General features: G+C 41.2%; 1 long non-coding RNA gene across 1 annotated transcript; it reads left to right on the top strand.

The window, feature by feature from the left end:
• Window positions 1-34,043: 34,043 nt before the first annotated feature.
• LOC143435407 (uncharacterized) lies at window positions 34,044-42,964 on the top strand. Its single transcript, XR_013105662.1, has 3 exons — window positions 34,044-34,138; window positions 37,177-37,240; window positions 42,611-42,964. It is a non-coding gene; the product is annotated as an uncharacterized LOC143435407 (long non-coding RNA).
• The last annotated feature ends 19,256 nt before the right edge of the window (window positions 42,965-62,220 follow it).

Genomic DNA, 62,220 nt, shown 5'->3' on the forward strand with positions numbered 1-62,220 from the left:
TGACAAATGACAAAATATCATTGTTAATAAGAGAAAGGGGGCAGTAGCAATGAAAGTCTGCAATATTCAATTAAAATCTTCCCCTCCCTCTCCTTTCTTTGTTTTTCAATAGGTCTATACACACTTCACATTAAAAAAAAAAAAAGAAGTAAAATCAGAAAAGAAGAATTCAAATTAATAAATTTCTTTGAAATGCTGATTATTTATTGAATATATAATATGTGACTGGAAAAATTGATGTTCCTTATTTTGTGTCAAAATTATTATAAACTACCCCAGTTTGAGGATACAATCATGTGCTATCTGTCTTAAGGGGGGAATGTTATAAATAGTCTGACTTTAATTATTAGGAGATAACTCAGAAGTAAATGAGAAGTTACTGTTATGCTGTGTACCAAGACTCATGAGGTACTTCACTTTGTCACTGTTCTATTGCTGTGAAGAGACACCATGACCAAGTTAACTTATACAAGAAAGCGTTTAATTGGATATCTGATTACAGCTTTAGAGGGTTAGCCCCATTTTCATCATGGCAGGAAGTGTGGCAGCAGGCAGGCAGGCAAGCATGAAACTGAAAACTTAGCTTAGAGCTTTACTGATCCACGGACAGGTGGCGGGGGGTGGGGGGGAAGAGAGAGAGAGAGAGAGAGAGAGAGAGAGAGAGAGAGAGAGAGAGAGAGAGAGAGAATGATACAAGTGACTGGCTTCAGCTTTTTGAACCGTCAAAGGTCACCCCTAGTAACACTCCTCCAAAGACACACCTCTAATCCTTCCTAACTGGTCCTTAACTGGAGAGAAAGCATGCAAATCCATGAGCCTATAGCCAAGAACCATTGCCATTCAAACCATCACAGCAACTTAAGAATGTCAAATTTCCTTTTTATTGTGAAATTACCAACACAAATAGTTCTCAAACTTGGCCATGTGTCTTAATCCATGAACTATGTTGATAAGATCAATGCTGTGCAGGACCAATCCCCTCATACATGACACTACTTGGATATAACTGTAATCCACACACCTACAATGCAAGACCTCAAGTGCTAGCCCAGGCATGAGGGGCTGCAATGTCACTGATAGCTGCCACTCACCTGCACTCTTAATGAACAGAACAGTATAGAACTCCTCTGTGCCACGTACAATGCCAGGCGCCACATTAGACACATGACTGATACCTGTCCCTGGGAAGGTAGCTTTTAGTAGATGAAGAAAGGCAAAAAGACACATTACAGTGTGACTTATCTGTCAGATAGGTGTAGAGGACAATGCCGTGGGATTTTAAGAGGGAAAGGACCCCGCCCAGAATCTGGAAATCACCACATAGTTGTTGGTGTTCAACAGAATAACATTTTGCTAAATAGGAAAGCTGGAAGGGTCTGGAATTGATAGAGTTCAAGCCACTGGAAAAAATAAATTCTATAGAAATGCCAACAGGTTCTTCTGATCCCAGTACACAGACTACACTTTCCTGCATGAACTTTCCTGCATGAAGGGGCATTTAGAGACACAGCTGGGCAATGTCTCTCCTTGGGAAAAGATAGCATCTCCTTCCATAACTTCTGTTCTTAATCCACTGACAGACTCATTCTCTCAGGGAAATATTTTTCTCCATATTTCTTCAAAGTGGGGTTTTTAGGCCAGTAGTTCTTACATTTTTCAACTTTTTAGTAGAGTGTCCTATTTTTATTTACAACACAGAAAATAGACATTTTAAATTCTCGGTTGCGTTTTCTTTCTAGGTTATATTTTATTTTTTGATTTCTATAAAAGTGTGTCTTTTATTAAGAAACAACCAAATAAGCTATGTGGATCAAGCCTCTAGACACAGGGGCAGAAGGATTGTAAGTTTAAGACTAGCCTGGGCTACGTAACAAGGCCGTGTCATGAAAGAAGCAAGTGTTTGTGTCTATTTCAGTCGAATATTCCTTAAGAATGGAAGTAGTGAGTCACCATGGGTAATGCTGCTATAGACGTGTCTTCAAGAGTTTGACAATGAGACCATGAGAAGCAGTGGTCAGCCCATCAGGCCTGGGCAGTCAGCATGTTTCCCACAGTGCACCTTGATTAGCTACAACAGACTGAAGAGACAGCACAGCCACTCCCACTCGTGGGTGTCATGATGGTGTTTCCTCCTGGGTTCACAGAGAGCACTCATGACCTGGGTTCCACAGGGCTAGTTGAGGGCATTTGGTTAGAGCTAGTAGGCTCTCATTGGAGCTATGTAGGCCACAGGGTTCCCCAATAGCTCTACGGCGTCCCTTCTCTGGCCACAGCCACATCAGGCCTAAGACTGAGTGTATAATTCAGTGTATAATTATGGAAGTTCGGCTACATGTGACTGAATAAGATCGACGCTTGTGTTGGCTGCTTTTGAGTTGTTAGTGTGTTTGTTGCCTCAAACAAAGCCCAGCCTTTCTTATCCTTTCGGAAACAACTTGGTTTTTATATGTTCTAGTTTGAAGATGACAGATGAGTTCCCTCAAAAGGTGTCAGTCTTCTCTGACAACAGTTGGTTCTAGGTTTTGTTTTTTTTTTTTTTTTTTAAGAAAATAATTAAAGATCTTTATAAGTAATTTGAAAAAGAAAACATTTTCCTTATCTTTGGTGTGTCAAGAGTCTGAGATACAGAGAACCTGGAGTGCGTTTGATGTTGGAATGCATGTGTTGGGTGGTGGATATGACATTGGTGCAGAGCTTCTGTCTAGCCAGAGGAGGCTGGAGGAGCTGGGAGCCACTGGAGACGCCTTGCACCCCATCCATGTTGAGACACCTCCATGTTGTCTTCCCTTCTGCTCGCCTGCATTCTCTAATAAAGTCTGTTTTAAGGTACAGCATGGTTTTAGCCGTACTAGGAGCCATTCAAGAAAGACCTGCCCTCTCTTTCAACATGCCAGTAAAGGGAAGAGCAGTGTTCCTGTCACTGAAGCTCACTAGTGAAGAACAAGGAGAGAGAGCAGGAGGTTGCAGGCAGCCCCGTGATTGATTTGATGGCTCTGTTCCTGCCTGACACGTAAGACAACCTGAGATGCTTAGCACCTGAACAATTCTCCACTGCCAGCCCACCTTTCCAACCTCAGTGACGTGAAGCTACAATTTCATTGTGCGTTTGGAAATTCTCCACAGGGTTATTCAATAAGGAACGTGCCATTCCGTCCACCTTACTGTCATCAGTGCCTGAACTGTCACTGTAAAAAAAAAAGTGACATAATGCTTCACCAACAAGCAGCTCTTGGGGGCTTTGGACAAGAACGAGTTGTTTCTTATTTGTGCTGCCTGCCTAACCAAGATCAGCTGTGCTCTCTGCCCAAAGTCATCTTTCTTGCATTCAGGCTGCAACTGCACATCTCTGAAATGCAGCCAGTTACTGCAGCTGAGGGAAAGAAGACACAGCAAAATATGAACTTCCCTCATGCTGAGTCTCTAATACAGTTCCTCACGTTGTAATGACCTTCAATCACAAAATTATCTCATTGCTACTTCATGACTGTAATATTGCTACTGTTATGAATCATAATGTAAATATCTGTGTTTTGTGATGGTCTCAGGAAACGCCTGTGAAAGGGTCGTGGCCCACAGGTCGAGAATCATCGTTCTCGCTCCTGAGAGAAGCACACTGAGAAGAGAAAGAACCCAGGGTTAAAGTAAGTCCCAGGAGTCTGGGCTGGAGAAGAGTAAGGGAGTCCTGTGAAGAAGAGAAAAATAAAGCTCACCCATGGATAGTCGGAAATTCAAAAGAAAAGTCAAGAAAATGCCCAGCTACAGAAAGCTGAGAAGAGCTTTTGGGATGCTAATTTCCCCCTCACTATCTTACTACAGGATCATCCTTTGAAATGTGTATGTGTGGCCTGGGGTAGATCTTTGCCAGTCTGGGACATGCATAGCTCAGGATAAATGCATGGGTCCTTTGCAACATGGAGTGACCACTGGCCTGCACTACCACAAGGTCAGCTGGCAAAGCTCTGGCCCTAGACTCTTTCCAGTGGTTCCTAGACATGCTCACCTTGACCACTTTCAGCAAGCCCCTGGAGAGCATCAGGGGACTGCATAGTTACTAGATCAGGAATCAGGAGAGCTCAGTGTGACCTCTAGCCAGGTGTCTGTCTATGGACAAAATACATTAACTGCATAAGCTGCATTCCAGTGCAAACCTCTGACCCATGAGAAATCACATAAATTTGTTAACTAGAGCTGTCTTCAGCCACTTTTCCAGAGGGTACTAACAACTATCACCATTAAATGTCAGAGTGTCATCCCACATTAAAGCCACGAGATTGCCTAATCACCAGACAGTCTGCTTACCCAGGAGTGTAGCTGGGAGGGTGGCAAGCTGTTCATGAAGGCCCTGACTAGGTCATGAGAACAGCAGTGGGCTTGCTCACCCTGTTTGCCAGCTTTCCACGGCTTGATAGTGGAACTGTTTTAAAAGCTGTGTGTGACGTGGAAAGTATTTCTGGAATGGAGTGCATTCGTGTTGCTAGATTCTTCTGAACCCTGTTTATTACCAGCATGGTGACTTCCATCATGAGGATATAGGCACGTTAGCTTGGCAGGCACCAGTAAGTGTCACAGTGGATGTGACAGTCACATTTATCCTTCACTTCATCACTGACCATCTTTTTAAAATTTTTTATTGGATATTTTATTTATTTACAATACAGATATCATCCCTTTTCCCCATTTTCCATCCCTAGAACCCCCTATCCTATACCTCCTCTTCCTTTATGCTTATATACCATTTTGATTACATGCATATATTAAGGTCAGTTCCAGGTTGAGGGTCTAGCAATACAATAGATGCAAATACTCGAGGAACAAGCAATACAATAAACACAAATAGTCAAAGAAGAAGCAAGGCATTAAACCCAGTTACATGAACATTCCTGTGATCACTGTTTCTAAAGGCTTATCAGGATGACCAAAGTATCTGAGCCTACTTCCCTATCCTAGCCCAAGGTCATTTTCATGTCTGAAGCCCACTTCCTTGTTCTAACCTAAGATTTAGAATCCTGTCTGAAATTACTTCTTTGTTCTGGCCTAATATTTAGACTCCTACCTGAAATTACTTCTTTGTTCTACTCTAGTGTCAGATTCCTGTTTAAAGCCTACTTCCTTGTCCTTGGCCAATGTCATATTCCTGCCAAGCAGCCCTTTTCCTTGTTTTTGGCCCATGTCAACTTCTTGCCAAGCAGCCCAAAGGCTCTCCACCTCTCCCCGTCTTTTATTTCATTAACAAGACTGAGCCTGTCTTAGGTTGTTCTGACAAGAATGCTTTCCGTACCCATCATGGAATATGCGTTATCAAAGGCAATGCACTTCTGTCTTAGGTTGGTAAGGCTCTGTGCAGAATCTTACCCATCCTTGGCTTGCCAGCCTGTTAATTTAATAACTCTGCCTGGGGGTCCATTTTCAGGTTTAAGCCATGTACTTTGGCTGCCAACATGTTGATGTTGTTAAAGATAAGCTTAAACACGATGGGCAGGAATAAAAGTATTCCTAAAACAAAAAGGGCTAGCCTGATCAAGCTATATATGCCATTCCTGAGGTTTGTCCAAAATGGAAATACTGAGCTCAGACCATGGATAATTTTTATCGGCATTATCTGCAACATCAAAGGTTAAGCAGAGCAGCATTCCTTAAATTCATAATCTCACTATGCAAAATTAACACACCCAGAGAGGTGTTAGGATTATGCCAAATCCTACAGGTGTCTTTAAACTTTTTTCTAATTATAATGACAATCATTGTGAATTTCAAAAGTGACACTACTCCAGTGATATTTGTCATGGCACTTGGGATGGCTTTTAACTCTTGAATCCTGAACCTCTTTCAGATAATTTGAATGGGTTATAGAGCATCATAGGTTGTTCCAGATACCTATATAAATCCTTTTGTATACTCAATACATTAGTAACATTTTTTTGCTATATGGTTAACAAAAATAGTTGTCTTAACTCCTTGTGTCAATGCTATTGCAGAAGCAGTGGTGCTAGCAGTTAATGGAATTAAAGCTGTTATACCAGCAATAATCAAGCCTGCTAAAACTTGAGGCAAGGCAGCTTGTCCCATCTGGGATATAGTCAAGCAAAAGTGGGTCAGGAACATATGTCCAATACAGCTCCCCAGTCACCCTTGTCAGGGCATTCAGCAAGCTCACAGGTAGACATCATTCTTTGTCTCATCAACAGTATGTCTCACCGATCTTTTTAAAGTTCCATGGGCCTCTTCCACAATACCTTGTCCTTGAGGATTATATAAAATCCCCATAATAAACTGTTGACAAAAAGTCTCAGCTGCTCAACTACAGTTGCCAGACCCATTATCTGTTTATATTTTAATTGGATATTTTATTTATTTATCTTTCAGTGGTATTTCCTCTCCCATTTTCCCCAAAGCCCCTTATCCCACCCCACCTCCTCCTATTTCTATGAGGGTGTGCTTCTACCATCCTCCCATTCCTGCCTCCCTGATCTTGAATTCCCCAACACTAGGGAATCCAAACTTTCAGGCACCAAAGCCCTCCACTTCCACTGATACCTGACAAGGCCACCATCAACTACCTATACAGGTGGAGCCATGAGTCCCTCCCTTTGTGTTCTCAGGCTGGAGGTTTTAGAATGGCTACTCCAGCTTGTTTCTTAGGACCATTTGCTTGAAAAATTGTTTTCCAGCCTTTTACTTTAAGGTAGTGTCTGTCTTTGTCACTGAGATGGTTTCCTGTATGCAGTAAAATGCTGGGTCCTTTTTATGTATTCAGTCTGTTAGCCTATGTCCTTTTATTGGGGAATTGAGTCCATTGATGTTAAGAGATATTAAGGAGAGGAGATTGCTGCTTCCTGTTATTTTTGTTATTAGTGGTGGCATTGTTTATGTGGCTATCTTCTTTTGGATTTGTTGGAAGAGGATTACTTTCTTGGTCTTTCTAGGGTATAATTTTCCTCTTGTATTGGAGCTTTCCTGCTATTATCCTTTGTAGTGTTGGGTTTGTGGAAAGATATTGTATAAATTTGGTTTTGCCGTGGAATATCCTGGTTTCTCCATCTATGATAATTGAGAGTTTTGCGGGGTATAGTAGCCTGAGCTGGCTACTAGAACTATTTTTGTTCTCTTAGGGTCTGTATGACATTTGTCCAGGATCTTCTTACTTTTATAGTATCTGGTGAGAAGTCTGGTGTAATTCTGATAGGTCTGCCTTTTTATGCTACTTGGCCTTTTTCCCTTACTGCATTTAATATTCTTTCTTTGTTTTGTGCATTTGGTTTTTTTGATTATTATGTGTTTGGAGGTATTTCTTTTCTGGTCTAGTCTATTTTGCATTCTGTAGGCTTCTTGTATGTTTATGGGCATCTTGTTCTTTAGGTTATGGAAGTTTTCTTCTATAATTTTGTTGAAGATATTTATTAGCTCTCTTTAAGGGCTTCTACCTGTTTACCTGTGTTCTCTTCAAATTCTTTCAGAGTGTTATTTATGTCCTTCTTAAAGTCCTCTATCATCATCATTAGAAGTGATTTTAAATCTGAATCTTGCTTTCCTGGTGATATGGGGAATTCAGGACTTTCTAGTGTGGGAGAACTAGGTTCTAATGATGGCAAGTACCCTGGGTTGCTGATGCTTATGTTCTTGTGCTTACCTTTCACTATCTGGATCTTCTTAGTGCTACTTGCTCTGTCTCTGACTAGAGCCTGTCTTTCCTATTATTTTGGTTGTATCAGAACTGTGTGGGATGGGTGTTACTACTTGGGTTAGAGCTGAGGCCCAAGATCTGCTCAGTGCTTGGGCCTAGACCGGAAAGAACTAGGATAGGAGTGAATTCCTGGGTCCTAGTGGGTCCCAGTTTACTCCCTGTTTGGGCCGGGTGTTGCTGTCTCCTTACCTAATATACTGCCTGGGTTAGAGCTCCTGGGAGCCCCATTTCCTCTGGGCTCTGTGAGATTGGGTCCAGAGCTGCTGCCCGGAATCTGCTCAGTGCTAGGGCCCAGACCCCATCACTGACCACCTGTGACATTCAAGGAGTGACATTTTCTTTTGGAAAACTTTTTTCCCTTCAATCTGTAAATGGGAATAATCTTATTTTGCACAGATGTGTGAACAACTTTCCTAGCATTCTAGAACCCTACTAAGATTAAAAAAAAAAAGAAAGAAAGAAAGATTACAAAAATTATTCCAGGTGTGCCAAGGTAGGGGTGTAGAGATGGCTCACCAGTCAAGAGCACTAACTGCCAGATTTGATTCCCAGCTCCTACTTGGTGACTCATAGCCATCTGTAACTCCAGTTCCAGAGAATCTGATGCCCTCTGCTGACTTCCATGGGTTCCTGCATGCATGTATGTGGTACACTCAGCAAACACACATCCTATAAAATAGGCAAAAAACAAATTGAATAACACCAATATATTAATATTTTATTTTTATTGTTTAAATTTAAATTATTACTATAATTTTGTCTTAAAATTTTAATTGTTTACTTCATACATATAAACTATACATATGTATGGAATATCATGTTTTAATACATGTACGCTCTGTGCAATGACCAAATAACAATGACAATTTATCACTTGTTTCTTATGGGTGTATTCAAAATCCCTATTTTATTTCATCTTTTGTAGAATGGCTAGCATGGGAAAGACAAAAAAATTAAATAGCAAAAGTTGACAAATTAAATATATAGCAAATAAATAGCAAAAGTTGACAAAGATACAAAGATGGATGTTTTCATACCATTGATTGGAATACAAGTTAGAAGAATCATGGAAAACAGTATGGAGCTTCCTCAAAACACAGAAGTAAATTTTACCATTTTTCCCCGATATACCACACTGGGAGTATATTCTGAGAAAGTTGAATCAGTGTATTAGAGAGAACCCTCCACTCCCATGTTAGAGCACTGTTCAGAACAGGACAACAAAGGTGGATTCAAGCTAGGTGTCTATCAACCACTGAACAGAGAAAGTGCATGTTGGACATAAGTCCTCCATATTGCTCAGCTATTGAAAATGAAGACCTTTTCATCTACAGAGATGTGGATGAAACCTAAGGGCATTATACTGAATGAAGTAAGCCAGATACAGAATGGCTAATACAGTAGGTTCACTATCTGTGAAAGCTGTTAAGAAAACTGACCTTAATAAAGAATAGCAGTTACTAGAACCTGAGAATGGGGAGACGAATGGGATTGGGGAGACTGGATAATAAGCACTGTGGTGGCTGGGATAGGAATGACCCCCACCCCCACCCCCCGACGCATGTGTTTGAATGCTTGGTCCATAGGGAGTGGCACGTTTAGGAGGTGTGGCCTTGCTGGAGCAGGTGTCACTTTGTTGGAAAATATTTGTCACTAGGGAGTGGGCATTGAGGTCTCAGAATCTCAAGCCCAGGGTCAGAGGTTTACAGTCACAGGAAGATCTGTTGCCTGTGGATTGAGATGTAACACTCTCAGCCCTTCTCCAGTATCATGTCTACCTGAATGCCGCCATGCTTCCACCATGATCATAATAGACTAGGGATTCAAACTCAGATGCTTACGCTGGCTAGCAAGTACTCTACTAACACAGTCATTGTCCCAATCCGTCAACTTTTATAAATTTTTTTTAAGTTTCAGTAACTTAAAAAGAACTTTATCAGGTCAAACCTGATCACTTCACCAAAAGGAAATATTATAAACATGAGGCATTATATTTACCAAAGCAGTACTGAAACATATACATGAACAAACCTTTAGGTTTGTCTCTCCATCCAGACTAGCAGTTGTAATGTGACATGAAGCATCAAGTCGATCTGAGGACAGAAGCACCAAATCTTCAGGAAAAATTTCATCTTCGGCTATACGAACAATGGACTCAGAACCAGTAAGCCAGCCCCATTTAAATATTGTTCTTTATAAGAGTTGCCTTGGTCATGATGTCTGTTCATAGCAGTAAGACTCTAACTAAGACAGGCACCAGAATACAGGTAGATGGCAGGGGTGAGCTGTAATGTTCCACAGAGAGTGGAGTAACTAAACCTCACATAGATCTCGTGATGCAAGCAGGTTAAATAGTAGCAGAGAACTCAAGCTTCCAGAATAAAGCTGTAAGGAAATGGAAATGCAAACTGCTTTGATGTAGCAAGTACATAGTGTGTACATATTAAAATACCACAATTATCACAACGTACAAATGTACATAATAAATATGTATAATCATTGCATGTCAATCACAACTTTAAATTGATACTTCCAAGTGAGATTTTTTTTCCAGTCAGCCTTTTTATGTTGAACATAGCAGGTATTTACTATGTGCCCTGAAAATAGGGGTTTCTTCATTCATAAGAATCAGTAAAATTATTTTTATTTTGATAAAAAAGTGTGTCCTTTAAACATTTATACTTTCCCTGTACTGATTTATGTAGGGATTTCCCCTGATAAAGACTGCATGAGAATTTTGATAGAATACCAAGGCCAGTCTAGGAAAATAGCAATTTTAAAATTATAAATCAAATCTCAACATGATGTTTAAAACATTAGCATGCATACAATAAAAGAAGCCTCCTGCCAAATTGTGTGTTTTCTCACCATGCTAGCATTTGATAAGTGAAAGTTTTGAATTAATAAATAAATCTGAATACAATCATCTTTGGACCATTTCTTTTTGAGGGGTAGCCAGACCTGCTGCCTGACAAAAGAAAAAAAAAAGCCTAATATATTTTCTAGTAAGTTTGTTGATTAAAGGAGAGACACAACAGGTTAAACTCATGTAGAGACATGCATGAGAACAGGATGCTGGAACACTGTACTACTGCATCCTTCTTTTGGGTAGAGCATCACCCCTCCCTGACAACCTTTCTTCCCTTGTCCAGCCAGGTTCTCAAGGCAGGACACTGTAGAAGGGATTAGGGATAGCATCTTCATTGTTTTCGAGCTTGGCTCACAGTAGCTCCTGGGAGATGAGGTTCTCGGTTGAGGCAGATGCTATTGACCATGTCTGGCGCCACATTTCCTTGAGTCCCTAATGATAAAGTGGTCTACTTTGTTTGGATCTCGGTGTGGTTCACCTTGATACTGGATACTACTCTCTGCTAACTCCCTACTAGAGACTAGGCAGAATGTCATGTCAGTGCAATTCCATGGCATCTCTGAGAAAATGTCTGCCTTTGTAAAGGTTCACTAATCTACTCCCTTTTGCCCTTTGAACACTGTAATAGGAGAATGTGATGTTTGAGTATACACAGTTTTTTGTGTACCCATGGCAGGAAGAAGAGCTAATCCAGGAAGTACTAAGCATCCAGACACTGTGGAAATGCTCACCCATGCCCTAAACTGCTAGGCAACCATGCCACTGATAGGCGACTTATTAGCGGACTTAGCGGATAAACTACTAGCGGGAATCTTTGTTTTTTATAACAAGAATTACCCTAACAGAGGGATCTTCCAAAGAGAATTTTCTCCCCTCGTTTTCATTTCCTCCCCTATAATACACGATGCCATACATGTAGGACACAGGATGCCACAGCCAAGAGCTCCTCTACGTCATCATTACATGGATGATAGAATAAGGAATTTGCAGTGGTTACCTTGTTGCAAACATTGGCCATATGCAACGTAAATATTGATAAGAGAAAAGAATGCTGAAATGTGTTGTGAATGACTCTCTCAAAGTCACCTCCTACTAGTAGTTTTGTTTTCAACAGAGATCATGAAGAATTTAGACACCTGGGGTGAACAGGGAGGAAAGACATAGAAAAAGAAATCTGGAGTTGGGGGTGGGTTCCTTTCCTATTCTCTGAGGCTAAATTTAAAGTGCACAAATACAACATGGATAAAGGATACATTTTGCAACCTTCTTGAAAGTGCACAATGATTATCCCAGAAGCCTGGATAGGCTGCCCTCGCCACACTCGGAGCTGTCTATCCCTCTTTGATCTTCAGGCACTAAGACATGGTAAAAGGGAAGCCATAGAGATCTCACCATGGAAAGGATTTTAAGGGAAACAGAGCTAAAATAAATAATATTCAGGGTATCAGAAACCAGTTTCAAACACACAGATACTTTTTAACAACACAATTCCCATACCTATTGTGGTGGTTTGCATAGGAATGGCCCCCATAGTCTCATAGATTTAAATGCTTGGTCATGAGGGAGTGGGACCACTTGACAGGAGTTAGGAGGTGTGTCCTTGTTGGAGTAGGTGTGTCCTTGGAGGAAGTGTGTCTCTAGGGGTTGGATTTGGGATTTCAAATGCTCAACCCAGGCCCAGTGTCTTCCTCTGTCTTCCTAATGCCTACAAATCCAAATGTAGAATTCTCACCTACCTCTCTAGCTCCTGCCTACATGCTGCCGTGCTCCCTGCTATAGTAATAATGCACTAAACCTTTTAATGTAAGCAAGCCCCAAATATATGTTTTCCTTTATAAGAATTGCTATGGTCATGGTGTCTCTTCACAGGAATAAAACATCGATACAAATTTGTACAAGGGAGAGTCATATCATGTTAGGCATAGTTATGACCTGGTTAAATGTATAATGAGTTTGTGGTTGTGTGTAGGATAGCTGTATTATGTTTAGGCATTATTATGACCTGGCTATTGTTTTCATTTGGAAATTAATCATGACATAAAGAGATATGATTGTGTGTCAAGTTGACAAGGGGTAGACTTGTGATGGTTATTCTTGGTTGTCAATCTGACTACATGTGGAACTAAAACCCAGAAATGAAAGGCACGCCTGTGAAGGGATTTTGGCTTGGTTTGAAGTGGGTGGATCCATGTCAAGCCTGGACCTCAGAAGTGGGAAGACTCACACCTTTGATCCAGATCTTGAGGCAGGAAGATAAACCTTTAATCTGGGCCACACCTTCTTAAAGGCCTATAGAAAAACATGGAAGATGTAAGCTTTTGCTCTTTGCCTGCTTGCTCTCGCCTTGATAGCATGTCCAATCCTTCACTGGCATTAGAGCCTACTTCTTTGGAATTCTAGAATATACTGAAGACCAGCTAAGACATTCAGTAGACTGAGAAACTACTGGATTCTTGGACTTTCCATTCACAGCTAGCCATTTTTTGGATTAGCTGGACTGCAGTCTATAATTCATAAATCATATAGATATAGATATAGATATAGATATAGATATAGATATAGATATAGATAGTTATTTTTATTTACCTCTATCTTCAGAGAGTTCTGGAGACAGCTTCCCCTACCCCTACCTAGGATACCAAGCATAACTGTGTAAGAGTTGGCTTCCTGTTAGCTCCTGTCAACTCTTTACTATATATCTCTGTTTATTTTCTTAGTAGCCCCTAATTTCATTCACTTCTCTGTTCAGGGACAGACATATGGCAGATGCTCTTCTCCTGCTCTCAACTATTTAATGATAATATTAACTAGGGGGAATCTCAAAATGCATTCTAAAAAGCAAGTTGTCTGTTACTCTTATTGCAACTTTGGGGGTGTTGGTGGGTGTATTTGTGTATTTGTGTGTGTAAGTGTATATTTGTGTATGTCTATATGTGTTTGTTTGTTTGTTTGTTTGTTTGTTTTTGAGACAGAGTCTCATGTGTAGCACTGACTGGCCTGAAACTTACTATACAGATCAGGCTGACTTTGAACTCACAGTGATCTGTCTGCATCTGTAGCCCTAGCACTGAGACTAATAAAGGTATGGATTTATCACACCCTGCTTCAAATTGTTTTAGTTATATGCAGAGGAGACATTCTAAGACCCAAGATAAAACCCAAGGACACAGAACACTATGCTACAATTGCTATTTAGAACATGTGAGGAGGCTGCCAGCCTGCAGCCTAGCCACTGAATGGTCTACGTCTAATCACTGTATCTGTGTCTTAAATGCCACTACTCCACCCCACTGCTCTGATAGATGCCCTCATTAAGGTGGAGGGGAAGAATTTAAATACCATGGCCAAGCTTCTGTGCAATCATGCTATTTCTATTGATCACATAATGAAAATCTATGACATTTTGAGCAGAAGCGATCCCCTCATGCCGATTTCCTCAGCTCTGCTCCTGCATGACTAGGAAAACCCACAAATCACAAGCTCCATCTGCATTTATAATTCTTCTCATTGCAGAGAGAGACTGAGTAGTCCTGTTCTGACATTTCTTTACAAAATGATAAATACAGAATCAAGACAATAGTTAACAATGTGAGAAACAAGAGATTTAAGATGCGGAGAGCAAAGCTGAGGGGACGGGAAAGAGTCATGTGGTCTTTTGGGCAGGTTATGTCTGTGTTCCTTTCTAGGGCCCTACAGATGTGATGGTTAATAGCAATTCGAGCAATTCTTTAAAAACAAGCAAACAAAAACAAACAAACAAACAAACAAACAAAAAACCCAAGCCAGGATTAATATGAGTGAGGCTAGAAACATTCACAGTGTGATAAACTCTGAACACCTTCGTAAAAGGCAGAACTTTATCTCATATTTGGAATGGGCATGAGTTATATCACCAACAAAATTCAATTTACTGTCACCACAGTAAAGTAAAATCCTTGAGAAACCACACAACTAATTTATTCTTGGCAGGGAGATGGTGGCTACTGCTCCAGGCAACTGCACCTTTGTCACAGTTAAAGGAATTTAACATCACTTGCCAAGCAAGAGACGTCCTGTTTCTTCTTCAGTTAATACCAAAGATGTGAAAGGGAGAGTTCTTGCTCTCTGTGCCAGAGTCCTTTGCACTCTCAAGTACATGAAGAGTCGTGTAGATGTGACACCTTTCCAGAAAAGCTATCTGTGACTTATCTAAAATGAAAGCAGGCAGATGGCTCAGCAGGTAAATGGCCTCGTGACCAAGCCTGACCTCGTGAGTTCTAACCCCAAGCACCATAAGATGGGAAAAGGTAACTGAGTCCTGTAAGTTGTCCTCTAGCTTCCACATGCAGATCCCCCATCCTCACACACTAAATAGTTAGATAAATGCATAGATAAATATTTTTTAAAAATGGAACATGCCCCTGTGTCTTAGGGTTTTACTGCTATGAACAGGCACCATGACCAAGGCAACTCTTAATACAACATTTAATTTGAGCTGGCTTACAAGTTCAGAGGTTCAGTCTATTATCATCAAGGCAGGAGCATGGCAGTGTCTAAGCAGGCCTGTGCAGAAGGAACTGAGATTTCTACATCTTCATCTGATGACTACTAGGAGAAGCTGGGACCAGAGTCTTAAAGCCCATGCCCTCAGTAACACGCTTTCTGTACACACAAAGCTACCCTACTTCAACAAGGCCACACCTCCAAATAGTACCACTCCCTGGGTAGAGCACATTCAAAATACCACATTCTGTGACTCTCCATTCTCCCCTCTGCTATGTTATACCCTGGAACCCACTCTGCCAGGGAGTGGCATAGGCAGCTGGCCTACAATCTATCGCAGTGACTTGCCGGTGTGTCACCTGAGACAAGGTCACTCAGAATGTGTGCTGAATTTTTCTGTGTCTCCATTTATTTTTCTAAAAGTTAGGAGCATGAACAATGAGTGATTGTGTCAAGCATTGGGAGAAGATTCCAGTGCAAGTCAGGCTGAATACAAGCTTGTATTCAAGAAACAAAACAGGGAAATAAAATGTCCTAGGAGTTAAGGACCTTGTTCTGACTCTGGTGTGTCCTGAGTGCTAAGTACGGTGGCTGGGCACTATGTGACCTCAAATCCAGGAGGTCTGGCCCAGGCTACCACAAGCTTCCTTGGTGCCACTTTTCCTAGTTTCTCTCCATGGTTTCTTTCCTTATTCAAATTGCTTCCCTAGGCAATTTGGCTTCTCAGTCTAATTAGTGAGTCACTGAAAACTTTTATGGCAGCAAATTCTCTAGGAATATCATCTCCTGAATATAGGTATTTGTTTATCTAGACCTTGCAGTTTTAGGATGACAGCTCTTCCTGATTGTGTGCTCCAGAAATAGCACTCCGTATGCGTCTAACTGTAAGACACTGAGATGCTTTCTGAGTTAGCATACCCAGCTGGGCCATGGGGTGCCAGGCTACTAGCTAGTGTTCTTAGGAGAGTGCTAAAGCTAGGACTCTCAGGGAGCTAGCAATCCTGTGAACTGAGATTTCCACTAAATACTCTGCTCTCGGGCTCATGTCCCATCGTTCCTACTCCTCCCTTCTGGTAGTTCGTCACCTCTTCCTTCTTTAGGAGTTTTGAGTGTTACTTCTTCCTAGAAAACTCTAAAGTTCAATGGTTATAAATCAGACGTTATGAACATTGTTTATACATCCTCTTTTAAAGGAGGCTAGAAGTTATACTAAGCTTGGCCACAAAAGAGCTTGATCATGCAGTTGCTATGTCTGCAGGCACCCAAGATCCTTTGTGGCATAGGTCCGAGTATGGGGTGACAGGGTTGGAGCCTTCACATAGCCCATGAGGTGTAGGGCAGTTAGCTCGCTTGTGCGGGCATGCATGGGTCCTGTTGGGCAGAGTTGTGGTTCCCGCATGTCTTCCGCCCAGGGTGGCTCAGGGAGGCGTGGCTCTGGGGAGCAGAAGCACGGGAATTTGGCACTGCCACTGCGGGGCCCCACCCAGGCCTGGGGAGATCTCAGTCTGAGGTCCCTCGGGAACAGGGCTTTCCACAGGGCTGAACCAGCCGGAAGCCTAGAGGGACAACCCTGATAGCGCCCCATGGGAAAAGACTCTTTGTTACCAGGACTTGCTTGGCTGGGTCAGCTAGCTTGGTTGAATTGGTGGCCTCTATGGCAGGAATGTAGAAAAGTCCTCAGCGGGAGATTAGGCAGTGGCTCAGTGGTTAAAGGCTCCCTCTATGGTTCTCCATAGCAGGCCCCAAAGACACAAGGAAGTCCATGGTTCCAAAAGGTTTATTGTCATGGCAGGAAGTAAATGAATCTGGCTGCACCCTGCCAAAACTCAGGGCAGACCTGAGTTAAATAGGGAGGGATGAGGGAGGAGGGCCTGGGAAGGAATACTTAATTGGCTACACCCTCTGGCCTTCAGGTAACTCATTAATATGGAGATCTCTTGAGGCTGAGGCCTGTAGTCACCGCCCTCTACCTGTGGAGGGGCTGGTAGGGGCATTGCCCTATGCGACTGAAAGGCACTGATCAAATGGAGGCATTAGACCACGTGTCAGGAGCCTGGAGTCTGGGAGCATAGTGAAATATATGCCGTCCCTCGAAGGCATGGACACCTGTTGGGTCTCGGCTATCTCTAGCCAGCACTCTACCAGAAACCAAGCCATCCTTTCATGGTCCCACAATGGGGTGGACCATTTAGGTAAATTCACTTCACCAGGAAAATGAAGGGACTAAATTGTGGAATATAGATCAGTTATCTAGTCCATTCTGTTCAACTTCCTCTTGTGTATAATTGAATTCTGAGCTTCAAAAGAAGCCAGGCTATTTCCAGTGAGAGATACTAGATTTTGTTCTAGCCATTTTGATTTCTCCCTGTGGAAAGCATAAGACCCAGCTGTCATACACTGTATGACATTCAATCACATTAAGATTGACATAAGTATTTAAATCAGAAGTGACTGTGACGCCACCCACTTGGTGTGGTTCAGGGTGGCAGCTGATTTACTTTTACATCTTTTTGAGCCTTTTTCTTTCCAAGCTTCAAAGGCTGAGAAATGATTCAAGGTTTGTTACTACTAGAATTTCATATTGCAAAATCTGCATAATGTATTTAAGAAATAGCACAAAACAAGCCAGCTGGTGGCTGGGGATTACACATCTGGCTTCCAAAGGGCAGCTGCAAAGGTATGTTGATATGCTACACTGGGGACTTTGAGGCTAGCTGCTGTTACTGAGAGCACACAGGATGCATGTGTTTACACACCCCCCTCCTCTCAAAACTGTACGACCTTGGCATTTGTCCTTGCCAGTGTCTAGAAATGCCCTTCAATGCTGCCTTTGTATTCAGGGAAATGCCCTGATAATCAGTCTCTTGAGATACTGAGAAATATTTCATCAAAACATGAAAAAATACACAGAATATATTATTCCTCTGAAAAAGTTTTGTCCTTTGACAAACTCAAGGCCCTTCCCCCATTCCACCTTGGAACCTTGTCAGTTGAAAACACTTTTCCTCTATCCTGTTGGACTGTTCCATCTCACCTGTCTTCCTTGCATGTCTCTGCACAGGGCAGGAAGGTAAAGAGTAGGCAGTGTCTTGGGGGCAGCTCTGTGGATTGGGGGAAGGAGACCATTGCCTGACCACCATCCTGCCTTGTAGCAGGTTGTCACCAGCACCTTCCCATCTATTTCCCTCCGTTGTAATGGAGTCTGGGGACTTTCCATCAAGGCCCTTCCTTCCAGACAGTTGCTGGCTATAAAACCACTCCTCAGGAGTCTAGGGATGTTATTTTGCAAAAGACCCACCCACCACTTATGTTCCTGTCTTCTAGCCCTGATATCCTGTGAGTTCAGGAAGACAGGTTGCTGACTCCATGCTGGACTGGTTTGTGTAATGGTCTTTGTAAGTCATAGGGGGCCCAAAACCTTAGGTTTTCCCTTACCAATGGAATCTCTGGAAACGTGGCAAGTCAGCTAACTTCTGCTGCTTTTGTTCTGCGACCTGATCACCAGGAGCTTGAGAAAGGCCTACATTAAGAAGTATGGACATGGGCAACTGCTAAGTGAAGTAACAAAATAAGGTCAGGACCAATGGCTCTACAAAAATGCTACAGACTTCTCAGACAAGATGGCTACCGCAGTTCCAGGTACCACTTCACCCTTCAAAGCACCATGAAACAATGGAGGCTGGATATCATCTCCTTGTTTGTTTATTACTGTTATTGAAAACAAAACCTCTCTTAGAAATGTCCCCAGTTGACTTCCTCTTATGTATAATTGAATTCTGCCTTTCAAAAGAAGCCAGACAAGTTCTGTAAGAGATTCTAGATTCTGTAATTCCCCTGGACTAGACCAGACTCGTCACAACACACCCCGTGGCTGGCCTCTTTGCCACTGTAAAAGGAACAGGAGTTCATATGGTGGAATGAAAGAGGAGGATGAGTTGTGTTGGCAGCTGACTAGGTCTTACCACTCAAGCCTGCTCTGCCAGCTGTATGAGGAGGACCAGAGATGCTTACACAGTCTCTGTCCTTGCTTGCACATCAGTCCTACCTCATACTTGAACTGTGTGATGAATGATTGAGACATTATCTCAAAGATAATTTCCATTTCTGTTGAAACCAAAAGGCCACAGTAGAATTACTAGAATTGTCGCAACCAGAGGCTATGAATGCACCAGCCCTTGAACTCCCCTGCTTTCTTTATTTTGGAGATGAAATATCAGAGTTATCACATAGAAAAGGACATACACTGTGCCGAGTTCTGTGGATTCCTGGTCACACTACGCTTCCTGTGGGTAAGAGAATTCTATTCCCTGACAAGAGGTGGTTGAGATCACTATCTGTTCTTGGTAGAGTGACAGGTGGGATGTGATGCTATTTGAGGTTACAGAGAAGCTGCTAAGATGCTAAGATTGGTCATAGTCCTTCAGGAATGTCCTTCTGTGTATTCCTCCTTTCTTCACTACTCAAGGCCCCTCAAGAATCTGCTTCAAAATAATTCTCTTTAGGAAACTGTTTGCAAGTTTCTATGAGTAGACAGACCATGTAGGATTTTGCAGTCTGATTTTCCTGTCTGTTATATTCTTATTACTGGTTCCCTGAAACTATATAGAATCACCTCACCCATTATGTTAAGAAATGTTCAACAGGAATAGCTTTGACCCAAGAACTTGGCACATAGTGGTATGATGAGTTGGAAGCATTTGACACACTTTGTGAATGAGACCTATTCAAACCATGAATAATTAACAACACAACCCTTGGTCTTACACTTCAATTCAAGCACACAGAAAGTGATTATATATATATATATATATATATATATATATATATATATATATATATATATTCATAGTTAAAATACATAAAGTAGAAAACAGTTTCAAGCTAAGAAAAGCACTGCATCTTCCATTATATGAGTTTGGCTTATTGCTTCCCAGTGTAAACTCTGAGAAAGTGAGATGAAAAGGACCAAGAAGCTGAAAAGTAAATTAGCCAAGGCATGAACAGACAGCTTACATAAAAGGGTATTTAAATAGAAGCTGGAAGTTGTGTGCAGTGGTGGAGGACTTGGCTAATGCTTGCACATACATTAATAATTAACTATAAAAGAAATCAAGAAAGCAATTCCATTCATAATAACTACAATGAGATGAAACACCTCAGAATAATTGGTACAAGGAGGTAAATGTGTTATAGTCTGAAAACCATAAAGCATTTGTGAAAGATATCAAACTAGATGCAGAATTAAGATATCAGCAGATACCTGGCAGACCTTGATTCTCTCCTTCCTTGTTGGGACCAGCATCAAACCCAAGTTGTCAGGGCCTCGAGTGCCTTGATGACCAGATGTCTCACGTCCTTTACCTGCTGAGCCATCTATCTCTCTGGCCCTAGTGATAGAACATCATATCACCTGTGTGTCATCTTGTAAATGTGAAGATGTCTACAAGGTAAAGTCCTCTTCAGAGGTTGGCTAATGGATAGATGTCACTGCATGGTCCTCTCTAGGAAGGGCAAATAATCACTAAAATTCAAAGAATTCATGTATGGCCATCTCCCCATAGCAGTCAACCGATTTGATACAGTCTTCATAACTATGCCAATAACATTCCTTAAGAAATAGGAAAAAAAAGATTAATTTTAAAATTTATATGAAACCATAATAGCCCCTAAATTACAACAAAAACTTCAGAGCAAAACAAAACAAAACAAAAGAAAAGAAAAAAAAAAACCAAAAAACAAAAAAACCAAAACCTTAGACATCACAACACCTGATGTCAAGAAACAACAAAGCCTTAGTAGCTAAAACAACATGGCGGTTGTTTTAACAAACAATAGATAATAAATCTCCTACTTAGAGACAGCTGCGGCAAGGACAATCTCTTTAATAAACACTGCTGGGAAAACTAGATACTCATAGGTTGAGGAGAGAAATTAGACCATTACCTCTCATCAAACAACAAAAACAGAATCAACCCCAAAGCAAAGACTCAAATGTAATAAGGATCCAAACTACAAATCTCCTAAAAGAGAGCACAGAAGAAATGCTTCCTGAACTTTTTCTCTGAGAAAGATCAGCAAGCCCAAAGATAAATCATCAAAGGTGAATTCAGAATAAAATTGTTAAAATATGGTATCCAGAGCAAGTCAACAAAAGCAAAGACTGAAAAACTAGAGTGTGAGGACCAGTCCCAGGCACTGAACATCTCTGTCATCAAGGCACTCAAGGCCAGCCCTGACAACTTGGGTTTGATCCTGGTCCCAACAAGGAAGGAGAGAATCAAGGTCTGCCAGGTATCTGCTGATGTTCATACATGTGCCCACAACCACAACCACATCACACACACACACACACACACACACACACACACACACACACACTCACACACTCACACACACACACACACACACACACACACACACACAAATACATAATAAAAATGTCTGAAAAAAATTTAATGTGTTTCTGTATATCAAAGGCAAACAGAGTTGAGGCAATTTGTAGACTAGAAGAGGGTACTTGCAAACTATTCTTCTGACTAGGAGTGATTATCCACAACATGTAGGAACTCAAGAGACTCAACAGATAAACACACAAAGCCCAGATAATCTGAGTAAAAAGGGCAAATAATCTGAAGATTATTCTCAAAAGAAGATTTACAGATGGCAACACAAGTTGGGGATACAGCAGCAAATATAGCATGGCCTGATTCATATGGAATCTAAGGACATAGACCTGATTATACAGAGAGGGTAAAATAAGACATAGACTGCATTATATATGGAGTAGAATATGACATAGACTTCATTATACAAAGAGGGTAGACGAAGAGTCACCAGGGCCTGGAAAGTCTAGGGGAAACAGGGAGGGAATAGTTAATAAGCACTGGCTTGTGCCTGGGTAGGAGGGGTAAGTTACTCTGCTGCACAGATCATGGCTGACAAAAATTAAGTGGATACTTCAAAACTAGCTAGTAGATAAAATTGTTGATCTTCCCACCACACAAAATAAGAAATGTTTGAGACGAGGGAGATACTGATTGCCTGAAACTGATCCTCACACTGTGTATTGTGATTGGCACGTTTGTCTATTAATGACACATCATACCGTATTCCAGAATGATGTGAAATTGTATGTCGGCTGAGAACGAAAACATGTGAAAATAATTAAAATCTATGAATTGATGCTTATCTAATATTAAATTAAAAATTTAGTCTTTGTTATTTGCTGCTGGAGTTAAACTGTGAGCTTGGAGTATCTTTGTTTCTCCTTTACTGCATCTGTGGATTTAAGCACATTTACTCCTTATTTATTTACTTAATTATTTGGAAATAGGACCTTTTAGTGATGGCCAGACCAGGCTATGACTGGCAATGGCCTTTGTGTACCCTCCTAGTGCTGGGATTACAGGCTAGAGTCAGCACATAAGATTTAAGCATGTATCTTAATCTTTTTATACAAATAATTTGGAAAATGAATATGTACAAAAGGAGCCAGGTTGAACACGATCTGTTCTACATTACTATAAACCATTGCTAATACTGTCTTTAATGATAATTTAAAGAACTATTGGCAACACTCTGGTTACAAAACTTCCTAAATATTTCTGATATTTGTAAACTGTTTTGGTTTTGAAGATAGTAAAAGGAATGCCAAGAGAAATGAAGTTCACAGTCCCAGATAGCCAGGCTGAACCAGCTCATTCGGTGCAGAAGAACTAGATACAAAGTCACAGAGAATGTAATCAGTTAGGCTGTGAGACAGTGGGTGTGTACAAACTCTTCGGAGATGCAGGAGACAGCTGTAAACACAGTCCCGAAAGCATCTGTACGTGAAATCTTTCCACATGTTTTCTAGATGCCCAGAAAACGGGAGCCACCATCAGGCTGGGAGTTCTAGGGAGAAATTCTAGATGAACAATAGCGATGTGTCCACCACTGTGTCTTCATTCACACCACCTCATGACTGTTTTTTAAAAAGAAAAATCATCACTGCAGAAATTATGTAACTAGCTGGTCACTCCCAGTAAATTTCCCAACCCTCTTTTAGGATGACTTGCGTTGTCATTTTCTGATGGATTATCAGAAAGAAAAAAGAAAGAAAGAAACTTCAAAATAACACAAAGAAACAAGCTTAGGTGTTTTTCTTCTAATTAAAAAGAACTGTGGAGAAATTGTGCCCCCTGCTGATTTAATTTAATATTAAGGTTGTCAACAAGCCAGCGCTGAGGAGGAGGGCTCAAGTGTCCTCAAGGTCACAATTGAAATTCGCCCTCAGTAGCTAGGCAGCCTGTGCCAGCAACTGGAAATCTTCTGCATAATTAAGGAGAAAAAAAAATTGAAACAAAAAGGAGGCATGACTCCCGTGAGCGACGTGGGGACATTCGTTCCACGGGCTTCTCTGTGTTACATGTACCTTTGGTAACAGCTGAGCACAGGTCCCTGAGATTACTGCCATCTTACAAGAACCAAAGGACATTAGAACCCTGACCTGAATACCAGAGAAATAAAACGCCCCTAAGGCTGTGGAAGCGCAGTCAGAGACAGGCAGCCCGGAAGCCATTTAACTGTGAGCCAATGACCAATATACATCTTCCCAGAGGCTCCAGGGAAATTGAAAACCAGAACCGCACTGATGGATTCCCTTCCTTTTTCTCCTTTGGACCCTCTTTTGTCTTGATGCCTCTTTGCCTCTTCCTGTAGTCTCAGCCTTGGCTTTTTTATTTGTTAACTTAAAAAAAAAAAAAAAAGATTTTTTTTTCTTATGTGTATCTGTGTGTGCTTGGCATACACGTATATTTAGCATCTGCTAACCCGTGACAGAGAAGGTCAAAGCAGGCTGCTGGACCCCCTGGAACTGTAGTTACAAGTGGTTGTGCGCGGCTGGATGTGGGTCCATGGGAAGAAAGATTCTCTTTAAGTACCGAAACTAAGGGCCGTCTCTTCCAGGCCTCAACCTCCGCTTTTAACTTTCTTTTCTAGTTTGTAACTCATGGCCAACACAGTGCCATACAATCCTATTAACAAAGTTACCTGGCAAGAAAATGTGTTTCTGGTCTTCCCTTTGAAGTAATTCTTGCGCATAGGAAGGTGCAATGTGGCCTTGAAGAAGATAATGCAGACAGTGCTTCAAGATGGGAGGCTTTCTCTCATGCCCAGGCCACACTATGGTGGCCCAACATCTTCTCCTCTGGGAAGAGAAAGAGTTCCACCTCGGATCTGCAGCAGATGCAAAAATTTTGTTCTAATTTCACTGAGGGAAACAGGTCGGTAGTAAATGTCGCCTTTCCGCTTCTACTCTAACAGTGCTTTTATTCTTTCAGGTAGCTTGCTCTGTAAGCATGATCTTCAGATTTGCCCAAAATGTGCGGTACTCTGACTCGAATCTTATTTAAATATAGGTTTCAGGAAAAAAAAAAAAAAGACAAATAACTACCTTAGTCTTGATATTTGTTGTTTTTTTTTTTTTCGAAATTTGCCTTCAATTGGTCCTCTGTATTTTATCTGACCGGCTTCTTGATTTAATGTGTTTCATGCTGTTTGTTTTCGAGAGCATTCCAAATGTATTATTCTCCATGGTTGCTGAGGCAGGGCTGGGATGCTCCACGCGAAGGAGCAGTCACTTGTCTTGCGCTCTTGTCTCCCTCTAGTGGCCGCCAAGGATATCTCACCGAGCCCTCTCGTGACCACCAACAGGGCTTCTTCCAGACCCACATTTTATTTACCACTTTCCCCTAGACATTTTCTCAGGTGGGGATTGGGAGAAGTATTGAAAATAGGACTTGCTGAAGTCAAAGCCGCCTAAATGTATGTCTCTTCTTTGCAGAAGAAAGTGATGATGTCTACAAAGCAGAGATGTAGTTTCTATTGCATCAGTTAAAATGCACTGGACAGGGGCTGAAGAGATGGCTCAGCAGTTAAGAGCATGCACCTAGAAGCCCCGAGCACCCCTCTCTGGGGTCTCACGACTACTGTTAATCCAGTTCCAGGTGATCTAACTGCCCCCAGCTGGAGGACGTACACACATGCATAAATAAAAATCAATGCTTCTCCGTAGACTGATAAACTGGTAAACACTGGTATTTCATGCTGAGGGAAAACCCGAGCCCTTCCTCCAGCTGACTGGAGATGATTTATCAAGAAGAATTTTATTCATGGGCAGGCCTAAGGTAGGAGGCCAAAGTTGAAGACTAGTCTGCTCCCCTTTATTTTGAGAACCTATCTCGAAATAAAAAGAAGACGGACAGTAAATAATGCCAGGTGTTAGAGCAATCGCCTGATTTGCATTAGGCACTGGGTTTGATCTCCTCCAGTACTGGGAAAACAAAAGAGGAATGAATGCAGCTATCGAGTTCGAGAAGGGTGGAGTTACGTATCAGTCATTGGTAGGTGTCTTTCCATCAATAGGTAATGTCGAAATGAATTGACATTGTAATATACTAGCAGTTGAAATTCAGCAGTCATCAAGTCAAAGCTCATATCTACCCACCAAGAAGGAACACCTTGCCGGGCTAGGCGACCGTAGCTGAGGGGCGTGGCCTCGATGAGGGGTGTGGCCTCGGCCCGCCCTGTGTAATTGGGCCTTGTAATTTCACTTCCATTCACAGTCATTTGATGACTAGAGCCAAGGAAGCAGAGCCAGCTCTAGGGAAGTGATGTGTGGGATTACTTTTACATTATGCTGTTCACCTATTTAAACAAGGGTACTATCCACATTAGTGGAGTAAACCAGACTGTGGTGCCTAGAGACCAGAGGTGGCTTCAGATTGTATCGGACTTCCTTGAAAGTTTGTTTCTGCAGTATGTATTCCAAGCCTGCTTATTGGATGGATGGACAGATGGCTGGAATGATAGACCTGTATCTATTGCAGCCATCTTGTGAAAGGGCATACATCAAATGGAGCACACTCATTAGCTTCAGAAAGATCAAAGCAAGCCGAGAATGAGATAGGACTCTCATGATAGAACTCTAGAGAAAGCGCCTCCGCAGCTGGTGATGTGGGGAACACTGGTAGACAGACCCTCCCATCTCCTCTAGGTCACCTCCAGAATACAAAATCTATCTGAAAACAATCTTCTTACTTTGTAGCTTCAAGTCAGATTCCCTAGAAGTTACATCTTTTAAGAGAGAGAGAGAGAGAGAGAGAGAGAGAAATATATATATATATATATATATCAGAATTGCACAGGAAATTGAAACATTGTATACTTAGACTTTAATCATACTTTTAAAATAAGACATAAGGAAGGATAATTACTGGGATCTAATGTGCACTAGGCACTATCTTTCATTATGCCTTGTGAAGTTCTTACTACTGTCCACATTTTTACAGATGTGGCAAACAACGGATTATAGATGTGGAGTAACCTGGCCAAGGTCATATAGATATCCAAGATGCAAATTCACATCTGCCGTATTCATGTCTGTCCAGTGCCCAGCACTGGTACTCGAGGTACCTGAGCATGTCATTTGTATATAAAGGAGAACCATTTAATTAGTAGCTGTGCTAAAAATAAAAGGTAAAATAAAAAGGGCAGTCTGTGAACATGCTCTCTCATCTCTCTACTGCAACTCTGAGCAGTGTGGCTTGGTTTCGTCACCTTGTCCCTGCCGTACCAGTTTAGATAGCAAAGGAGAAGGCTGTGATTGGAAACTCCTTCCCAGCTTTCAAACTGCATGGGCCTCACACTCTCACGTAGCTGTAGTTTGGGGAGGAGGGACCCGTATTCTACAGCTTCAGCTGGCAAGGCAGAACTGAAACCCAAAAAGGCTTAACGTTATCTGACGTTCTAATTCTAAAGCTCAAATACATTAAAAGATGCTTTTAGCAAGGATATTTGTCATTTCTTCTGGCTGGCTTAGGAAATAAAGAGCACCTGATGAATGAGCAGCCATTTTTATACCCAGGACTCAAAATTCCGTTTCCTAAGCTGGCAGTTGCAGGCCACAAGGCTGCCTGGCACTGACATAAGCTCCCCAAATCCGGAAATTCTTTGAGTTTGATTATGATAACGTTGTGTGGAGTAAGACCCTGAAATTCTAGGGAACAGTTCATCTCATCATTTTGAAATTAAGATACATGGATTGTCCATGATAGATTTTCTTCTAGTCGTTTAGAACTTTGAACCACACACGTTTGGCTTTTTTTGTTTTTGTTACTTGTTTTAAGGCTGTTTTGCTTCACACCAGACTGGGAACTGTGGATAAGAACTTCTTGGCTTCATTAGTCTTAGTGGGCATTTCTCACCTTCAAGTCTTGTGAAAAGGAAATCAAGGGAAACTAAAAAGAACTCCAATATGCCCACTGTCCAAAGGCTCCCTGTGCATGCATGGCTGTTTCAAGGACTTGTGGGTAAGAAAACCATCCGCTCTTTGAGTCTCTCTTGTTATGGGAAGTCCAGAGCTGTGTAAGCAGACAGGAAGGCTGTGTGACACCACCAGCTGGAAGCGATTGTTGTACTCCATGGTGTCTTTTACTGAAACTCATTTTTTCCCTATTTATTTAACCCTTGGGACACTTCATTCTTGCTTTTCCTTGCTATTTACAACATCCATTCTCTACGAGATAATTAGTATTTCCTTCATCAGACCCACCCACAGCACGTACCTCACCATCCTTATCTCCAGTCTCTGTGAGACATTCATCAAATACGCCCCCAGACTTCCCTTTGAAGATGCCATCACAGGGTTTACAACTTGTCCCCCTGGGAATTGAACAAGTTGCTTATAAGACGGTATGTAATCCTTTCGTCTCCTCCCTTACAGACCTTCCATCTATATTTGCTGACACATCACCTGCTCCAATATCTGCAGGGGAATCTTTGCTGCTTTGGCAGGAAAGAAGCTGATATCTGACTCACAAGCAATTTTCCTTCAGGAAACTGGGCATTGTGTAACAAGCCTGATGCATACCTGTCACGACTGACATGTGTAATAACAGAGCAGCAACAAGAAGGGAGATGACAAAAATCTAGACGTAACAACTGCTTCTCTGGCCACACACACTAGCAGAGAAATTATGACCCTGGCTAACAAGAGGCTCTCACAGCCATTCCAAGCATTCCAAGGAGAGAGAGGCGTGTTCCTAACATGCCCGCGGTGGAGATACCATTGTGTAACTGATGCCTTTGATCTAGGTGTTCGCCCTTTGCTCCTCTCCTATCCTTCCCTTTTAAGGTGCTCTGTGGTTGTTCAGTTTAATTGATGTCCAACAAAGATTTGTGAACATCTCCTTCATACGAGGTACTGTGTGCTTACATCCAGAAAGGAAGCTAGGAAAATCATCGGATAGATACAGAGATGCCTGTCTTTTGGCATAGTCTTCTATTTATTTGATTGTATTAAAATATTTAAGTATTTTAAGGAGTCAAAATATAGGAGTCTAGCTGGTATGGGGGTGAGGTACCTTAGTGCTGGTGCTTGTCACCAATCTTGATGACTTCAGTTCAATCCCTCAGATTCTCATGATGGAAAGAGAGAACCAACCCCTGCAACTTGTCCTGTGACCTCGCACATGTGCTCTGGCAGACGTCCACACGGTACATACAAACACTAAATAAACATCATGAAAACTTTGAAGAAACAATAAAATATGGGCACGTAAGGCTAAAGCATGGGCTGTAAAAGTCAGCCTCAAGCCTGTCACTATTATGTGTGTCACCTTGAACTTGGAAGTACGAGCGAGCCTTTGTTTTGTATTTCTAAAATAGAGTTCACATCTGTACCTAAATCCAGGATAGCTTTGAGGGTTAAATAACAACCATGTGGCTTCTTGTCCCAGAAGCTTGAATTAGCAAGAGCTTAAGAAGACACTCTTATTAATTAAAACACTACTCTCTCCCCAAATGGGCACAGAGGCTCAGTTGGTTCTCTGCCAAGAGGGAGAGAGTCCTCCTTGGACCATGAGCTGGGCTGAGCTTTCAAGCAGCTTTGGAGAATGTTGAAAAAGCCGTGTGGCTCAATTTACAGCAAGCTGTTGGGTGAGTAGTGACTCAGGGATGTCAAAGTTGAGGTTTCTCTTGGCAAACAGGATCAAGAGAATGATCTGGTGCCGTGACCTCAATTTCCTGTCTTTAGAATGAAAGGGGGCTGTACCATGATGGTCAAATAACATTAAAAAGTGCTAAGATACACTGTGCATTGCAGACTTGCAGCAGATACTGACTTGTTCAAGTCTGAAAATGCTAGCAGAAAAGAAGCCAATCTGAAACTTCTCTCATTTTTGCAAACTCATTTCTCTCCCGAATTCTGTTTTAATAGTATCAGGTGACCGATTGCCAAATGCTGTCTCCTTTAGTGTCTCACAACTGTCTGGCAGTAAAAGGCTCCACACTAGGGCATGAGGCAAGGCTTCTTTTAGCCTTGACCCTTGGTTCTTGTTCCTTGACCATAATGTGGTTTTTGGATGCATTAATTACTTTTTCTTGTTGTTGTAACCTGACAAGAAGCAAGTTAAGAGAAGAAGGCTTTGTTTGGCTTGTTGGTAAGGGATAGGGCCCATCATGGCTTGGAAAGAGGACCAGTTTGTGGCAGCAGGAGGCTGCTTGTTCACACCCACCAGATAAAGAAGTGAACAAAGAAGGAAATAATTTTCCTTTATTTTACCTGGGCCTCCAGGCCACAGTGTGGTGTTGCCCACATCCATCACTAGTCTCCCCCTCTTAACCTACCTTCTTTGGGATAGTCCTTATAGATACACCCAAAGGCATTTTAGCATTATCTCAAGTGTTTCTTGTTAATTAAAAAAATAAAGTTGATGAAGATTAACTACCACAACGGGCAAATCATCTGATTCCTGCCCATAGAAAACAAAACAGTTGTACATCCTACGTACATAGGTACACAGAAAAGACTCATCACAACATGCAAGAAAGAACAGAAATTGGCAATTAAAAGTAAATATTGCTTCGAGATATATCTTGTGCCACCATACATTGAAGGAAGTGGCCCTTAAGAGTCAAGGATTTTGATTATCAAATGTCCGAAGAGGTTGAGTCTGTTTAAGTCACAGCCATTGACTGACATGTAAACTCAGTGCTCGGGTACTGGGGCTACCAACAGAAAAGACAACACACCGGGAAGAAGGGTGGCTATTCGTGAAATTGGTCTTCTTTTAAACATATCAGTCTGAAGCACTAACCAAACACCCAGTTGGCAATCTTGTTCTCTTGATCTTAGGAAAAAGATCATAGCTTAAGAAATAAAGTGAGGAAATGTTATTGGATTATTGTGAAATTTTTGAGAAGACTTATGTTTTAATGTAGGTAGTAGAGAAAACCCTGAGTGAGTGAATTCCTGAGTACATGTGTATTATTGATATGAGCACAGACATGGTAAGGACCAAGGCCTCTCACCCATTGAAAACTGGCTAAGACCTTTCCCCTGTATGGACCAGACCTGAAAGTGGCGAAGCCTCTTTTCTCTGGTCCAAGTAACAAGGGTTTGCTATGCATCTATTTGTATGAAAACCAGCATCTGCATCTTCCTCTTCCAGAATGTTTACAACTGGAACCTGCTCATCTACAGAAACTTTCTATGGAGTCCAGCTAGATGCTCCCACCGTGCTGTACAAAACAAGCATGCTGGGGTTACGGTGGAGGGGTACAGAGTGCTCCATCAGCTTGACCTCACTCACCCAACCCCATCTTTTCCATATATGTGTCTGTTTATCTGTCCTTTCTTCTACTCACGGTTCCAGTTGAGTTTCCAGAGTCCAGCTGCTTAGGTCAGAGGACCTTAGTTTCTATCATCTATGTTCAACCAGGCTTAACACAAGTTTTACAGGGTTTGGAACGTTAATTAATAAATGGACAAATTAATAGCCTGCAAGCTGAACTAGTCAAAGTAGAGTCCAACTCGTATAGTCAAAGCAGAGGAAAAATATGATGACTGAATCACGTTAATTAATAAATGGACAAATTAATAGCCTGCAAGCTGAACTAGTCAAAGTAGAGTCCAACTTGTACAGTCAAAGCAGAGGAAAAATATGATGACTGAATCATAATTGAAGCCATAGAGCTACAAAAAAACATCCATGGAGGACGCACAGACAACAAGGAAGGACTGAGGATAAACCCGACAGCCACCATTGACACAGAGCTACCCAGGCCAGAAAAAGCAGTAAGTTGGAAAGATTAATGGAGGCTCTTTTTTCACGAGGCAGGGAAAAAAGGGAAAGCAGGGGTCTGTGATAGCAAATAATTCTGGGAGGTCAAGAGGAGTGAGATGCATCCTTCCAAATAGTTCTCCTGTCAGCTTGCCCTGGGAGGTATAGCCCGACAGTGTCCTGAATCCTGATGTCCCCACTAGGAAGGGCCACTGCACACATGATCACACTTTGAAAGCTTAAACTTCAGATAAGCTCACTCACAGAATGGCAGAGACCTGATGGATTCTTTGTTTGGAATATAGACTACTTCTTTTTGAATTTTTAACTGTGGAAAATCCAAATATATGGATTAAAGGTAAAGAGAGGCGAATGAGGGATTCAATGCATCTATTGCCAAACTTGAATCACTGCCAACTGTCTTACTTGTGTTTTCCTTGTGCTTCCTCCCACTCCTCCCACTCACATACAGTGGATTACTGAGCTGCTCCTACATAGACACCATCTCATTTCAGACGAAATAGCTCCATCCCTCTCTCTGGAAGATGAGGGATCCATCTAAAAATTCATCACAATATCATTGCAAAATGAGGGCAGCCATCTTTTATCAATCTCACAAAAACAAACAATGTTTACTCTCTGTCATCTCATCAAATTCATCTTGTCATTTCTATAGTCTGTATATTTCAATGGGAATCCACAAAAGCCTACATGATGTCATTGGTTGATCTGTTGTTATGATAAACTCATGCAGAAGTCTATGGTTAAGGATGTATTTGGAGTAAATCAGCAATATTTTATTTAAATATATATACTTAAATGACATAGACATATAACTTTTAAATACAATTGGCATCTGAAATGAAAATATTTTTCCTTATAAAAGCAATAATATTGCTTAAATCCCTTCTGAATTAGACTTTTCTCCAGAAATATTCCTGTGTGCTAATAGTCACGCAAATAAGTAATTCATCAACATTTTAATAGCTTGATAGATAATTTCTTTTAAGGACAGTACACATCCCAATAAAGATGTTATTATGGTGCAAAGGCAACCTCTCTAGGAGGGACAGAGAAGAATCTCCTGGGTGGAAAGGATTCGATTCTGTTTACAGTCAGGACAAGTTACAGTCAGACCTAGAGAAGACATAGAAGAGAACAGAAAAGCAACAAAGCTTTTTGTAAAAAAAAAAAAAAACAAAAAAAAAAAACAAAACAAACAAACAAAAAAAACAAACAAACAAACAAAAAAATCACAGTGAGAGGAGCTGGAGGAGTGGCTTGGCAGTTGAGAGCACTTGCTGCTTTTGCAGAAGGACCCAGGTTCAATTCCCAGCACCCATACCAGGAAGCTCATACCTGGCTGTTCCAGTTCCAGGGAATCCAATATCTTAGTCAATATCTTATTCTGACCTGTGTGGGCACCTGTACACACATAGAACATATACTAATTACTAATACACACACTAAATCAATGCAGAAATAAATAAATAAATAAATAAATAAATAAATAAATAAATAAATAAATCTCCTCACAACAGGACAATGTGGGATGGTGGACCGTGAAAGGATAGCATGGTTTCTGACTGAGCACTGGCTAGAGACGGCCTGAGACTCAGCAGGTATCCCTGCAAGGGATGGCTTTCATTGCACACGCTCCCAGACTCCAGGCTCCTGACACGAGGTCAAAGACCTCCAGGGGTGTAGGACAATGCCCCTACAGCCCCTCCCATAGAGAGGTCTGTGTCACCTAGCACAGGTAGAAGGGGTGACTACAGGCTGCAGAGCCTCAAGAGATCTCCATATTAATGAGATACCTGAAGGCCAGATACCTAAACGCCAATTAAGCATTCCCTCCCAGGTCCTCCTCCTACTTGCAAAAGATACTTAACCTCAGGCCCACCCTGGGGACATGGGGTACAGCTTCATCCACTTTCCGCCATGACAATAAACCTTTTAAAACTATGGACTTCCTCTCATACTTGGGGCCCACAGTGGAGAACTGAGAGGGGGGCCTTCAACCAATGAGCGGCTGCCGAATATTCCACCGGAGGACTCTTCGTTGTAGCCACGGAGGTCTGTCAACTCAAGCAAGCTAGCCAAACTAGCCATGACCCAGCCAAGTGAGTCACCTTGACCAAGTTGCCCCTTTTGGCTGCTGGTTCGTCCAGCCCTTATGTCCCCTCCCCTGCCCCCCCCCCCCCCAAGTCTCAGTCCCTCTGCGGCCGCCTTGCCCGGAGACCCCCAACCCAAGAACTCTGCCCCCACAGGACCTCAGACTAAGATCTCCCCACACCCACCCAGAGCACAGTTCTGCAACTTCTCAGAGCCCGAGCCCGACATCTGCTCGGCGCCACGTGGAGTGAACTCAGTCAAATTCCCGTTCTTCTGTTCCCTGAGCCGCAGTTCCAACCTCCTGAGGGACAGACATGCAGAATCCACAACTCAGCCCAACAGGACCCACACCCATGCGTGGGACACTACAGCCCCACAGGACAAAATAAAGAAAAAGAAAAAAGGAAATAAAACAAAAACAAACAACAAAATCCGGAAACAAAATTTTTAATTCATGCTTCTCTGGAAGGAAAAGGAGACAAAATAAATGGTAAAGCTAACCCAGAGTTGGTGGACACATTATCAGAGTTAACTCATTCCTCTCAGTAACTGCCTAACATCAATATGATTATTTTAGAGATTTGGGGACAGAGGAATGCAGAGATTGCATATCCCTGTCTCCAGGGGAATAGAAAAGTGTTTCTTAACCTGGAGAGAATCTACAAGAATCTACATTTTCTTTTGAGTAGAAAGGGCACATTCAGAGATACCGGTGATCTCTGAGGAAGTGAGGCAATGATGTCACTCCCCCATCCAGCCAATGGGAAAGCTGTGAATTGAAAGGAAGGCAGGAAGAGGTTGGAACACACCCAGCTAAGCCTTGTCTGTGTCAGTGAAGATGAGGAAGATTGCTGTTGCTGTTTGTTGAGAATTGTCAAGGCTTTGCCGGTACCAACCCTGTACTTTGTGGAGTTTTGTCTCATTTTAAGTTGGTTTAGTTTCTGAGATGCTGATAATTAAGACATGGCCTTGCACGTGCTAAGCAAATTCTCTGCACTGACCTGTTTTCCATCCTTGGCTCTCTCGTTCTCTCTCTCTCTCTCTCTCTCTCTCTCTCTCTCTCTCTCTCTCTCTGTCTCTCTCCTTCCTTCTCCTTTCTTTCTTTACATCCCTTCCTCTCTCCTTCCCTTCCTTCCTTCCTTCCTGCCTCCCTTCCTTCCTTCCTTCCTGCCTGCCTGCTTGCCTTTCTTCCCCTCCCTCCCTCTTTTCCCCTCTCCCTTCCTTTCTTCTTCCCTTCCTTCCTTTCTTGCATTTTTGCTTTTTGAGACAAGGTTTCTGTCTGTGCCCTGTAGAATCTCAAAGGGCTGCTATGCCCTGGCTGAGACTTTCCGTGTGCTGCTGTCTACAAACATTCTGCAGTTTTTCTAAAAACAAAACATCCCATTGAAAGATGATGCCCCAGGAAGGGAATTTACACTTGACATCCTATTGCCTCCTTCCCTCCCCCCCCCCCCGCTCCCCCCCCCCCCGCCCCCAGTTGAGTTCCTGTTTTTTCCTGAGTTTGTGTTTTTCCTTCCCTGGCTTTGTGTATATATTGAACCTGCCCAGTAAAAGCATTGACATTCTCTCACAGCGAATGACCTGAGTCTGAGTTTTTCTTTAATCCCCCAGACCTACATCCGAGCTCAGTACCGCGGGCAGTGCCAGCGCTGTCAGTGCCCAACCTGTTTTTCTTAGCCCAATGTCCTCTGGGTTCATCCAAGCAGCAACAAACAACATGACCCCAGAGCTCATTCTTTCCTGTGGGTATAATGTTCCATTGTGAACCCATGCTTCATTTACTCTATCCCATACCTGCTAGTCATCCCTTCCATTGATTCCTAGGCAGAATTGCTGGATTACATAGAGGGTTTTTGTTGTTGTCATTGCTTTTTGTTTGTTGAAGACAGGGTATCACTGTGTAACAGCCCTGGCCATCCTAGAACTCATCCTCCTGCCTCTGCACCCCCTTACCCCGCGGCGCCCCCCCCCCCAGTGCTGGGATTAAAGGTGTGTGCCACTACCACCTGGCTCATCCTTGGTTTCTTATGACAGAATTTCGAGCTGGACTTGAACTTGCTATGTAACCCAGGTTGGCCTGTAACTAGTGACCCTCCTTCTTCACCCTTTCACTACAGCAAATCCCCTTCCAATGTGTTTTAGGCCATATTTGGTATTTAACACCCTGTATGCATTACTAGATTTCATAAGGACAATGCCTTTCAATTATGGAGTTTACTTGGACAGTATTTATCTTCCATACTATCTTCCTCCCACCTCCCATTAGTCTCCTTGCTCCTCCAAGTCTCCCTCCCAGTTCCATACCATATGTGGATGTATGTGTTGTTCTGTATAGCTCCACCGAATCTAAGATTCACAAATGGGTGGAAACATATGGTACTTGTCTTTCTGCGTCTGGCTTGTTTGATTGGATATGATAATCATAAATTGCATCTGGTTTCCAGCAAACAACACAATTTCCTTGTTCTTTATGGTTAAATACATTGTATCCGTTCATCCATTGACAGATACCTTGGCTGACTCAGTAAGTTTCTTAGCATAGACAGTGATGAAATAAACACGAATGTATAGGTATCTCTGGGGCATGTTCACTTGTACTCCATTAAGTATATACTCTCAACTCACATCTAGTGAATCATATAGTAGTATTCTTGGCTTTTGGTTTGTTGAGGAGCTTCTATACTGATTTCCACAAGGGTTAGACTAACATAAATTTCTACAAGCAGTGTATTGTATAAGGGTATTTCCCTACATCATCACCAGTGTTTATTGTTATTTGTTTTCTCTTTCCTTGTTATCCTCTCTGGGGCAAGATGAAATCTCAATGTAACTTTAATTTGCATTTTCTTGATGGCTAAATATACTAAAAATGTTCATGTATTTATTAGTCATTCAGGCTTCATCTTTTGAGAATTCTGTTCATTTCTCTCACTCATGTATTGATTGGGTTGTTTAGATTTGGGTTTTGGGGTTCTTTATACGTTATTCACAATATTATAATAATCCTTTTGCAGATGTATCCTTTGCAATAAGGAGTTTGGTTTCTTATTTGCATGTGTGTAGGGAGGGGGAGAGTGCATGCATGGCACACTCTTGTGTGTAAAGGTCTGAGGTTGATATCAGGCGTCTTCCTGAATTGCTCTCCACTGAAGAGCTTGCCATTTCAGCTAGTGTGGTTAATAAGCTTGCTGTGGTGGTGAGCACTTTGACTTTAGCAGCTTCTCCTCTTCCTCCTCATCCTCCTCTTCCTCTTCCTCCTCCTCCTCCTCCTTCTTTGTATTAGAGTAATGTTGATTTAATTGAGGGAGTTTTGAAGAGCTTTCTGGCTTTCAAGTATTTTGGAGAATTTCAATAAATGTTGGTGTTAATTCATCTTAAATGTTTCATAAAATCTCTCAGTCAAGCCATTCTGGGCTTTTGTTTGGGGGAGATCATTACAACAATGAAGAAAAGATGGAGGAGGAGGAGGAGAAGAAGAGGAGGAGGAGGAGGAGGAGGAGGAGGAGAAGAAGAAGAAGAGGAGGAGGAGGAATATTATTTTTCTGTTCAGACTTTCATTTCTTTCAAGCTCAATCTTAGTAAGTTCTACATATTCAGAACTGTATTCATTTCTTTTAGATTTCCCACTTTGTCAACATATTGTTGCTCATAATAGTTCCTTATATTTTGTGATGTAAGTTACAATATATTCTTCACATATTTTTTTAACTTAGAACTAACACTTTTTGCTTGATTAAGCTCAAAGTACTGACTCAGTTTGCTTTTCAAAAAACTTTATTACTATGTAATATCATTGTTTAGAAACGTTTATTTCATCTTTAATTTTTGCAATTTTCCCCTTCCACTACTTTGGAATATGAGATCTTTTTCTTTTCTTTCCTGGTTTTTTGAGTTAGGTTGTTTATTTGACACTGCTCTCTCCTTAGAAGTGGGCTCCTCATGCTGACAGTTCCTGGTGCCTCGTTACTTTGGCTGGACCCCTGGGTTTTGGTAAGTTGTGTTTCCATGTTTGTTTCTATAAATTTCAAGATTTCCCTAGGATTCAGTGATTCATTGCATATCCAAGAGTATGTTGTTTATTTTTTTTTTTTACTGATGAAATTTCTAAAGTCATTCTTGCTTATTTGTGGGTTTTATTCCATGTGGTTAAAGAATATATGTGATACAGTTCTTCTTCTTTTTTTTTTTTCTTGAATCAGTAAAGACCTGATTCAAGGTCTTTTAGGTTGGCTCATATGCAAAACACCATACGATCCAACCTAAAAGAAGATTTTCTCTGCTGATAAGAAGTGTATGTATTCTGAAGCTGTTGGGTGAAGTGTTCTGTAAGCATCCATGAGGTTCATTTAGTCTGATATATTTTAGCACTGATATTTATTGACCTTTTTGTTGAAGTGATATGTCCAATGGTGAACGTGAGAGGCTGATAAAATCTCCCTTGCTCCAGAGTCATCAGAGCACCAACAACAAATCTAGGAAGCAGACAGGTAACACAGCCATCAACTCTTGGTCCTAGAAAGTAGCAGGCAGCCAATCCTGGGGAACCAACCCAGCCCTTAGTGGTTTAACTCACCAATGCTCCAAAGAAGCAGTTAGATAGCCCTACAGCCACAGAAGCAACCACATAGTCCCTCCTGAGAAGGATGTGTCATTTAGGCTCCAAGAAATATTTTGGAAGCCCTACCTATCCTTTAACAGCCCTAAGGAGCAGACAGTTTTGAAAAGATGGACCACTTACAGCCCAGAAACTACATGGATAGATGTGCTCACTCACTGTTATCTAGGAATGCAGCTTGGAATACCAACCTGAGAAGGCTGGCCTTCAGGGCCCTGCAGAGGCAGCTACATAGCTCCCAGACGTGGTAGACTCTATCCTAGACCCACTAGTATGGTTTGGCCCCAAGGAATCCTTTCCATGTTAACAGGTACCCTGCCTCTATTACCAAGATACAGTTCATTAAACCCACCAGTTCTACCTAAGAAATCTTCATAGCAGCTAGGGAATTTGATCCACAAACCCTGTGAGACAAGCAACTAAAAATCTACAGGCATTGCTGATGTTGGTTAGGCCTATAAAGTTATATCAAGCAGATAGTATGATAGCTAAATAGTCTTATCACTGAAGAAGGAGATGGAGTCCAAAAACCTTTCAGTTTGGATCCGAACACTAACCTAAGAAAATTCAATTTTTATAAAACATACATTAAAACATGAGTAATACTTAAACAGGAAAACTCAAGAAAGAAAATAAAAATGAATTGAAGCTACCAGAGACAAGATAGGGTTCAGCAAGAACTACAAATATAATCTAGAAAAGTTTGTGATATGTAAGGATTCTGGAGGACTGAGTCTAAAGAACTAGTTAGTTAAGTTTGTGTTCACTAAAGAAATTAGTGATTTTGAAACATGGCTATTTTACAAAAATCCCCATTCATAGAATTTTCTCAGGTTAGCTTTTCTTAAGTAGCCCAATTTTAAAAGTCATAAAATAAACAGCAGTGGAAAAACCAGCCAACCTTAGAAATACTAAAGGGGATTTGGGCCCAGCATAAAAATTGTCACTAGAATTTTTCCTGCTTATGACATGAATGCCAGGAAAACACCCTGTACACTACAGTTCACAAAACAGTGTGGTCAAAGAACATCGGGCAAATGCATTCACATTTTTATGGACATTAGCATTAAGGGCACTGAAGCAATGATTGCAGGTAAAGTACTGGGCGAGCTGTAGGGTGATGTTCTATAATTCCAGTGCAGAAGGCATGACAGGGGTCCCTGGAGCAAGCTGGCTAGTTAGCCTATACACATAGGTAAGCTCCAGGTTCAACTGAAAGATCCTTCCTCGATAAATAAAGCAGAGAAGCATCAAAGGAAACTCCTGATGTTGTCATCAGGCCTACACACACACACACACACACACACACACAAAAAGGGGGGAAAGTTACCAGGAAGAACTTGTACTACACTACCTGGCACTAGATGTTACAACTCCATAATAACTGAGTCACCATCCCTCCAACTCTCCCACACAAGGCATAGGAGAAGTCTGCACCTCACCTAGCCATCGCTTCCTCTGTTTTCTTCAAAGCCTCTGTAACAGTTCACACTTGCCCCTAGCTCTTGTTCTCTCTGGACGACCTGACAGGTTATCACAGGATGATGATGAAAGAAATCACACCCGAGTCCCCAAGTCACCAGTCACCCACTAGCTCACTCCCATTGAGTGTCCTTTGCTAACTGACAAGAACCATATCACCTGGACTCATCAAACATTCATGACTGTGGCCCCATTCATCCCAATTGGCTCCGATCTCAAGGACCAAGACCCACCATCTGTGTTGAACGTTTTTCTCCAGTGACTTCATGATATTGTAGAGTTTGAAAACCATTCTCTCATCTGTTTCCCCATTGATAGCTCTGCTTCTCAGGACACCCAGGCAGGTTTGCTGCCTTTAGCTGGCTAATGTTTTCTTTAGATAAGCCAAGAGGTTGAGAGCTTGAAATTGGGAAACCAGGTACCAGACATGGGGAATGCAGATGCAGAAAAGGAAGGATGAGGTCATGGGAGTGAGTCCTTACACCTTCTAAGTCAGTGATTCTCAAGACTCCTAGTGCTGTCACCCTTTAATACAGTTCCTCATGTTGCAGAGACCCCAACCACAAAATTTTCATTGCTACTTTATAACTGTAATTTTGTTATTGTCATGAATTGTGACACAAATATCTGATATGCAGGATATCTATGTGAGCACTGTAAAAGGGCCATTCAACCCCCAAAAGGGTAGTGACCCATAGGTTGAGAACTTACATGGGTTCCTGAACCACGTAAGCCAAGGAGGTAAGCAACTTCTTCAGACAGAATTTAAGCCTGTCGTTGGAGTGGATATCTAGGCTGTCTCTCAATGTGCTTGGTCTTCTCTCCTCCTCATTTGGCACCCCAAGATTACCCCTGTCCATACTATCCTATAAATTATAGCTCAAATTGATTCCCACACATTGAGGAGAATAGTGCACATGATGCTTACTGGGCATCCTTTTCCCATATTCCATTTGTCTGTCTGTCTGTTTGTCCCAGCTTTAGCGATGCTGTTTCTTTTTAACTTAGCATAGAAAGTAATGAATTTCATTATAATTTTTGTATGTATTTATCATTGCATTTTGCTCATATTTATGGTCCTCTGTTACCAGCTCTTGTCCTTTTTTCTGTCTACTGTGGTCCTCTTCCTCCTCTCAAATGGTATACCTCTGCTTTCACTTTATCCACATTTTATATAACACCATGGCACCTACATAACCCTGTATTCTTGAAAGCATATATTGCTGTGCATTGGCATCAAGGGTGGAGACTGATTTAAGGACACCCCCTGCCTACTACTGATACCAACATCTTCAAGTGTCTCGGTGCTTATATTAAACACTGTGTTTACATATAGCCTACGCACACCTCTCTGTGTACTTTGACTCATCTCTAGATGACAAGAGATACCTGATACAGTATAACTGCCATGTAAACAGTTATTATATGGATTATTTGGAGGTGATAACAAGATAGAAGTCCATACACATCCAGCAGAGGACTTCCTTTTTTTCCAAATGTAGTAGTATTTTAATTTGCAATTCAGTTGAATCCACAGAGGCAGAGTTTATCGTACAGAGGGCCAGCTGGACTGCTAAAATCCTCTCTCTGTGTGTCTGCATGTGTGTGCTTTCTGTAGGAATTTCAGATATTCAAACTCCTATATCATCCTAAACATGATGCACAAACTCTCCCCTCCCCCCATTTGGTGTGCATAGGAGTCACTTAGCGTGGATAACAGGTCTCAACCCTTTCCTTCTTAAGAATGAAGAGAAGTGGCTACCAGTGAAGATATAGTTCAAGGAAAATCCCCAGTATTTCCACAGGGAGTCACCAGGCTTTAGGAAAACTGACAGTGTTCCAGTATTATACAATAATTTTGCTGGTGTCACATAAGTATTCCGGTTGAGTCACTAGGATTTCTGTCACCTACCTGACAAAGTCCCATGCAAACACATCAGGTGCTTATGCCAGCTACAAAACACTCCCGCAAGTTCAGCAATGTTTTAAATACACTGGAGTTTAAATACAGGCCGTTGAGTAGTTTTTACAGCTCACACAGACATCCTGCATAAATCAGATATTTGTGTCACAATTCATGACAGTGACAAGATTACAGTTATAAAGTAGCAATGAAAATTTTATAGTTGGGGGGTCTCTGCAACATGAGGAACTGTATTAAAGGGTGACAGCACTAGGGGTCTTGAGAACCACTGACTTAGATGGTGTATGGACTTCTAAGGGACAATGCGATTTCCATACCGACCTGAAGAAGTCACAGAGAGTTCTAGTCTCCCAGAGCTTGCTTAGCATACAGACATGGCCGCCACACATCTTTAATGCCTGTGCCACTCTCTGTGGGCTGCGAGGCACAACTGCGTTACTAAATTGTAGGTCTCTGCCTCTCAGTTTTTGTTTCTCACTTAAGAACAATGTCAAGAGAACTCCCTTATTGTGCCACTACAGGGTAAGTTGTTCTACATAAAAACTAATAACAGGATGAGTCAAAATACAACAAGGAGCAACTGGCTGGAGCTTAACAAACTTAGCTTCAGGAGAATGGAAAATTTGAAGGAAGACACTTTTTTTTTTTTTTTTTTACGATGGGATAGCAAGCAGTTTTCATTTCTAAAATGAAGGCTTTAGTTTCTAAGCTAAGTTGCAACCCTATGATTTTAATGTGAATAATTTTAGCTTAAACATTTTTTCAGGGATTATTTGTAAACATTAGTGACTAATTCTCACATCATAGGTTTCCTACTTGCCTGTTACTAAGCTAGTCTATATACTGCAGGCGAAACCAAATGGAATGGATAACTCTGCTCTCTCTGACTCCTTAAGAACCATCTGCATGGCCACACCTAACCACGGGAGCCTGGAAATGCCTGTTTTACTAGTCCCAGTACAAATTACCTACCCCTGAGACTTCCCATCTCAATTTGTTATCGCTCGCCTCTCTCCTTGTGCACATATTATTTTTCTTCTCTCACAAATGCTATGAATTCCCCCCTCTCTCTGACCCCCGAACCCCAAACAAACTCTTCTAAAACCTGTCCTGACTGTACCTCACATGTGAAGCTCTGGAGATCCCAACTCCCTTGAGAAGGCTAGCCCTACTTTGGCCTGTGCTCAGAAAAGACCTAGAGTAGTTTCTGCAATTCATCTCTCTGCAATGCTTAGTCTTCCTGTCTCAGTTCAGAGATTGCAGGGTGGGAAGGCTGGTCTGGACTGTGGCTGACACCCAATGGCTGGTCCTCTGGTGCTCTCTTTCATTCTGTCCCCAGATGAACTTCTCAATGGAGGCTCTACCGTTGATGAAGCTCTTCACGCCACCATGGTTCGTAAAGTCTTTCACACTCAGATCTTTTGGAACCTGAAGGGATAACTCTTTGACTCAAAGATTTGAGTGAGTGAAGCCAGCACCAAGAACTGCCCTTAAAGAGTGTGATCTCTTTTTTGAAGTTTCTAAGTCATAGCTTTCCAGCTAAGGAGAGGTTGGGCCCTTCTACTCTCAGTTCCAATGGTGGAAAGCACAAAATGTTCTGGCTTTTGTTTCACACTTGTATCTTTCCTCCTTGTGACGCTTCAGAGCACTGAACTGCCATTCTAGGGACTGAGTTGGAAACTGGTTATCACACATGTATTTGTATTTGACAAGCACCACACCGCTCCAGACATTTAGAAGCACCAAAACCCAGCAATAACCAAGATGAATATTTTAATGAAATAATATAAAAATAAAAGCTGACATAAAAATTTCATGACAAACAAACATAAGGAAGGAATATAGAGGGGTGGTAAACATTGAAAAACTATGTGAATGACATTATAACATTTTCAACCTGACAAAAATGAAAAATATCTCAAGCCTGCACTCTCTGCTTCCAGACTTCTGATTATAAACAGAAGAAAACTGAAGAATTCATTTATTAATAAATTACTATGAACTATGTTTTCTGTTACTTGCAGCCAGTTATGTAAAAATCAATAATTTTGAGTCTCAGTGGCTGAATATACTTGATTCCTAGGATTATATCATAGACCAAAGAGTTACACAGTAAACATTTGCCATTCCGAAGGATGTCTTTATTAACTGGAGAGCCTCAGAAAATAAATTGCTTGTAAGTTATGGAGATCATTCAGTGTTTTCGGCAATAACCAGACAGCGTTGAGATGGCAGTACAGGTGGTAATGGAGCTCGTGTTTTTTGATATCAGAAGCACGTTGAAGCATTTCTCAAATGTGCTGCCTGTTTTTCTTTTGGTTCCTGGATGCCGTCCAAGCTACCCATTTACTCACAGGATGAACTGTGCATTAATTACTACTGAGCAATTCACAGCAGCCATTTAAAAACTCCTGCTTTTGCAAAACTCAAAAACACTTACACTTCTATTTAAAGACAAATAAGACATTGTCTTGACCCTGAGTGGGAGGTTCCAGGTGGGTTTGTCTCCCACCTCCTCGCTTTACCATGACACCAATCCTAAAATCAGGTGGCTCTGCTCCAAGCTGCTGGAGTTAGTTACAAGCAATGGCTTGGAGCTGAGCAGGTTCCTGTTACAAGCTGTGGGTGTCAGCTCCGGGACTAGCCCTTCAGCACAGGCTCTGACAGACTTCTAGAAAAGCACTGTGCAATCTGGAGGCTCCGTTTCAGACTTAGCTTTCTCTTTCTCTTAGCTGAGCCCATTGCATCCCACTTTTAACATGTTGTGGGGGAAAGCACTTTCAAGCTGCGTGTGACATGACTTTAGTCAGAAGGTCAGGTGAATGAATGAGCAACAAAATTTTAGAACACAGTCCAACACCAACTGAAGACTGCCTATAGTGACCTTAGATGACTTGTATAGTATCCCAAGATGCCTTACAAGCATCTCCATAGTATCGGTCTAAACCAGGAGTGACGAATCCAATCTTGCTTAACAGAGCAACCCTGTCATCGTTCTTTGTGGGTAGCAAACACCTAGTTAGCTACTCTTACAGAAATTAATAATTATTATTACCAAATAATAATTATTTGGTCTAAATTAGCCCCAACTTTTCACGTATCAAAACTTTACTTAATTAGACACAAACTCTTGTATCAAGACATGTTTGACATTTGACAATTTTTTAAAACCACAATTGCACATTTAAAAGGCAGGTTAAAATTCAGTACACTCTCAGGCGTCATATCTGCGGTCTCAAATATACAAAGGTTTGCATTAAATATTTACTACTAGCTATAAAGTTACTAGCTACTTAATACGAACTTTGTAACTAATAAGTGAATACTTTATAACTGACAGTAAAAATTCAGTTTGTCTTTTAAATGGCCTTTAAAATTACACCATGTTTTATAATAACTATAGCTGACATTCTCCACTTGTAGGGGAAAAAGGCCATCGGTTTCTTAAAGCCATTGGTTTCTAATCTTTAAAGAACACAGTGCAGGATTTGGTTTGAGTGCCTAGGATGAATCCCAAGTTGGGCTGGTTACTGGGTGGCCTTTCTTTCAGTCTCTGCTCCATTTTTGTCCCTGAATTTCCTTTAGCAGGAACAATTCTGGGTTAAAAAAAATTGAAGATGGGTGGATGGCCCCTGCCTCAATTGGGGGCCATGTCTATCTACCGGAGGTGTCTCTTCCAGTTCTATCTTGCCATGGTTGGGCATTTCAGCTAATGTCATCCCCATTGAGTCCTGGTAGCCTCTCACATCCCAGGTCCGCCCCCTAACCCCCACTGCTGCATATTTTGATTCATCCTCCTGGCCCTCTGGGCTTCCCTCCTGTCTCTCCCCATACCTGATCCTGCCCTTCCTTTTCTCCTCCCCCATCCCTCTCCAACCCAGCGTCCTACCTCCCATGATTACTCTGTTCCCCTTCTAAGTGAGTGTCAGGTATCCACACTTGGGCCTTCCTTCTTGTTAAGCTTCCTATGGTCTGTGAGTTGTATCATGGGTATTCTGAAAATTTTAGTTAATATCCACTTATCAATGAATACATACCATGCATGTCTTTTGGGGTCTGAGTTACCTCACTCAGGATGATATTTTCTAGTTCCATCCATTTGCCTGCAAAATTCATGATCTCCTCATCTTTAATAGCTGAATAGTATTCCATTGTGTAGATGAACAACATTTTCTGTATCCATTCTTCAGTTGGGGTACTTCTGCATTGTTTCAAGCTTCTGGCTATTGCAAATAAGGCAGCTATGAACATAGTGGAGCATGTGCCCTTGTGGTATGGTGGGGCATCTTTTGGGTATATTCCCAGGAGTGGTATAGCTGGGTCTTCAGGTAGAGCTATTTCCAATTTTCTGAGGAACTGCCTGATTTATTTCCATAGTGGTTGTACCAATTTGCAATCCCACCAGCAATGAAAGAGTGTTCCTCTTTCTCCACATCCTCACCAGCTTGCACAGCCAATTGAGGCCTTATTGTATGTGTAGACAGGAGCCTAGCATAGCTGTCCTCTGAGAGGCTCTACCAGCAACTGACTGAGACAAATTACAGCCAACCATTGGATTGAGGCCAGGGACCCCAATGGAAGAGCTAGAGGAAGGACTGAAGGAGCTGACGGGGATGGCAACCCCATAGGAAGAACAACAGTGTCAACTAATCTGGACCCCTCAGAGCTCCCAGAGACTAAGCCAACAACCAAGACGCTTACCTGGGCTGGTTTGTGGCCTCAGATGCATGTGTAGCAGAGGACTGCCTTGTATGGCCTAGGTGGGAGAGGATGCACTTAATCCTGTGGAAACTTGATGCCCCAGGAGAGATGATGCTGGTGGGGGTGAGAGGGCAGGTGGGGGAGTATCGCACAGAGGTGAAAGGATGGGATGGAGAACTCGGGGAAGGGCGACTGGGATGGAAGGGGAAGGATGGGATGGGAAGGGGGGCAGCTTTTGGAATGTAAATAAAATAATTTAATAAAGATTTTAAAAAGAAGAAAAAAGAACACAGTATAGACTAAGAGAGAAAGTGTGGAGCCTAGTTTAAACACTCACTGGCTTTGTCCCTGATCATCTTTGTATACATACACAAAATAAGATGATTATAAATTAAATGTTTCTGGGAGGACACTTTTTAGCCAATGGACTCTAATATGTTTACAGGGAAGAAGCACATGCCACTAAGATTGATTTCATGCCCATCTCGGACAGATTGGCTTCTATAAATATCACATACTCTCTGTGCTCTCCAGCAGAAAACTCGACTGTGACTATATAATACATTACTGTTAATATAATTTAATATGTAATATGCTTTGATTTTGTGCATAGTCATAAAAGCTGTTTATAAAGAGATGAAAGGTTTTACAAAGTGGTTCTAACCCTCATGTTCGTCTGGGCCTCAATTACAGCATCTTTTGTAATATAATTATTAGTGTTTTTGCCCAACTCTATAGTCAATGGCTTCTTCAAAGGTTTGGGGTGTATATCATTATCTTCTTGAGGCTAGTCCAATAATTGGTATATATGAGAAATTCATTAGACATTTGTTGACTGAGTGAATTTGGTAGTAACCTGAGAGTATAAAGTATAATTACCACAAAAATTATACGACAGGCTCTTTATTATCCAGGGTATAGAATAAGCATGCTACTATTTGACAAAGACTGTCTTGTTTTCCAAGCTGCAGTCCTGTCTCCTAAATGTCTCTATGAATTTGACATCTGCCTGTGAAATGACAAATGCTGCATAGGTTGCCATTTTAGGCATCACTGGAGCTGTTCAGAATAAATCTTTGAAAGATGCCTAATTTCCGGTGTTGGCAGAATTTCACAGCCGCTGTGTCTAAGTGGTCCAAGAGCTCAGACTCAGATTAAAGCCATGCATTAAATTATACAAAATATTTGGTTGTTCTATAAGAAAAATACTAAATGATCCATTTGTCTGTATTAATTTTTTGCTTCTTACCATGCCACTATTGGGTCTTTCCCTATGCTGTAGAATGGTTGATATTTCATACCTACAAGGACAGGAAATCTCATTAGGTCATTTTTTATAACTCGTGAATCAGAGCACCAGACCTTTCCTCTAGTTGTATATGTTATGCTTATTAATTTTCTCTAGGCTACGGGCTAAAACAAGGTCCAAGTCCAGTACATAATGAAAGTGATTCTTGTCCTGAACTGAGCTGGCTGTGTGTGGAATTATGGATGTCAAAGTAGGAAAGTATTGCTTCCTGTGACAGTTGCTGAATGCAGACAGAAAATATATGTATATATATATTACATATCCAAAGGATTATCATGAGAAAACCATACTGTATACTGTATACTATTGTTGTGGCAATGATGTTATTGAAAGTCTGTGATAAATAATATTTATTTATTTATTTATTTAGTATTTAGTATTTAGTATTTATTTATTTATTATTTAGTATTTGGGACCTGGGGAAATGGCTCAGTGAGGCATTAGGATCTGAGTTTGACCCTCCAGAGAAAACGAAAGTGTTAGGCACCATGGCATTAACTCATCACCCCAGTGCTGGGGGTGGAATTAGAGAGAGGCAGATTCCTGGAACTCATCAGCCAATCAGCCTACTCCAAGTGATGAACCCCAAGTTCATTGAAAAGGCCCTGTCTCAAAAAAGTAAAAGTTAAGAGGGATCGAGGAAGACACCCAGTGTTGCCCTCCACATGCACCTGCATACATGTATGTGCGCATCCAAGTCAACACATACAGGGCACGCACACGCACGCACGCACACACAAATAAGGACTGAGTAATTATTGAATACATAATATTTGCTAGGCCCTAGGCTGACTGCTTTTCATGAAATTTCTAATCGAATCTTCAGCGTATCTTCCAGTACTGAAAGCCAGGTGAGTAATATTGTCCAGTTGACACAACCTAGAGGTGTCAGAGCCAGGACACATATACCTTCACAGCTGGCCCCAGAATCCACATTCTTAGCTGCATCACACAGATAAAATTGTTTATGCAACACTGACATGTGTTCTGAGAGTCCTTTGAATGAACTGCTCACCACTCAGCAGCTAGCTCTGAAAACATCCGAGGGGATTCTGTTCAGCGCCTTCCTATGTCCCTTCTTCCAGCCAAGAGAGTAAGCTCTCTATGATTATGGGTGCAGAGTCACTAAGCAGGTGAGCAGGAAGTGTGGCATGAGCCAGCTGACCATCACAGGCAGAAAACAATCTACCTTGGGTCATTTTCTCCTCACTGATCAAATTTACATGGGGTCAGTCCTGTCACCAATATGAGGAAAATCACACAGCGTGGGTGGCTTCCCTCTTTGAAAGCAAACCCAAGCACGTGGCTGGGAGAGTGGGGTTGGTGCCACCAAGGCCATAGGAAGCCACACAAGTGGCCATCTCTACTTTAAAACCTATGGCTTTAAAATCAGTCTGATTCTGAATAGTGTTTTATGAGTTTGAACATGATTTTGTATTTCATACACATTGATTCCTTCAGGAAAATCTGTATCTTCATAAGCCAGAAATGCCACCTTTGCCAAAAGGCATATGGCATGTGACAACTTTGCTTTATATCCAAAGTGAATCCCATGCTGTAGTCTACAAGACTGCCTTGTTTTTTCATAAATTATTGAAAATATCATCTCTCTATTACTCAACAGGGCCTATTACAAGACTGATTGTTATGTTGTACCTGTTTGTCATTTTTAAGCCTGGTGTACCCGTCTTCCCCACTCTTATCTCCAGTATTACTTGTCTTTTGTACCTTGTACAAACTGTTGTAAAAAGCCAGTCCCAACTCTTAGCAAGTTTAACAACAAAAAAAATTTTGTCATGGTCTAATCATAGTTCAGTCCCAAAGATGATGACACAGAAACCAGACCCACCCCTTCAAGCATGCTGATATTCTTAATCATAGAGTAATGATTCACATGAAGGAGACATTCCCAAGTCACTGTGGGGCCAGCCTCTTCCTCTTCCATTTCCAGGTCAGCCTTAGTCAGTATAGGATGCTAGGGAATGTACAACTGGACAGAAGAGAGACAGTGACTACTAATCCAAATCAACAAGATTTGTCACATATGCCTGGAGGAAGGAAGGGCTTTTCTTGGTTCAGAGGTCCCAGGATTTAATATTTCAGTAACTGACTTACAGCATCAACTAATGAAAGTGATAGCTAAAATACCAACATTTGTTATTAACTCTTTCATGGGTTCTAGTAAAAACTAGATGCATACTCATAAAACAGTTGCTACTTCACCTCTGACCATTCAATTATCACAGAGAAGTAGGCAAATTGACATCATTATTAATGCAAAAATGAGATACACAGCAAGCTGTGAAGCCTTCTTATCCTCACCTCCCAACTTAGAACACATCAGTTGCAAAGAAAATAATGATTTACTCAACAACATTTAGAATAAAAGTGACTAAATTAGAAACATAAAAGGTGGAATGGTTAATTCCAGATGAAGAAGATGCCATGGCTTTGATAAAAATGTATTATTATTATTTATTAGCGCAACTTAATATATTTGTCAGGTCACAACTTATCTCTAACATGTAAGGATACAATAATTTAAAAATACAAATTGTCCAGTTTGTGGATCCTAAAGAATGATGTATTACTTCACTCAAAAATATGACATATCAAATGGTGAGCCATAGAGTAGAAAAAAAAAACGCTTTTAAGAGTTAGATATGATATAGACCTATTTTCCCAAATCCAGAGAGAACTCTTAAAATTCAACAATAAGAAAAACAATGATCCAGAGCAGTTTAACTCAGTGGTAGTCTTGACTAGCACATTTAAGGCCCAAGTATGTCCTGGGAAAGGAGGTAGAGAATTAACAATCCAACTGAAAAATAGACACACACACACAGACACACACACACACACACACACACACACGTGTACACAGACTCTTCAGCAGAAAAGAAATACAAGTTAAAGAAAAAAAAGTAAATGTAAGATGTTTCATAGCACGTGTCCTCAGAGAAAATCAAATTAAAGCAACAGTGAGATTGTGCCAACAAGATCTATAAGAATGGGGAAACCTAGCACAGGGAGACCACCAGAAGCACTGACGATGAAAGACAACAGCAGCTATCCACTGATGGTGGGAATGCAAAATGGTCCAGCTACTGTGGAGTAGACCTGGCATTCTCACCAAACTAAACAATACTCTTACCAGGAGTGATAGTTCTTGACATTTACTGCAACAACATGAAAAATTACATACATATAAAAAACTGAACACAGATATTGACAGTTATAATTGCCCAAATATGGAGGCAAGCAAAAAGGCCTTAGGTAAGAATGGCAGTCCTTCCAAACAATGGCATACATGTCAGTGATAAGGAAGAATTAGCTCTCAAACCCTGAGAAAACACGTAAGAGATCCTAAACACATGCATGTGCACACACACGTACATGCACACGCACATGCACACACATGCAGACACATGCACACACACATGCAGACACATGCACACACACATGCAGACACCCACACACATGCACACACACCCACACCCACCCCCCCACACACACACACTGAAATAACCCTAACTGAAAAGGCCACAATGTGATTCCAGTGGGTAGAACATTCTGCAAAAGGTACAAATGTCAAGACAGCCAAAAGATGGATAGTGGCCAGCACTGGAAGAAGAGAGGCGTGTCTCAAAGAGCTCCTAGGGACTGAGTCTATTCTATATGGTGACCTAATAGTGAATGTGTGACCGTGGGTTTTTTTTTTTTTATAACAACGAGAGTGAGCCCTAATGCAAGCTAGAATTTTAAGTATTAATGTGTTAAAATCGGTAGAAGTCATGAAGCAGATTGTTTATGGATCCTCTATGATCTCTGCTCAGTTTTCCTCCACGAACCCGAAATTACTCTTAAAAATGATGTCTGTTTTTAAGGATATTTATAATAAAAATTTTGCATGTGACTTCAAAGAAATCAAGTGTACCAATAATGACCCATGGTACAATTTTGTTGAGATGATTGTTTACCCTTTTAAAGATTCCTTTTATTTTATTTGTTTGTTTTTCAAGACAGAGTTTTTCTGTGTATCCCTAGCTGACCTGGAACTCACTCTGTAGAACAGGATGGCCTGCCTGCCTCTGCCTCTGGAGTGTTGGCGTATTTAAAGATGTGTTATTACCGCTAATGTGTTTTAGTGTGTGTGTGTGTGTGTGTGTGTGTGTGTGTGTGTGTGTGCATGTCTATGTGAATGTGTGCATGTGAATGCAGGTACTCTCAGGGTTACAGGCAGTTGTGACCTGGGAACCCAACTTGGGTTTTAAACATTGAGCCATCTATGCGACCCCAATTAATTTAAAAAAAAAAAAATGAGGCAAAGTCTCAAAGCTGATCTGAAAGTTTGCTCTCAGATGATCCTCCTGCCTTGGTTTCTCAAGCAGCTGAGGCACACAACACTATGCCCAGATAATAAATGTGTTTAAGGTCCTAAAACTGAAACTGAAAGAGGTTTGGAGACACATAGAGCGAAGCACAAGGTATTAGTAATGTTGTTTAGGCTAGGAGTCTATGGCAGGCCTCTTAGGATTTACAGTCATTAATTTCTATTATTGTCACAGTGTCTGACCATGAGCCCTTAATCTGATTATCTTTCCTGCTCTTCTACCCCTCCCCCCATCTCACACGGAGTGCACATTAATTCCTTCTATAAATCTGTAAGAGCTAATACAGAAAGTTATTTAGGTTTATTCTGCTATTAAATAAACTTAAGTGCATGAGTAATGATGTCTTCCTATAGTGATTTTCTTTGTCAAAATTCAAATTATAGTCCATCAATCTACAGTCAACAGTATCAGAACTTCAGAGGTACAAATTAATGTCTCAGTTACCTTTTAACTGGAAAATTTTTCTAAGCAAACCAAATTTTGGTATTTGCAGTGTGTGTGTGTGTTGTTTTCCAAGGAGGCATCAAATCTATCATCATAGCACTATTGTAACTACTTGATGATGACATAATGTGTTATGTTATATAAGCAATATTATATTATTATATTATATAAGCAATATTATGTGTTATGTTATATAAGCAATATTATATTATTATATTATATAAGCAATATAACATAATATTATTATGTTATATAAGCAATATTGTTATATACAATGCAACAGTCTTCTAAGGAGTATTTAATATACATGATGCATATATTACCTTTTAAAATATTAATTATAATTTTACTAGATCAAGTCACTAGAAAAGTTCTATCATTTTCTCAGAACAGCAAAACTCTGCTTTAAGCCATCAATAGATGTCAAGGAAAAACACCCCAATATTAACTTAAATATGCAATGAGTAGTTAGTTTCTTGCTGCAACTGGGTAATAAAACCGTTTTTTTGAAATGAACTTAAAGGACACATTGTGAATAATTTACAACTAGAAAATAGCCTGGAGAAATAATTTACTTTTATTACTGAATAGTAACCATGCAAAGCATCCAACTTCCTCCAAACTGTTATACAATAAATTAAGAAATAACAATAAAACTATTTTACCAGATGCAAGAAAGGTAGGACTTTTAAGAAGATACTGAGAAAATGCAAAACTTTCTTGTTCTGTGCAACTCTGAGTTAGATACAAACTAAACACAATCTGTACAGTTTGGTTTAATTTTCTTGTGTTGTGTTAGATATTATTAGCTATATTTTTACATATAAAGAAATGGACCCAGAAACATTAAATAACTTGTTCCAGGTTTCACCTAAGTAACAAAGTTCAGACATGAGTCTCTCTCCATTAAAAAAAAATGCATTCAGTTTTGTTTTGAGAAATAACTAGTTTTCTGATTTGGGATAATAGGCAAGCTCACCTCTTGCATTTTTATCCTCTGATAGCTCTGTTAAATATATACTAAAGATGAGCAAAATGTCAAAACCCACGTTAATGGGAAGAATATAAAGGAACCACGGCAGATGCGTTTCAATAACATTTGATAAGATGAATGCAGATCCTTGTGTTGTTAAGCCACAAAAATCTCATGAGGAGAGATGTTGTGAAAGAAGCATTGAGCTTCTTTCCACAGTCCCCAAATCCAAGACTGATGGGTTGTCAGAAGTGAGTTCTTGACCAAAAAAAAAAAAAAAATGGACTTGAGAAACCTTATACAGAGACAGCTCAATTGTCACTTCCTGGTCACCACCCTCAGCCATGAAATTCATTACATCAATTAACTTTCACTTTCCGTGACTCTTTCAAAGAATAATGGTGAGGATGAGGGTTTGTATCTGCAGGGGTTTAAATGAGATGCCTACCCACAGTCTCGGTCATTTGAATACTTGGTCCCCAGTTTGTGGCACTGTTTGGGGAGGTATATGAGGTGTGGCCTCCTTGGAGGTGTGTCACTAGAGGTGAGCTTCGAGGGTTTAAAGATTTGCACCATTTAAAGTTAACTTTCAGTTTAGTGTTTGCAGTTCAAGATGTGAGATATCAGCTGCTCCTGACACCAGGGCTTCATTCTTCCTTAGTGGGAACTATAACATCTTCTGTAGTGGAGACTATATTCTCTGGAACTATAAAACCAATTAAACTTCTTATAGGAGTTGTTTTGGTTGTGATGTTTGTCACAGTGATAGAAAAGTAACACACACACACACACACACACGTTACATATATGGATGGAGTCACATCATTCTGCCATTGGGAAGCCCTCGGTGAGACAGCCTTGCCCACTCACATGAAGCTCATCTTAACTGCCAATACATCCTACATGACTACACAGTCTTTGTCTCGTGTTGTTTTACTTAGACATGATCATCAGGCTGGAGTTACACAGCTCCGAGACAGAAAGAACAGAACACACACACACAGACACACATCAACTATCTGACCTGAGAGGAAACAAAGGCAGACAAGTGAACAAGAAAACTTTTGAAAAATTCTCCAATTAAAAAAATGTTAGGAAAAAAATATAAAACAACAACAGGCCAAGAGATGTCTCAGCTGGTAAAGAACCTGGTGTGCAAGATGAGGACTGTTGATCCGATCCTCAGAAAGCACACAGAAGCCCGGAGTTTTAGAGACCACCTTTATCCCAGCTCTTGGGAAGCACAAACAGGAGACTCCCATAGCAGAGTGGACTGCAGAATAGTTAGAATGGTGAGCTCTAGGTTCAGAGAGGGAACACACCTCTTGCTGGAAGTAATCACCGAAGGCTCCCGGCATTGATTTCAGGTCTCCACGCCTGCATGCATGCACGGATACACACATATGTGCTGACACATATGAAGGAACACATACATGCATTACATAGACAAATAAAAAAAGTTAAAAACAATCAACTCTGGTTGTTACAGACCTGTAATTCCAGCTACTAAGCAAGCCGAGGTCAGATGATTGCAAGCACGTGAGTTCAAGACCAGCACGGGAAAGTGAGATACTGTATTATATTTTGTAAGCTTTTTTAAAAAAACAGAAAAGAAAAACCAGGAGTGAGGGCATATACCTTTAATCCTGGCGGAGGCGGAGGCGGAGGCGGAGGCGGAGGCGGAGGCGGAGGCGGAGGCGGCAGGCAGGCAGGCAGGCAGGCAGGCAGGCAGGCAGGCAGGCAGGCAGGCAGGCAGGCAGGCAGGCAGGCAGGCAGGCAGGCAGGCAGGCAGGCAGGCAGGCAGGCAGGCAGGCAGGTTAATTTGAGTTTGAGGCCAGGATGGTCAACATAAATGAAGTCCAAGCCAGCTAGAGCTACATAACTGAGATACTGTCTCAAAAAAGGTAAGTAAATAAATAAAAGTAAAACAACAATTAAAATTTTCTAAAGAAAAAAAAAAAGGCTGGGAATGTAGCTCAGTGGTAGTGTTTGCCTTCTATTCATGAAGCCCTCAGTTCAATCTCTAGAAAGAAAACAAACAACAACAACAAAAAAACCCAAACAACAACCCAATGAGGTTATAAGCATGGTGGTCCATGCTTATAACTACAGCACTTGGGATGCTGAGGCAGAAGAATTCCAGAGTTAAGCCTAACTCCGGATTACAGAGTGAGAGTCTATCCCAAAACAAACAAGACACATGAATCTAGAACCAAGGCTATGCTAAGATATTTAAGTATGTAAGTGGGAACAATTATTTAACATGGCTCCAGATTTTAAGGACCATTTCAGTAGTATAGAAAAGTGCATTGAAGGGGAGCAGTGTGTGTGTGTGTGTGTGTGTGTGTGTGTGTGTGTGTGTGTGTGTGTGTTTAACAGTAGTCATAGCAGCAGCAGCATCCCAGGAGGGCAGAGGGATGGCTTAGTGGGTAGAGGTCTGTTCCACTGAGCTTGAAGACCTGAGTTTAACCCCTGGGACACACATGGTGGAAGGAGAGAAGCAACTCCCACAGGGTTTCCTCTGACCTCCTCTGGTGCATCAAGGCACATGCCCAAGCATACGTTCACACAAAGCAAATAAAAAGGGGGATGTGTGCATGCTCATCAAGTTGTATTTATATATGTATATGAACACCCACATATACATATTTATGTGGATACCCACAATAATACAGAAAAGGAGGCCACGAATCTGAGAGGGAGTAATGGCGGAGATATGGAAGAGGCTGGAGAAAGAAGATACAGGAGAGGCTAGAGGGAAGAAAAGAAAGGAGAAATTATATAATTATATTTTAATTAAAATAAAAATATGAAAATACATACATAATACATACATACATACATACATACATACATACAGTATCCATGAGGCGTGGATAATGGTTTAGTTGGCAGCATGTTTTCTGTGCAAACTGAGTTTAGGTCCTTAGAAACCATGCAAAAAGCCAAGCACAGCACTGCCTGTCTGTAATTTTACCACCAAAAAGGCAGAGACAGGCAGATCTCTAATCTCCAGGTTCAGTGAGAGACCTTGTCTCAAAAGATAAGGTGAAGCGGGGTCTGGGGAGTATGGCTCCTCAGTTAAAGTGTTTGTCAGTACAAGCAAGAGGACCAAAGTTCAGATCCCCAGAAATCATGTGTCAGGTGGGCTAGGTTTGCCTGGAATTCTGGCCTGGGAACATGGAGATAGGAGATCTACCCAGCATGTGAGTTATGATACTAGCCATGTCAATGAACTCTAGGCTTGACTGAGAGAATAAGGTGAATAAAGTGGAAGAAAGATAGAAGGTTCTGGATAGCAACTTCAAATATCTACATGCACACATACATATTTGAGCACACATACACCTGAAAAGGAAAACAACACAAGTAAATAAGTAGGCTGAAGAATGACTGAGGAAGTGCACACACACACACACACACACACACACACAGACATATGTTGTAGCAATGAGTTAGCTATTGCATTTTGTGCACCCTCGCAAGAACTATATGGATTCATGAATGAAACACACACACACACACACACACACACACACACACACACACACACACACCAGTTAATTTTAGTATGCCTTGACTAGATCAAAGGCTGGGCAGTTCTAATCCTCCACATGGCTAGCACACATTTCCCTCCGGTACTCCTGGCATAATGCCCTCTAATTCTATATTTTATCTTTGTTGCCCTGGGCAGCCCTTCCAGGGGCCACATTCCTTCTCACCTACATTTCAGATGATTTTCCTTCTGCAGCATCAAACCTGATCCATCTCCCTCTAATCAAGGCAATTCTCCTTACTCTCTTCCAGTCTTCAATCTACCTGCCTAGCCATTAACCATTGGCTCTTTATTGGTCAATCAAAAACCAACTAGGGACAAGGACCTTCAGTATTTGGACACACAGATTTCCAATTTGGGGGGGCTGGATTGGTTCAAAGCATCAGAACCAATCCCCAACAATATGCATTCATATAGCACACAAACACAAAAATTAAAATGAAAAAGAGGTTCATTTTCAAATACTAGAACCATTCAACTTTTCATGGCTGTTGCAATCTAGAGTAGAATAAATTTACATCATATTGCACCTAATTTAAGTGACTATTGACTTGGTTTTTTTTTATTCATCTACAATGTTCAACATTAAGTGCAGGGAACAGAAACTAGAGGCTTTGGTTTGGTTTTGTTTTAGTTTTTCCAGACATAGTTTTTCTGTGTAGTGTTGGTTATCCTAGAAGTCTCTCTACATACCAGGCTGGCCTCGAACTCAGGGATCCTCCTGCCTCTGCCTCCAGAGTGCTGGGATTAATGGTGTGTGCCACCACTGCCTGGCAGAAACTAGACATTTTAAGGGTTTAAAGGGTTTAGTAGAGGAAGGAAATTATGTGCCTACATAAAGGCATTAGGCAGGAGGAACACAAGTCAAAGATTCCTCATTCTGCTTTCTTGTCCATGATGCTGTTGTGCATTGGCCCAGAGGTTAGGAAGTAGTGCAGGCAATTGCTGGGTTTGGGTGCTGTCAAAGCTGCCCTATATTAAAGGAGCAGATGATATGTTAAAAAAAAAACAAAATACAAGAAACTCCATGGGATCCAGTGGAGTCTGCCTGAGCAGTTATGCTACCCCCTTTCCTCTAAAAACTGCATTTCTTCAGCCTTTGATAACTGAGCATGGAGAATATTGGAGACCCAGCCCTCTGGCCTCACGTACTCCTGAGAGTGGGATTTGTTGAGTGCTAACCTTGCCATGGATGAATTAAGAAGACTAAGGAAAGAATAGGAACAGATGCCAGAGTCAATAAACAATATCCCACACAATCTGCCTACCATCAACAATCGCCTCCCAGGGTTTGTCTTCCAAACAAAAATCACAGCAAAATCATCACATGTGCGTTCAAATTTGCATAGCACGGCTGTCTTTCACACAAACAACATCTTGCACACAGCCCACGTGTGGTCCAGGAGATCTGTGAACAGGGTCCACCCAGCACAAAATTAAAAACTTATTTTCAACATGAGTTTTGTGCTGTAATTTATGACTCCATTGTGGGATTCTTAAGCATGAAAACTCTGCAGAGCACACCCCACAGCCTCATGCTACAGAAAGGAAGCATGCATGCTCTCGCTGTTGTATGTCCACACACATGGCTTCAGTTTTATTGTCTGCAGCTTCTAGCATGTTTTCTTCCAAAATCACTGTCGACACAGTACCAATAGATGTCACATGAGTTTGTTGTGATTCCATGAGCAAAACAGACCACAAACTGTTTTAACCATCATTGGGAACAGTCTGCTTTTAATGAGGACCTTTGGAAGGTTCTCACCTGCTTATTATGGGCACTTTTACATCTCTCTGCACACTTCAGTCATTGTCTCTGGGCTTTACAACTTACTTTTTGCTTCATGCTGCACCAGAAGCTGAATGCAAAACCAAACTTTGCTTTCTATGTTTCTGTCAATTAATTGTCATAATAGAAGGAAAAATAGCCCTTGGGCTGGAGAGATGGTTCAGCAGTGAAGAGCCAGGACTGCTCACAGAGGACCCAGCTTTAGTCCCTACCACAGGCAGCACACAGCCCCCCCCCCCCCCGGCACTCCAGCTCCCAGGGGATCTGACACTCTGGTCTCTGAAGCTAGTGCACCTGTGCGCGTGTACCCACACTCAGACACAGACACATACACAGAGCTACGAATATTTTAAAACATCAACATAATCCCTTATCAATTGCTATTTTCTGTTGCAATATGGTTTCTGTGTCTCAGAAGGAAGCAGAAACCCACAAAAGAAAAGTTAGACAAGAATGGAGATTATTCAGTGGCCTGATGACTACCTTTTTTTTTTTCCTGTTGAGATAAACTGTAAGGCATTCTGCTTAATTTGTAGGGAATTTGTGCAAGCTTTCAAAGGCTGTAATTTGAAAAGGTATACAAAAAACATGCTGCCGGATTCGGTTTGTATCAGGGACTGTACCAGGAAAATCAAATGGCAAGACAGAAAAACAAATCTATCTGTTCATTAAATTTTTTTAAGTTCATAAGTGTTCTTTTGTTATGTAGTAATATGAGAAACCAAAACCAGTTTCTGATGGTGAATTAATTACTAAATGAGGTAGAGAAAGCATGGCAGATACATTATGCTCTCAAAAGAAAGAAAAGATTCTGCTAAAATCAATTTGTCTCACCAACTAGCCAGAGAAACTAAAGCTGCCAGAGAAACCTATCCTAAAAGGTTAAGAGCACAGAGCCTCTAATTTTAATTTTACGCCTTGGCCTTGAGTGACAGTGATCATGCTATAGGTGAGCCTGAACTTGTCACTTTGCATGTGGTGCTAGGCTATGTGATGGAGATTCATGTGTGAGTATGCATGTGTGTGTGCAAGTGTGCATGCACATGTGGTGTGCAAGCCAGAGGTCATCCTCCAGTGTTGTTTCTTAGGAGCCATCCATCTTGTTTTTGGAGACAGGATCTTTTACTTGGCTATGGAGATCTCTGACTAGGCTGCTGACCAGAAAGCTCCAGGTATTGGCCAATCTCCATAACCCATTGCCCCCCACCCACACCCCCAGTACTAGTGTTATGGAAACATGCCACCCCCCAGGCTTTTTTACATGAATGCTGGGTTGAACTTGAGTCTTCATGATCACTTGACAAGCACTTTGATGAGTGTATTATCCCCCACAGACCCACAACTGGCCACTAAAGGCAATACTGATAAATGGAATCATACTGAATAAATGGCTTACTTAGTGCCATTAAAAGACACAGATAAACAGATGTATGTGAATCAGTGAATAAAAAGCACATTAAAGCAATTTTCTTTGTTGTCAACATTACTGGTATGGTTACTGGTGGTACCCATTGAGGATGAGGACGAAAGAGAAACTTACTATAAATCTGATAGAAGTCAATGCAGGTGCTATCCAATGCTCATGTTTAATGAGGTATCATTTTATAGCACACCAGGAAAGTGTATGTGCAAAAGTATAAAAATGCATAACAACATGCAAATTGTCAAATTGTCATTAAGAGTGAATTTCATAAAGGTTACGAGATTAAATCACTGTCAATTCTAGGAATTCCTCAAAAATGTTGACACTGACTGTGATATCCTTTATTACCAGAAGTAAGGTAGCTGAGCTGAGGCCAGATATTGAAATTTTATTATTTGCAAAAAGGGTATCAAATTTCCTTATGGTATCAAAAAACTATTATCAGAAGGTGACAATAATAACTGGCTTGTGGATTTCGTATTTTTAGTGAATTAGATAACTCTTTTAAAATGAAATTAATGGGTGTCTTTAAGATGAGAACCAAGTCAGCAATACAGTTTAAATATAACAGCATTCCAAATGAAATCAAAATTATGACAGGCTCAAATTAAGGCCAATGATTCTATGCATTTTGACAGCTTGCCTACACCTGTCCTCGGAACCATGAAAAGCATGTAACTGTGGTTTCAATTTGATACAAAGATGACCTGTGGGGCTGATGGAGGCTAATGTCCTTGGTACGTGGTGCCACTGCAGGCCATGTTGATGTCCATGGTTTGTCCTTTTTCCAGGGGCCAGATCGATGTCCATGATCCAAGCTGCTACTGAAAACCATGTTGAAGTTGGTGATTGGACTGCTGACAGAAATAACATGGAAGTCTATGATCCATGTTTCTCCTAGCTGTTATGGGCAAGGAAGCTTTCTTTTCAGTGATATCAGTGACCACAGACTCATGCCAGAGAATAAGAGATATCGAAGGCTTCTGTGACATTCCTGCCCCGTTCCCCAAAGGAAAATGTCCAGACAGAAAGGATGCTGCAGTGTAACTCTTCACAGTTGATGGCTTCTGGCAGGGGAGTGGTGTGGGAGTGAAGGACGTGGGGAAGGACTCCGTTTTCTTCAAGGGGTTGGCCACTGGGAGTTTGATCATGCTCCAATTAATTTATGAGTAATACAAATTGGACTTGATGGGGGGTAGGTTTTTTGGGGGGGGGGTTGGTGGATGGGAGGGTGGACTTGGGAGAGATGGGGAGCCAGGAGGATTGGCATACACTGTACAAAATCTGAAAATATTTAATTAAAATATTACATTGGTGAAAATGTTAGATTTTTTTTTAAAGATTTTAAAGTTTCTTGAAAAATAATCAGTATTTTTGTCATATTTGCAACTTCAGTTCAGTTGACATAGATAGGGTTTTTTGTCAATTTTCAAATGGGATGAATACAGTTGCACCCTGGCATTTGACTTAACAACATTTTACTGTGTCGTTTTGTTAGATTTTTTAGATCCTATTTCTGTTACTTCACCCTCCACTTACAATCTCCTCTCATTCATGCTGTCGCTCTCTGACACTCGAGAGGAGAGTTGAGAGCCCAGTCAGAATCAAGCACCTGCTGAACACCTTGGGAGTCTCAACGACTTCCATCAAACCAAACACTAATGTATCAATTCAGTGCTTCTCAGCCCCTGGGTCAAGCCCCCTTCGGTGATCAAATGACCTTTTCTGAGAGTTCATCTAAGACCTTTGGAAAATACAGATATTTACATTATGATTCATAACAGTAGCAAAATTACAGTTATGAAGTGGCCACAACAATAATTTTATGGTTGGGGGTCACCACAACGTGAGGCTCTGTATTAAACGGTTGCAGCATCAGAAAGGTTGAGAAACATTGTATAATTATCTCAAACACAACATCAAATATGCCACTAGTCTTATGTTGTAGTTTTTTCTATTGTTTTTATAATAAAAATTTGAAAAAAATCAATAAAACTTTATTACTCAAGTAGGCCCATTCTCTTCATTAGAAGCAACCTGAGACAAAGCATGGATCCCGCGTGATCAGGATGATCCTTGTTTACCTGTGGTGTCTGCTATGTAAAAAATATAAGCACATGTTTTTTGCTCTCCTGGTTTTGTTGTGTTTCTGCATTTGATGTATGGCCTAAGCTAAGACAATTGTTGGGTTTTTTTTTTTTTTTTTTTTTTTTTTTTTTTTTTTTTTTTTTTTTTGTCCCATGGGGCCCAGACAAGTCAAAAGTGTTGATACCCCTGATTTAAAAACAATGCTTGCCCTCTCCTGCAACAGGGAATTATGTAAAGACCCCAAATCGTTCTGCAGATTCAGCTAGTGCTAT

This window comes from Arvicanthis niloticus, chromosome 21 (genome assembly GCF_011762505.2).
Source record: "Arvicanthis niloticus isolate mArvNil1 chromosome 21, mArvNil1.pat.X, whole genome shotgun sequence".
NCBI classification, from domain to species: domain Eukaryota; kingdom Metazoa; phylum Chordata; class Mammalia; order Rodentia; family Muridae; genus Arvicanthis; species Arvicanthis niloticus.